Source organism: Hibiscus syriacus, unplaced genomic scaffold, assembly GCF_006381635.1.
Source record: "Hibiscus syriacus cultivar Baekdansim isolate YM2019G1 unplaced genomic scaffold, ASM638163v2 tig00111458_pilon, whole genome shotgun sequence".
Taxonomy (NCBI): domain Eukaryota; kingdom Viridiplantae; phylum Streptophyta; class Magnoliopsida; order Malvales; family Malvaceae; genus Hibiscus; species Hibiscus syriacus.
The window spans coordinates 1,265,085-1,337,173 of record NW_024063097.1 but is presented as its reverse complement, the minus strand read 5'-3'; the positions used below and the strand labels follow the sequence as shown (position 1 = coordinate 1,337,173).

The 72,089-nt window shown below is 34.6% G+C and overlaps 1 protein-coding gene across 2 annotated transcripts; it reads left to right on the top strand.

Moving 5' to 3' along the window:
* Positions 1-33,896: 33,896 nt before the first annotated feature.
* On the top strand, positions 33,897-43,340 carry LOC120163529 (scarecrow-like protein 6). Of its 2 annotated transcripts, none has more exons than XM_039173445.1 (2): positions 33,897-33,902; positions 40,959-43,340. In XM_039173445.1, the coding sequence occupies exon 2, from the start codon at positions 41,007-41,009 to the stop codon at positions 43,008-43,010; it is 2,004 nt and encodes a 667-aa protein (XP_039029376.1). In that variant the 5' UTR covers positions 33,897-33,902; positions 40,959-41,006; the 3' UTR covers positions 43,011-43,340. The 2 variants fall into 2 exon arrangements, with proteins under 2 accessions (XP_039029376.1, XP_039029377.1); XM_039173446.1 differs by lacking the exon at positions 33,897-33,902 and adding an exon at positions 36,736-36,742.
* The last annotated feature ends 28,749 nt before the right edge of the window (positions 43,341-72,089 follow it).

Genomic DNA, 72,089 nt, shown 5'->3' with positions numbered 1-72,089 from the left:
CATGTCAAGTATGTTATATTAGTTTTGCATTAATTTAAGAATGATTCAATACATTCATGAATTGACAGCATGCTTAATCATTCATTTGTTAGCTCGTTTGCATTCATTTCAACTCCTAAGTCTTATACATTAGCTTACATATTTTATATCATTATGTACTTAGCTCATGAGATGCATTCACAGCTTACAAGATCATAGTCATGCACGATAGCAAGGTAATTGATCATACAAGCTCAATGCCTTTGATTTGCCTTGTTTTCTTTGCACATGCAGGTACATCGAAGCATGGAACACATTGGGGCAGATTTTTTGGAGTATTTGGAATCCATATGTAGCTCACAATTATCTCACAAACATCATGGCAGATCATGGAACACAATGGGAAGCTCAAGTCGGCTGGAGGAGCTCAAGGCTAGCTAAACTCAGCTAAGTAGACTATTTGAAGCTAAGTTGATAAACTTGACCAAGTGACCAGCTGAAGGTAGGTGAAAGTGATGCTATGGAGATTGGGAGTTCACAGTTTAGAAGATCCTTCACAACCAGCCCATGCATTGCTAGCTAGCTATATAATTGCAAGCTTGAAGGTACCTCAATTCATGCCCAAGGTTGTTGCGCATGTTTGGTCTTTCATCACATGCCTAAGGCTACACCATAAGCCTCCTAGAAAACCATGTGCACGCCTTGTGACCATCAATCATGTGCCAAGCGTGTGAACTCTTCCTATGCACGCCAAACACCAAACAAGCCAATCATTTAGCCAAGGCTCCTAATGCTTCATTTAGGTGCCAACTTGAAGGGGTTCAAGCACCATTCGGCTAAGAGACAAGCCCCCTCCATTCAGCCAAATCATTATACCCTTCCTTTATGCATGTAATTAATTAATTATGTCATTTTAGTGGGACACAATGGCTAGCAGAACCGCCATGTATCCATTCAACCATGTCCCTTCTATTTCTATAAATATGCTAGTCATATTCATTTGTAAAAATACCTTTCTTAAAATTTAAAGTGATATTATTCTCTTATCTCAAGTCCTTGTGACTTTTATCGACTTATCAAGTAAGTTCTTACTTGTGGCGTCAACCTTTATTCCTTTGATACTTGTGGTTCCTATCTCCTTATAGATAGTTTGTCCAAGTCCTTTGTTACCATCCCTTAGAGAGATTTGTAAGGCTATGTCTTTGCTTATTGTAGCACTGGTTCTTCCTTGGTCTTTCTAAAATACTATCCTCATCAACCATCCATTCTTTCATAAGACATACCATAGCCATATCAACATACTTCCACTACCAACTTCATAATATAAATAACCCTCCATTTCACCTTGACATTAACTACCAAGCCATCTATTTGAGTCATTCACTTATATAGGTTGTTTTGCTTCCTTCCTAGATGCACGATCAAATTAAGGTATGAGTATCTTACATCAAGTGGTATCAGAGCTTTGGTTGAAGAAACAATGTGCAACAACAATAACAATAAAATACAAAAAGAAGTGCAAGTGAAGAAAGTCAAAAATCAACAAAGAAATTACAAGCACTCAAAGAAGAAAAGAAAATAAGAAAATAAAGAAAATTGTAAAGAAAAGTCAAAACGCAACAAGTCTCATCACCAAGCAATTCAAGTAAGCATCTAAAATTGATTGTGGTGACAGAAGGGTTGTGAAGTGACTTTGTGTAAGTAACCTCTTTATTTTATTCTTTCTTATTTCTAAGCCACCCTTTACATTATATTTTTTTTCATACCCACTAACCATTTACAGCTTACACAGAACAAGTAAGTATTACTTGGTATAGTTTTGAGTAAAGTTACTTAGAACTCAGGACAAAGAGATTGAGAGAAAAAAGGCTTGAGCGTGGGAGACTAGTAGAGGATTAGTAAAAGCCTTAATGTCCTAGAGTGCAAACACGAGCAGATTAAGTGACATTCAAGTTTTCTTGGAGTGAACTCGTGAGACTTTGTGATAGTATTATTTGGTAAGGTCTTTTACACATTTTCTTTTCTTTATTTCACTAATCATGTCTCAGAGTCTAGGATGATCACCTGTAAGGAAACCCCTAACTTGAAAACTCAAGAAATTATGTATGAGATAGAAAGATTATTGAAACTATAATTGGAACCATTACATGAAAGAATGGATCAAGTTGAAGCATCCTTATGTAATCGAAGGATAGTTCGCACTAGAATGGAAGAAGAAACTGAAGAGGAGGTTGAGGTAGATCAAATCACCCAAGGAGCAAGAAGAGATTTCTATAGGAATCTAGGGGAAAGGTACTAAAATAATAACTTCAGTAACAATAAAGTAACAATCCTCCATTTCAAGGAGGAACTGATCTGGAAGCCTATCTTGACTGGGTAATCAAAATTGAGCATATTTTTTAATGCCAAAACTACAAGGAGCAAAAGAAACTAAGGCTTGCTGCTATGGAATTTGTGGACTATGCTCTCGTTTGGTGGGCCCAATTAGTAAGTTTAAGAAGAAGACATGGTGAACATCCAATCAATACTTGGGAAGAAATGAAGGCCATCATGAGAAAAAGGTTCATGCCTACTCACTATCACCATGATCTCTATCATAAGCTTCAAAATCTTAAACAATGAAGCTGAAGTGTTGAAGATTATTTTAAGGAAATAGAGATAGCCATGATTTGAGCCAATGTTGATGAAGATAGGGAAGTAGCCATGGCAAGATTTTTATCTGCCTTAAATCCTGAAATTGCTAACCTTGTTGAATTGTAGTATTATGTAGAGATTGAGGATATGGTACATATGGCCATGAAAATTGAACAAAAAATTAAAAGGAATGTATTCAATCAAACTAGCCCAAGTTCGGTCACCAAATGGAAACAAGAGCCCAATGCTTTTCGAAAGATAACCCCGGTTCAAGTGAAGGATAATTTTGAGGGATCCAAAACAAAACAAGTAAGTGAATCCAGCAAGGGCAAAGAAAAACAAGTAAACACTTTTGAGAGGTCCAAAGACATCAAGTGTTTCAAGTTCTTTGGAAAAGGACATGTTGTAAACCATTGTCCCAACCGAAACACTATGATATTGCTAGACAATGGAGATATTGTCTCAGATTTTGAAGAACAAGTTCATGATAAGGAACAAGAACCAATCTATTAAGAAGAGCCAAAAGAACTAGAGATTGTTGTTAGTGGAGAAATGATTGTTTCAAAGAGGTGCCTCCAATCCCAATCAATTAAGGAGGAAATACAAAGAAACAACATTTTTCACACAAGGTTCCATGTCAAAGATAAGGTTTATACAATGATTATTGATGGAGGGAGTTGCACAAATGCATCCAACACTATTATGGTGGATAAACTTGGCTTGACAACCTTAAAGAATCCAACTCCATACAAACTCCAATGGCTTAATGAAGGAGGTGAGTTAAATATTACTAAACATGTCCTAATTACTTTTCCAATTGGTAGGTACAAGGATGAGGTACTTTGTGATATTGTCCCTATGCATGCTAGCCACATTCTACTTGGGGGCCATGGCAGTATGTTAAAAGGGCCATTCATGATTGTTATCATAACCAATACTCCTTTAAACAAGAAGGACGCAAGGTAGCTTTGGTTCCTTTGACACCTAAAGAAGTCTAACAAGATCAGATACATATGTGAAGGAGTGTCCAGGCCTTGCAAAAGGACAAACCACCACTAAAGATTGAAGGTGGACAAGACAACTGAACTTCTTCATGAAGAAGTATGATGGTTCGTTTCTGGAAAATGAAGGGATTCCAATGAATAATGTTGATAGTTAGAGTTCAAAGTCGCTACTCTTCATCAAGGGTTATGATTCATGTCTTCAAAAAGTAAGTAACCCTTCATTTGAAACATCACATATTTTCACTTTTTCAGGGAAAGCCAAATGAATGGTCACTTCCAACAAGGACATCCTTAGAAGAAGACCATTCCAAAATGGTACATGTTAGTAATTTATATTCCAAAGAAAGGCCTAATAGGAGATCTTGTGAAATGACACCTATTGGAAAAACACATTCGTCCAAATGATACAGTATTTTGACAAAGGAACACAAAGCTAAGCATTTGGAAGAACTCCAAGATAAACATGTCAAGCATACCAAAGGCTTCGAATTGAGGATAAATTGCCCTAAATAAGGGGGATGATGCAAACACATTCGCACCATATGCAAAGGGAGTATTCTTAAACATCTTAATGCTTGACTTTCTTTATATTATTATGATAATATATGAAATAATTATGCATATCATGCTAAGGTTGTTAGTTATGTGATCTAATGAGTAAAGTACCTTCACATATCCACATTTTTTATGTTAATTGATGCATAATGTTATTTCAAGCATGTTAAGTATGTTATATTAGTTTTTGCATTAATTTAAGCATGATTCAATACATTCATGAATTGGCAGAATGCTTAATCATTCATTTGTTAGCTCATTTGCATTCATTTCAGCTCTTAAGTCTTATACATTAGCTTACATATGTTATATCATTATGTATTTAGCTTATGACATGCATTTATAGCTAACAAAATCATATTCATGTACGACAACAAGGTAATTGGATCATACAAGCTCAATGCCTTTGATTTACCTTGTTTTATTTGAACATGTATGTACATGGAAGCATGGTACACATTGGGGAAGCTTGTTGGAGTATTTGGAATCCATATGTAGCTCACAATTAGCTCATAAACATCATGGCAGCTCATGGAACACAATGGGAAGCTCAAGTTAGCTGGAGGAGCTCAAGCTAGCTAAACTCAACTAGGTGGACTATTTGAAGCTAAGTTGATAAACTTGACCAAGTGAACAGTTGAAGGTAACTGAAAGTGATGCTAAGAAGATTGGGAGTTCACGGTTAAGAAGAACCTTCACTAGCAACCCATGCATTGCTAGCTAGTTATACAATTGTAAGCTTAAAGGTAGCTCAATTCACGCCCAAGGTTGGTACACATGTTTGGTCTTTCATCACATGCCTAAGGCTACACCATAAACCTCCTAGAAAACCTTTTGCACGCCTTGTGAATAGCAACCATGTGCCAAGCGTGTAGACTCTTGCTAGGTGCACCAAACACCAAACAAGCCAACCATTCAGCCAAGGCTCCTAATACTTCATTTAGGTGCCAATTTGACGGTGTTCTAGCACCATTCAGCCAAGAGACATGCCCCTCTATTCATTCGAATCATTATACCCTTTCATTTATACATGTAATTAATTATTTCATTTCAGAGGGACACAAGGGCTGGCCAAACCACAATGTATCCATTTGGCCATGCCCCTTCTATTTTTATATATAGCTAGTCCTATTCATTTGTAAAAACACCTTTCTTATAATTTAAAGTGAGATTATTCTCTTTTCTCAAGTCCTTGGGACTTTTATCGACTTATCAAGTAAGTTCTTACTTGTGTTGTCTACCTTTATTCCTTTGATACTTGTGGTTCCTATCTTCTTATAGATAGTAGGTCCAAGTCCTTTGTTACCATCCCTTAGAGAGATTTGTAAGGCTGGGTCTTTTCTCATTGTAGCACTGGTTCTTCCTTGGTCTTTCAAAAATACTATCCTCACCAACCATCCTTTCTTTCATAACCCATACCATATCCATATCAACCTACTTCCGCTAACAACTTCATAATATAATTAGCCCTTCATTTTACCTTGACATCAACTACCAAGCCATCTATTTGAGCCATTCACTTATGCAGGTTATTTTGCTTCCTTTCCAGATCCACAATCAATTTAAGGTAGGAGTACCTTACATCAAGAACACTATCTCCCCCAAACTTGAAGAAGCATTGTCATCAATTCTTAAGAGAACTAAGTAATTAATTAAACTAAATGCAATGTTATGCTATGAAAAAAATGAATGCAAAACAATGTACCTTAATTTCTATGGTGGTGGTTGTGTTGCGGTGGAGGTGCTAGCAGTTCCACGCTTGGTTCACTTATGTAGCGGGGTGTGTCTAGAATCTGAAGATGTTGAATAATAATAGGTAATGGAGGTATTCACATGGCCTCCCAAAGTCTTGATATGAATTCTGGTTTGACACATGGAAGGAGGTGTTGGTGCTTCAACTAGACTGGAGCTGCGTGGGGTAGCTCAGTAGGAGAATCATGCAAATAGGACTGGGATACATGATCTAGCACTGACTCTTTAGGGATAGTATAGGCATCATCAGGATCAGGGGTTACCTCGGCACCATCAAATACCAGTAGAATTTCATCCAGGAAACCCGAGAAATTTTGTTCCATGTGGGGGAGCATCTCTTGAAAGATGGAGTCCACCAGAGCACCTCTATGCTTAACATAGCTAAATAAATTCTTTATATCACTCGTGAGAGCACTCAAGTGAGTCATTGTTTGCTGGATAGATTCTTCGAAGGTAAGCAATCTTACCTCGGCATTGCAGGGTTTGTCTTCCTCGGACTCCTCGGTATTGGTCACCATAGATTTAGGGTTAACTAATCCCAACAGCATGGGTAACCATGCTCTTGTGATACCCAACACTCCAGATAAAATTTCGTGAAAAATGTTTTCAATCACTTTCTTCTTTTAGTACAATACCATTATAAGGTTTGGGAAAACCAACACGTTCGATTTCTTATCGTTGTGTTGTGAGAGGTCGGCATGAGCTTATGCTTCATGAAGTGGTTCCATAACTTTGCTCAAGGTTGAAGCCGCTCATAGTTAATGGAATAACGACTAGTGTGATGGTCATTCCTGTTAGTGTTTGAAAGCACAAATCCTCCAATATCCCATCATATGTCATACTATCAGCTTTTTTCTCAAAATCCACATGTTGATCTACAATGCCCTATAAATGAAAATAAAAATTAATCGAAGAAGGTATAAAACATATGTATTTACATCTAACAAAAATTGCATGTTGGTTCGATTTTGAGATGTTTGCATAGAACTACTTAACCAAAGAGGCATTAATGGAGTCGGGATACCACGTAAATTTTCTACCATTTGTATGGCTCGATAATGTCCATGACGTCTGGACCAAAATCATTGTCTTGTTCCTTAGTGAAAACAAACCCCAACTTGAAAAAGAGCTTTCGGTTCTTGAAATTTTGGAATTACTCCTTCGCAACATCGTCCATGAACTATTGAGGAAGAGTAGCTTCATCTCCTGAGGGTCGCGTTCGAACCATGGTTACACCGGTGTAAGAGAAAAAAGAATAAAAAGTTTAGAGCTTTACTTTGTGAAAATGGCATCGGTTATGGAGAAAAATGAGAGAAGAATAAGATGAAAATGAAAAGTTAAAAGAAATAATAAAAGAGAGAGAGTGAGTGGACGGTTGAAAAGAAATGAGTGTATGAGGTGAAATGGGTAGGTGAAAAAGTAAACAGTAAGCATTAAATAAGGGGTAAAAAGACAATTCAAAAAATATAAATAAAGTAAAAGAAAGGAATAAAGTGTAAAAATAATATTTCCCTCCTTAATTTTGTCTTTTCTTCCCTTGGTAACTCCTCAATCATAAAGGCCTAGGTATTGTAGGGTCCCTACAGTACAAAACTAATTGTAAATATCCACGAATAAAAATAAAAAATAAAATAAAAAAATAAGTTATTTATTTATGCACAAACAGAAAAATCCAATGTCGTGGCATTGAAATTTTGTTCATGGGTAGGAAGACTCAGACGTCGTGCAGGTAAAGCACCGACTTATCATGCAAAGGTTGAGCTCCATTGTAAACCTTCAGGCGTTGACCATTGACTTTGAAGATCGTCCCATAATTTATAATTTTTACATCAGCTGCTCCATGAGGGTCGACATGATCCTCCTCAAATGGTCCTGACTATCTAGATTTGAGCATTCCAGATAAGAGCTTAAGCCTTGAATTGTAAAGTGATACTTTTTGGCCAACATTAAAATGTTGTGGTATCCTCTTTTGGCCGTGCCATTTTTTGGGTTTTTTTGTAAAGCTTGGCATTCTTTATGCTCGTTCTTGAACTCTTCCATCTCATTAAGCTTCAAAATCTTTGTTCCCCCATCTAAGTGAGCATCAAAATTTAGCCTTTAATGGCCCAATATGCTTTGAGTTCCAGCTCAATAGGCAGGTGGCAGGCCTTCCCATACACCAACTTGAAGGGTTACATACCCAGAGGAGTCTTAAATGATGTTCTATATGTCCATAGTGCCTCATCTAACTTTGGTGACCAATCCTTACGCCTCGGATTCACCACTTTTTCCAAAATTTGCTTAATCTCGTGATTAGATATTTCACCTTGGTCATTCATCTTTGCATGATATGTCGTGGCAATCTTATGGCAAACTCCATATCTCTTCAATGCCTTAGCAATCAACTTATTGTCAAAATGGGTTCCCTCGTCGTTAATGATGGCTCGAGGCACTCCACACCGAGTGAAGATATTCTTGTGCAAAAATATAAGCACAGTTTTGAAATCATTATTTGTTGTTGCATTCACCTCTACCCACTTGCACATGTAATCCACAGGAAGCAATATGTACAAATCACCACAAGAAGATGGGAATGGTCCCATGAAGTCAATGCCCCAAATTTCAAATAACTCAATTTCTAGAATACCTTGCAGTGGGATTTTATATTGCTTGGATATGTTCCCAGTACATTTCCATCAATCACGGGACTTGCAAAATGCTTAAACATCTTTGAACAATGTTAGCCAATAAAAGCCTAACTGCAAAACCTTCGCACGATCTTTGCTCCTTCAAAATGGCCCCACATAGGGTCACGTAACAATGGTATAGGATGTCTTGTTACTCTTTTTCACGTACACATCCTCTAATGTTTTGGTCTTGGATTTTCCCCAAAATAGCTCCTATGGCATAATCAGTTACATCACACATCAACTCAAATGGTGATGTCCAGTCGGGAGGAACTACAATGGGCTCTGAGATTAAACGTTGCTTCAGCTCAGAAAATGCGCCTAAGTAAAACTTTTCAAACATAAAGGGTTTGTTTTGTTAAGCAAGGTGCATAAGGGATTGAGATTTTGGAGAAATCTTTGATGAATCATCTATAAAAACCGACATGTCCAATAAAACTCCTTATGCCCTTTGACAGAGGTAGGTGGTGGCAATTTTTCTTTCACTTCAATTTTAGCTTTATCCACCTCAATTCCCTTGTAAGATATCTTGTTCCTTAATACAATGCCCTCAATCACCATCAAGTGACATTTCTCCCAGTTCAAAACCATATCAACCCCCTCACATATATTAAGAACTTTTGCTAAATTGACAAGGAATCGCTCAAATTCGTCTCCAAAAATAGAGAAATCATCCATGAATATCTAAAGGAAGTTCTCAACCATATCAGAAAAGATGGCTTGATTGCAACGTTGAAAAGTTCTCGGGGCATTACAGAGTCCAAAATCATCCTCCTAAAGGCAAAAAAACCATAAGGATAAGTGAATGTGGTCTTCTCCTGGTCCTCTGGTGCGATGACAATTTGATTGTACCCAAAATACCCATCTAAGAAGCAGTAAAATGCTTTACCTGCCAATCGATCCAGTATTTGATCGATGAAGGATAGAGGAAAATGGTCCTTCTTTGTAGCTTTGTTGAGCTTATGATAATCCATGCATATCCTCCAACTAGTAACAGTACACGTGGGTAATACTCATTATCTTTATTGGTGACCACAGTCGTGCCACTTTTCTTGGGCACACACTGAACAGGGCTCACCCATGAGCTACTAAAAATGGGGTAAATCACTCCAGCATCTAGCCTTTTAAGTATTACTTTTATCACCACTTTCTCCATTACTGGGTTGAGTCTTTTTTATGGTTCTATTGAGTTGCCATGGAATTCTTCTAGAAGGATCTTATGCATGCAAATCGTGGGACTAATTCTTTTCAAATCAACCATAGTCCATCCAATTTCTTTTTTATATTGCGACAAAAAACTTATCAAAATTTTCTCTTTGTTAGTAATAAGGCTAAAAGAAATAATCACAGGCAAATTATTATCACTACCCAAGAATACACAATTAGGATGCCCTGGTAAAGGTTTTCGCTTTAGGGAAGGTGATGTGATCCCTATCAGCCCTAACTTTGGACTTGATGTGATTAAATCATTGAATTTAACCAAGGCTAATTCAAAGGGATTTCTACCTTACTTCATCCTATACCTGCTCATTTATGCATTATATTTCATCATATGTTTGTATTTATCTCTTAGGATATGTTTATCATATGATATCATCCATTGCATGAATTTACATGAGTTTTATTAGTTTCATGACATTCATTACATTTAATAAGTATGTTGTTCATTAAAGTATGCATTGCATTTAAGCATGTATTTCATCTAGGGAAGTAGTTCATTTATGCATCTAGTTATTTAATAAACTACTTCATTTATGCATTTAGTTCATTGAATAAAGTTAGTTCATTGAATAATGTTATTTCATTAATCAAACTAACTCTTAACTATCCCATGCATATTTACATGTTATGATTGAATAAAGTTTATCTTTGTGTTTAGGTGCAAGAGGGAAGTGAACAGTCTCAACAGATGCAAGAATATCAGTCAGAATGTATTCTAATTCTAGATGTGATACAGATATGTTTGGTCCAGAAACCAATTGGAAATTATTCCTCTATCTCTTAGCTTTCCAACTCCTTTTGAATCACTTCAATCCGATATCGGGAGCTTGAGAAATGATCGAATTACCAAAAACATTGCAGACTGGAATTTCCATTACGGGAATTTCATGCATGGATGATTTGGATGAGTTTGAGCCAAGGAAGAGTCCTTTCATCTTCTACCAAGAGACAATCAATTGATGGCCATATTAATTCTCCAATTCAAGGCATTCATGGTTGATGTTATCACCCATTGAAGGACATTCATGTTCAAGCAAGGGGACATGCAATAACCATCATTCAAAACTTAGCATTCAAGGCCTTTATCATCTTTTGAAGGTTGATCATATTCTTCAAGGTAACAAGAAATGAAGTCTGATTTTATTTCATTTAATCACCAAATTAAGTGATAAAATAAGAAAGGAATTTGAAGAGACAAGCTGATTTGGACATGTAGGATTCTACATTCATCCAATGACTTCATTTAACCTATTTTCTTCCATTTACAAGCAAAGCAAGGCAGCCCAAGATTCGCCCCTCCTTCTTGGACGAAATTAAGGCCATATTCATCTTCAAATTATCTAGATTCATCGCCAAAATGATCTAGAATATTCATCCAACTTTGAACATAAGAAGACAAAGCATTCAAGTGCATTTTATTGCTAAATTGATGAGAATGTTATCATCTTTTGAGTCTTTTCATATGCTTCTTAGAAAACTATAAATAGGCGCCTTTGGGATCATTTGTAGACACACAATTTGATTTTTTAAAATACTTTGAAATATTGCTTTCATTTTAGTTCTTGGATTAGAACTCTATCAGTTTCTTGTCGGTCTTGAAGTCTTTATCCATTTCATCTTGTTATAGCGTTGGTTCCTAGCTCTACTATAGCTAGTGGGTCACGTTCCACCCTCTATCACTTTGATTCCATCTTTATTATATTGTTGGTTCCTAACTCATATATAGTTACAGGGCCACAATCTATCCTTTGAATTACTATCATTCTCCACGCCAACCACAAACGTCCTTCACCATTTTCGTTACACCCATTCAACCACTATCACCACCACACTTCATTCATTTACAATCCACTTCAGCTTCATTCTATCATTTCCATTACTTTCATACATGTATTTATATATACATATTTCCCTTCTTATAACGTTGTTTGTGCATTTTCAGTCTTCATTCAAAGCACTGCAAAGTTCTTACTAGAATCACGATCAGGCAACATCGTATATGACTCGGAATACATAATCGGGATCATATCATTTGGTATCAGAGCGAGCAAATTCTGTAAGATTTTAGTTTTCTCTCTCTCGGGTTAGTGAAAAAAGCAAAAAAATATAAAAAATCGTGAAAAAAGAAAAGAAAAAAATTAAAGAGGACGGGGCAATTCTTTTCATCTTTCAAAAAAAATTTAAGAAGGTTTCGTATTCGTTTCATTGTTTCTTTCATTATCTTTACGATTTCATTGCCTATTCTCATATTCGTTCTTTATTGTAGCCAATTTTTTCTTTACTCACATCATTCTTCCAACCAAGCCCCAAATTGTTTCATTCAAAGTCTACAAGACACCTTATAAACCTCGAGGGAGTTCCACAAGAACTTTAAAGGAAAGCAAGAGCGGTAAAAGGAAAAGTGTACATTAAGGGTAAAAGCCATCCCGAGTGAAACACGAGTAGGAGTGATTTTTCTTTAGAGTGTATTGGTGAGATTTTTTTTTGTTGATGAGGTTTATTTTCATCTTTATTAATCTTTTCTTTACACTATGTCTCGAAAGTATACAAGACCAAATGATTATACAAGAGACAACGTACGAGATTTTTCATCAAATTCTCAATTTCAAGATTTCAATCAAGAAATGAGGAGTTTGCTCAAAAAGTATCTCAACCCAATCTCAAAGAAGTTGGATCGTATAATCGAAAAAGGTTCTCGTTCACAAACACCTCCACTGAAGATCAAAAGACAAGTAAAGAGGAGAGACGACATTCGACCCATTTCTAATTCTACATCCAATTAGAGCGAAAGAGCTTGCAAGGAGGATCCCAATTTTCGAATAAGAAGCAACGTCAATAATTCAACGCAGATTGAGATAAGCAGTTTTGCATCTTTAAGTCTAGCTCGTCTTCAATAGTGATTTGACAATTTCGTCAAAGAAACACAATTGCAAGAACGACTAGAAAAAGGAAATATTTGCAACAAAGAAAGATAAATAAGAGTTAAAAATACATTGAGAACGGAGAAAAATAGAAAAATAGTGACATTGAAAAAGAAATTCAAAAAGAACATGAGAGTGAAAAGGATGAGTTTGAAAAAAAAATTATTTGTACAAAAGAGAGAGAGAGAGTCAAATTTCATTTTGTACTAACAACCTTAACCATTCTTCTTATATTCTTGAATTTTCATTGTTACAAGATGAAGAGAAGAGCACTTCAAGAGACATGCCAAACACATTGTCAATTCTAATGATGATCGAACATCGTCCATGCTTTAATCATGTTTCAAAGGAGGATCCAATGAAGTTTTCTATCACCAAGGAACCGGTGCCCAATAATATCATCAAGCATCCTCCATGGTTTGATTTTTCCAATTCTTTTGTTAGTGAATTATTTACTTCTAACTTTCATTTACTTTTCAGAGGGATGATTCAAAAACAAGGAATTAATGTATTGAGTTGATATGATAAGTTTATTTGCAATCTTGAGATGAAATTGCCATTCTCCATTTTTCAAATAAAAGATTTGAAGAAAAAGCTATCCACCTACTCAAGAACCATTATATGGAAGGGCACAAAGATTAAAGGAGATGGTGTAACCTACCTACTTGAAGGAGTTCAAAGGTCAAAACTTTCCACCCACCCTCATGATGATTCAAAGGAACACAAAGAATGAGTGCAAAGAACATATACCTATTCGGATGAAAAACAAGGAAATAAAGTGCACAATCAAGAAAAACTTAATTCCAAAGAATGGTGTTTGTGCAAAACAAGAATGAAGAAGTTCCCAGCTAAAAGGAAGTCGAGATTGTTTTCTTTTGTAGAAAGCATCGATTCGGGGACAAATTGCTTTAAAGAGGGAGGGAATGATGTGATACCTATCAGCCTTAACTTTAGACTTGATCTGATTAAATCATTGAAGTTCACCAAGACTAATTCAAAGGGATTTCTACCTTACTTCATCCTATACCTGCTCATTTATGCATTATATTTCATCATATATTTGTATTTACCTCTTAGGATATGTTTATCATATGATATCATCCATTACATGAATTTGCATGAGTTTTATTAGTTGCATGACATTTATTGTATTTAATAAGTATGTTGTTCATTAAAGTATGCATTGCATTTAAGCATGTATTTCATTTAGGGAAGTAGTTCATTTATGCATCTAGTTATTTAATAAACTACTTCATTCATGCATTTAGTTCAATGAATAAAGTTAGTTCATTGAATGATGTTATTTCATTAATCAAACTAACTCTTAACTTTCCCATGCATATTTACATGTTATAATTGAATAAAGTTTATCTTTGTGTTTAGGTGCAAGAGGGAATCTGAACAGTCTCAACAGATGCAAGAATATCAGTCAGAATGTATTTTAATTCTGGATGCGATACAGATATTTTTGGATCCAGAAACTAATTGGAAATTATTCCTCTATCTCTTAGCTTTTCAACACCTTTTGAATCACTTCAATCCGATATCGGGAGCTTGAGATATGATCGAATTACCAAAAACATTGCAGGCTGGAATTTTCATTACGGGAATTTCATGCATGGATGATTTGGATGAGTTTGAGCCAAGGAAGAGTCCTTTCATCTTCTACCAAGAGACAAGCAATTGATGGCCATCTTAATTCACCAATTCAAGGCATTCATGGTTGATGTTATCACCCATTGAAGGACATTCATGTTCAAGCAAGGGGACATGCAATAACCATCATTCAAAACTTGGCATTCAAGGCCTTTATCATCTTTTGAAGGCTGATCATATTCTTCAAGGGAACAAGCAATGAAGGCTGATTTTATTTCATTTAATCACCAAATTAAGTGATAAAATAAGCAAGGAATTTGAAGAGACAAGTTGATTTGGACATGTAGGATTCTACATTCATCCAATGACTTCATTTAACCTCTTTTCTTCCATTTACAAGCAAAGCAAGGCAGCCCAAGAGTCACCCCTCCTTCTTGGACGAAATTAAGGCCATATTCAGCTTCAAATTATCTAGATTCATCCCCAAAATGATCTAGAATATTCATCCAACTTTGAACATAAGAAGACAAAGCATTCAAGTGCATTTTATTGCTAAATTAATGAGAATGTTATCATCTTTTGAGTCTTTTCATATGCTTCTTAGAAATACTATAAATAGGCACCTTTGGGATCATTTGTAGACACACAATTATTTATGAAAATACTTTGAAATATTGCTTTCATTTTAGTTCTTGGATTAGAACTCTATCGGTTTCTTGTCGGCCTTGAAGCCTTCATCCATTCTTCTTGTTATAGCGTTGGTTCCTAGCTCTACTATAGCTAGTGGGTCACGTTCCCCCCTCTATCACTTCGATTCCATCTTTATTATATTGTTGGTTCCTAACTCATATATAGTTAGAGGGTCACAATCCATCCTTTGAATTACTATCATTCTCCACGACAACCACAAACATCCTTCACCATTTTCTTTACATCCATTCAACCACTATCACCACCACACTTCATTCATTTACAATCAACTTCAACTTCATTCTATGATTTCCATTACTTTCATACACATATTTATATATACATATTTCCCTTCTTATAACGTTGTTTGTGCATTTTCAATCTTCAATCAAAGATTGCAAAGTTCTTACTAGAATCACGATCAGTCAACATCGTATATGACTCGGAACACATAATCGGGATCATATCAGCAGTTGCATGCAATAATGATGGCTTAGTGCATACTTGGTCTAGCTAGTAGTAAGCTAGATTGCTCCACCCCAGCGGGCAAGTTATCATGATCCTCTATGTTTTCATCGTCATTAGGTAATTCATAGTTTGCTAGCTGAATGAAATTACTTTGGTATTGGTGTTCGATTTCTTCTTCAATCAATGAGTTCATTTCAAAAATGCCTTGGCATTCTTCATAGTCATTAGAATACTTGAGAGTACGAAAAATATTTACAGTCATACACTACTCGGCCACTCTCAAGGTAAGTTCACCTTTTTCACAATCAATCAAAATTCAGCCAGTGGCTAGGAAAGGCCTAACCATGATGATGGGCACCTTGAAATCAACTTCATAATCTAGGATAAGGAAGTCGATTGGGAATAAAATTTATCCACCTTCATTATGACATCTCGACGCTCTCTTCAGGTCTAACATGAGATCGGTTGGCAAGTTGTAAAATCACATATATGGGTCTAGAATCTCCTATACCAAGCTTCAATAATATAAATTTTTGCATTAATTTCACACTTGAACCAAGATCATATAGTGTCTTTCCAATTAAATTAGCTCCTATAGAACATGGAATAATAAAGTTGCCTGGATCATTTTGTTTTGGCATCAACATGTTCAATGTGGAGCAATATTCTTTTGTTGTGGCAACTATCTCATTCTTCTTAAGTTTCCTCTTCTTGGTACAAATTTCCCTAAGAAATTTTGCATAAGTCGACAGTTGATCAATAGCTTCCAAGAGAGGCACATTAATGTGAAGCTAGTCAAGAATGTCTAGAAACTTTTTGAATTGAACTTCATCATTATTCTTCTTCAATCTTTGCGAGAAGGGTGGTGGGGGTCTAACTTCCTCAACTGTGGGAGTTGAATTACTTTTACCTTGGCATTGGAATTTAGTTCTTTAACAGATTTACTATTAGAACCCTCCTGTTTGTCCTTCTCGATAATGATATCATCATGTAATTCGGGTTCAGCTTGTTCAAAAATGGGGTTGAATCATCACGTTACTTTCCTCCAACCATGACTTGTTGCTTAATCTTTGTTCCACTATGAAGAGTCAATACATTGCATGGTTCTTTTCTAAGAGATTTAGTGACTTCGGTGTGTCGGTAGTCATCCTTACTGATGTTCTTACAATGTCGTGACAATCTTACCAACTTGACCTTCCAAAGCTCGCAAAGACGAGTTATGGCTTTGAAGTAAGGTGCCTTGACTATGAAGCAAATCTCTTTGATTTTTAATTGAAGTAGAGTGGTCTTGCATCATTGTCTTCGTGGAAGATATTAAATCTTGAATCATGGCCTCCAAAGAACTAATGTTTGCTAAAGATGAGGCTCCCTTGTTAGCATTTGTCATGGCATAGTGTTTTGGTAGCCTTGAGATTCAGTATAATTTTGTTGACAAGTAGGTTGACTAGCATAAGGGGCTCTTTTATTTCCCCATTAGAAATTAGGGTGTTGACGACATCCTGCATTATAGGTGTTAGAATAGGGATTGCTATTTTCTCGATTCAAATTACCTACAAAGATGATGGACTCATGATTGTTTGGACATTCGCATTCATGATGATTGCCCTGGCATAACATACATACCGAATTAGCTTTTTTTTACTTCTTGTACCACAGTAGAGTGTTGTAAATTTTTTAACATGTTAGTGATAGATTAGAGTTAAGCGGAGATAGATTCCTTGGTATTTAACACTAATGCTCCATGTACCTTTCTCCCAGATCCAAGCCTTGAGAAAGGAAATTGATAGTCATTATTGGCAATTCTATCCAAAATAGAAAATTCTTACTAAATGATTTATAAAGCAATGACCCATTTGCCGAGGCATCGAGCATCATCCTCGTGGGTGCATTGACTCCATTATAAAACATAACTACTTGAGTCTAGTCTTGAAAACTATGATTAGAACATTTGCGAAGCAAATTCTTGTAACAATCCCAACATTCATACATAGATTATTCATCGCCCTGGTGAAAGGATGCTATATCATTCCTTAGCTAAGTGTTCATGTTTTGCGGGTTATAGTGCAATAGAAAACTTCTACAAAGATCGGCCCAAGATTCTATCAAATCAGATGGAACACCACTCAACCAAGCCCTCGCTCGGTCACGCAAAAAGTATGAAAATAGATTTAATTTCAACACATCCTCATGTAGTCCCTGTTGGTGGAAAGACTCACAAACCTCTAAAAAATGTGAATATGATGTCTGGCATCTTCAGTTGGCATCCCCCAAACTACTCTATAGAATTCAGCATATTAAACATCACAGGTTTGAGTTCGAAATGGGCTGACTGAATTTCAGGTGCCACAATTCCAGGATTCAGATCATCTAGCATAGGATTCAAATGATCACTAGTAACACAAGGCCTATCAGCAAGCCCAATATTATGGAATACCTCGGCATTCTAATTGCCTTCTACTTGACCAATGCCCTAATTCCCAATTTGATACATATTTTCTCTAGCACTTTGGGTACGTATCCTTTGCCTAAAAGTTTCTCAATCTCAGGTTCAATTGGTTCTAATGGCTCGTCAGAATGTCTTCTAGGCATAACCAAATAAACATGAAAAAGAATAAAGTAAAATAGCAAGTAAAATATACAAAAAATAAAAAAGCAAAATAAAATGCTATGGCAAATTAATTAACTTCACGTTGTCAATCCCCGACAACGGCCTCAAAAACTTGTTGCGTGTTGTGAGTACTATAAAATTATACTAAAATGATGTGCAAGTATACACAATCGCAACAAGTAATATAATGATGAGTGAGTATCCTCTCCATAGGGATTGGTGGAAATTATGAGTTTAACAACAGAACTACACTAATTTATCTAAGTATAGAAATTATATATACAGTGATGGTGTTTCGGCAATGGAAATGTGCGAGTGAAAGAAATGATGGTGAGGGAGCGTGATTGAGTGAATAATGTCGTGGAAAAAGAGCAGTTTATAATAATGAAAATGTCGAGGCAATGTAAAATGGTAAAAACAACAAATAAATGAGTAGCTTGATAATCCTCGCACAGGAAACTACTTAAAAATGACTGGTGGGGAAACACTTAAGGAGCCGAAAACTTATCTCCCTAGCTGATTTAGTCTTCTAATGTTTTACATGCTTGACAGAGTTTGCTAAAAATGTTCTCGTTATCTCTAGTCATAAGAACCTAACATAATAGAATGCCACGATATCTCCTCTCAGTCTTAACTATGGCAGCCTATACTATTGATGATGCACTACCCCTCTTAGTTGTTGAAATCCTAATTTAGTCTCTCTCAAGTACTAGGGTATTAGGCTATAGTAATTAACTATACCCCATTGTTTATGTTGATCTTACTTAAGTTTCTCTTAAACACTTAAGAATTAATGGTTAGATTTCTCTCAACATCTAGTCCTCATCTAAGAAATAGACACTCTCATGCCTCCTACAATCTTAGAATATGAAGCACGCATAAACAAAACAAGTAAAAACAAGAGGAAAAACATTCATCAACTATAGAAATAAAATTTTCAAGCATCCATTAAATGAACCCCACCAAATATACCTTAGTTCATGGTGGGGTTCGAATAATCCAAGGAAAATATCCAATCATTCATTCAACTAAACAACTTAAATAAGTTTTCATGCTATAACAAAGGATCAAAGGTTGGAAAAGAAGACACGATGTGTGTACGGCCGGTGCTTCCCTCAAACCACCATGACGGCTATAGCGTGAGCTCCTCTCTGATGCTACTCCACTTCCTTGAGCTTCACCAATGGAGGAACACCAATAAAAATGGAGAAAGAAGAACGGTGGAGAGAATGGAGAATATGATGATTTTCAATCTTGGTTGTCACTTTTCTTCTCTCTATTGTGTGGTGTTCTTTAATAATAAAAATATCTAAGGGTATTTTTCGAAATTTTGCACCCAAAATACACATCATACCCCCATAATCATTCCTTGTGTGTGAATTCTATCTCCATAGGTGGCACTGGACCCCTCCAGGCGGTTACAAGCAATACCAAGGCATTGTAGAATGCTTTAGCAACATGTAATGCCATGACATTCTTCTCAGCTCACCCTATGCTCCTTGTTTCCTACACATTACTACCCAGCCACACCTTCCCCATCACATAGCAACTAAACAAAATAAAATAACACGACCACCACAAATATAACTACATGAAACTATATGAATCTAATTATACCTATATTAACCCTTAGACAAATAATAACATAACTGAAAAAGTCCTTAAAATTTGGCTTTTTAAGGAATTATTAGAAGGTGCTCTCGATGATCCCCCAAAACTCGCAACTGAGGTGGTAGAATATGGGCTCCAGCACTGATTGGACCTGCTCCCACCCCCACTTGAACTCTGCGTCAGTTTGCTGGGTCCCTCTAAGATCTTTGAGACTCCCTAGCCCTCCTAGATGGGGAGGATGGTTCTGCTATCTCGGACACTTCTCTATCCTGACCATAAGTAGCACCATCTTCTGCCATTTTTCTTTCTATAACTCTTTCTACTGCTTTCGCCTGGAGAACTAATTTGGAGAAAACCTGTGGTGGATCAGAATATAAGTGAGTCATAATATCTAGATGGAGGCCCTCTCTAAACCTCTGACAGCGACGATACTCAGACAAAACTAACTCTAGGGCATACTACTCAATCAAAAGAACTCTACCTCATACTCAAAAATGGATTTGTCTCCCTGGTTTAACTGAGTGAATTGGTCCCTCAAAGTGTCCATATAAGCCTCTCCTATTTACTTTTGGTGAAACTCTTCCAAGAATTGATCTCAGGTAGGTCGCTTAGGCTCTAATGACATCTCAATAATTTCCCACTAGTGTATAGCGTTGTCCTTCAATAGGGAGGTGACGCACTCTAACATACCCTCAAGGGTAAGGTGAAGCTGACGAAGGCTCCTAAAGGTTTCTCTCAGCCACTCATCAGCCACTATCAGGTCATCATCTCCAGTACCCAAGAAGTCAGTCTGGGGGTTCTGAGGTGCTACAACGGAAGGAGCTGATAGAACTATATGGACATGTCGGGTAGCAGGTGTCTTAGGGATGGCTCTAACAATACGGCTTAGGATAGAAGTCAGATTTCTAAAGAAGGTCACTTCATCAATCCCTGCTTCTCTAGGCTCTCCAAACTCTGAGTCTGGGATGAACTCATCATCAAAATCACCAGCTAAGAAAGATATAGTCTCATGCCTACCCACTCTATTATGGCCTGGGCTCTAACCCATATCTAAAATATGATATTAAAATGAAAATAAGGAGATACTACTACTAAATCAGAAATAATCGTACTCTTAACTTTTTAGAGGCATGTATACTCATAGACTCTTTACTGAAACTAACCCGCGGGTCCTAGGAACATCTAGACCTTGCTCTAATATCACTAAATGTAACACCCTAGACCAGTACGACACACAATCGACCAATTAATGTTACATGGAACCATCGGAGTGTCTACCCAAAATTTTCTTCATTTCTTTTAATTCAAAACAACCAATTAAATCATTTTAATTAAGAAAACATTCATAAAATATAATTGAAACTTTACATCGGGGACCCAAAACAAGTTTTCATATAAAAATATATATACCAACTTTTACATTAAAGTTATGAATCATTACAACTAGGATTATAAATATACATACACTTCAAAAACTTGAGAAGTACTCTGATCTGCACTTGATCTGGACCTCAATCACTTAGAATCTCCACCTAATTTGCATAAACAAATAAATTCCAAACACTGAGCTAACTAGTTTAGTGCCACACTAACAGCTAGATAATACTAAAAGCGTGTCACCAAAATGCTCAAGCGATCAAGTCTACTGCATTAGTAAGTATACTTGTATACTAACTCTCTACTCTATGGTAAACATCATAGTGCAGCTGAGGATTTTGCATCTTGTAGCTCACACACCCCTCTAGTCTACCGAGCATGATGCCTGGAATCTCTGTATTGGTCAACACCCTCGACTAACCCACCTCTTGTGAGTGTTGGGCCTTGGCCCTAGTTAGTCAGCTTAAAATTCCTTGTGCACTCCCTGAGGATATCTGGATTGATTCAATACATTCGACACCCTTAACTTTACAAAAGGAACTTAAGTGTCCTTGTCGTTTCCCGAGCATCAAGCAAGGCTAGTTTTTTGTCTTTTTAATTTATCTCATTTCTACGTGTAATTAAGCATTATTATTGTTCTCACTTGTAGTCTTATTTGAGAAAATTACAAATCTTTTGGGAAACCTCAACTCCTTATAACATTCCTCAGATTATTCATCCAAAATTGCCCGTGGGTATCGATATTGACCCTTCAGTACCGATACCAAACCCCTTGGTATCGATATCCACCTGCTGGTATCCACATGTTGGTATCCATACCCCTCAACTGATATAGGCTACTTGGTTAAGGTAGTATCGATACTATGGCATTGTGTATCGATACTTTCGTGAGTATCAGAATCAAATTTAGGTTCAATGTTTTAAAAAATATATCAGTACTCCTGACCTGGTATCGATACCCAATAATTGAGTATCAATGCCTCCCCTTTAAAATTGCCTTATTTTTGTCTCAAAAATGAACAATATCGATACTGAACTTATAGTATCGATACCTTTTTTACAAAATACCATAATTTGGCATGAATTTAACACTCAAACTTCCAAATCTCTTTACTTTGATGTTTCTATATGATTATTAATGTTTTATGAGATCATGGGGTTATAAATAAGGCTTCTAAGCATGCTAAAACATTAAACATGAAATCTACCATGAAATGATTCATTAAGTTTCATAACTCAACTTTGTAGCTAGGACACATTTCTAGTAACCCACAATTGGTGTAAGGAAGTTGTGAGGGGGTTACCTGAATTCCTTGGCTGCTAAAATCTCTCTTAATCAACAGGAGGCACCTTTTATTTCCCCTTTCTCCTGCCTCTTTAACTAAACCAAAGCATGATAAGGAGATTAGTAACTTGTTTAAGGCTTGAAATAGAGTTAAGAACATTTTAACAACCTAAATTTACTAAAAACAAGCTTGAATCCCTTAAACCTCCTAAAAACCCATTTTTAAATCATAACTAAAACTTGAGATTAGGGGCTTAAATTGAATCTTGATAAATAGAGATTAAGGTTCTTACCTTGGTTGATTCAAACTAGGTTTGGAATTTAAAAAGTTTCTACCTTTTTGCTTGCTCTTGGAGAGAAAAAAAGAATAGAGAAAAGAGAATTAATGGAAGAGTTTTTTGGAGTTTTTGGTTTACGTGAAAACACCTATTATAAGGGGGTTTTATCCTTTAAAACAAGTAATGGTTAAATTACTCTTTTGGTCTTTCTCCTTTTATCCCAATAAAAAAGAATCACTTGCCTTTAACTCTTGCGCCAAACTTCAGCCCAATACCCTCAAAAATTGGTCCAAACTGATTTAGAAGATCTAATGGGTTTGACTTATGGGTCTCGGGTTGATCCAAACTATTGACCTGGGATTTGGGGTATTACAACCTTCATGGATGGGTTACAATTATGGACAAGCATAGAATTCCAACGTAGGGGAGTGAAAGATCTCAAGGAGGCATTAGATGATGCTGAAGCCATTGCCCAATTTAAAATATGGAGAACCAAGCCTTACAAGCCAAAGCCAAAACTCAAATGTAATGGTAGGGGAGATAAGGATAGAAAGCCAAAGTAGGATCCACAAGCCCCCAAATAAGCCGAGTGATAAACCCAAGAGGTTTTACAAGTTGTGAGAGAAATATAATGAGTCTCTCAAGTGTTTCACCTGCGAGGGAAGCACTATGCTAGGAATTGTCCATAGAATGAGAAAGTGGTTCCATCGAGGAGTCCAATAGTCTAGAAGAGTTCCTGAGGCTTGGTTTCATCATGTGTTCATTTGAAACCAAGAAGGGACACAAGAAGAAGGGGTTGGTGTTTGTAGATGTCAGCGTGGCCGGTTAAAAATTGAGTGCATTAGTTGATAAGGGTATCGCAGAGTTGTTTATGTCTGAGAAAACTGCCAAGAGACTTGACCTTCATGTTGAGAAGGTAAGAGGTTTCATCAAAACCATCAATTTTGAAGAAACTCTGATTATTGAGGAGGTAAAATGAGTCGAGCTCAGCCTTGGCGAATGGACTGGTAAGGAAGTGATTAGCGTAATTCCTGGATGATTTTGACATTTTGATTGGGCTTAGTTTCTTTGACCGAATCAATACGTTCCCTGTTCCGTTATTTAATTGCTTAGTAATTCTAGACCCAAAACATCAATGCGTTGTTCTAGTGAATTGAGGTTCAAGAGTTTAGGCCAATATATTGTCAGCTATTTAGTTCAAAAGATGGTGCGCAAAAAGGAACCAACCTTTTTGGTAAGCCTTGTGGTTGATGAGGTTGCCAAGATCTATCATGTCCCTGAGAAGGTGGGACAATTGTTAGTTGAGTTTTGTGGTGTGATGCCTTCGGAGTTACCGAAGAGTTTACCTCCGAAAAGGGAAGTGGATCACAAGATTTAACTTATCCTAAATGTGGATCCACCCGTGTAATACCCTAAATTTTGGTTAGTGGCCAAACGTAAGTTTTGCAAGTTTAGTAACCAAAGCATAATATTAGGAAAAGTTCAGGGACTTAACTAGCAATTTTCCACAAAATAATTTTTATACCATAAATGGATTGCTTACTCTTGAGAGTAGGGTTTTATTAGGAAAAGTCCAGTAAGAAATCGATAAATCAGATCGAATAGAAATTTCAGAAAAATTGAAGGATGATAAATTAGGATTAAAAATGATATTTCCATATGTTAAAATGATGGAAAAATAATATGGATCATTGAATTTGAAGATTTATTTCCATGTTTAATTTGGACCATTGGATCAAAGTGGCAAGATTGTAATTTTTGGAAAGTTGCTTTGTAAAATCGAAAAAGGGTAAAATATTTAGTTCGTATTTGACTTTGGAAATATGATAAGGTTATGTGCCTTGGTATTATTGTAAATATCAAGTTTCATTAATGGAAAAATGTGCATTTCTCATTAAATGAATATTTTTATTCATATAAGCTTAAATAAAAGGTAAATTAACATGAAATTTACTTAAATTTTTCATGTAAGCTTGCTAATTTCCAGCAACATCGTCGTGAGTCCCCAACCCAAGGTAAGAAAAAAATTTCTTCATTTTCGAGCAATTTCCTTTGGATTTTGGATCATGCTGTGAAATAGAAAATTGTTCTATTCAAAAGCGCTATAATTTGGTACCATTATTGCTTGCTAATTTGGTTTGTGTTCAATGATCCCAAATTCTATGGTTTATTTTCACATTAGGATTTATGGAATTGATGAAGAATTTTGATATTTTTGAGGTTGTAGAATCAATTCCAAGCATTATTTATGATTAAAACCAATTATACATGCATATACAAGCTATGGATAATTCGGCCTAACCCTAATCTTGGAGGAAGTTTATGTTATGATGAAATTTGATTAGGTATCTAATTATAGATATTGTATAAGGTTGAATCGAGGTTGATTTCATGCTTGAATCGAATCAAATCGAGTAAAAACATGAAAACCCTAGTATTGGGTACATAAACCATTCGGCCTTGACAAATATTATAGGGAAAATTTTGAAAAAACTCATGTGGCTTAGAAATGATATTAGAAATATTCTACAAGCCTTAGAAAAAATTTTGGGCCAATCTATAATTTTGTTAAAAGTTGGGGGACTAAATCAATAATTATGAAAAAGTTTTGATTTGTTGTAGAATTTTTCAATAGTTATTGTACTATGCTGGAAATTTCTATTTGGGGACTAAAATTGAAGTTGGATTGTGAAATTTAGTCATTTTGGAAAGTTTACAAAGTTTGAGTGCTAAATGGTAAACATTGAGAAAGATAGTGGATTAAATGGTAAATATGGAATTGTTGAGGTACTTGGGATGAAAGTTTAATTCTGGAAATTATTGGGCTTATTTGAGCCTTGAATTGAAGAATTAATGACAATAGCCCAATATGAATAAAAATGAAAAGTTAAGATGAATTTTAAAAGAATTTGAAAATAATAGTAATTTTGGAGTATTATTATTAAGTATGAAATGTTAGTAAGAATACTAACATTTATTTTATATTTGTATATGCTTTGTATGGATGCTCATGTATATCGTGATCGAACTCGTGATACAAGCAAAGCCAAAGGAAAGGAAAAAGTTCACGAATAATTAGATTTTGATTGTAAGGCATAATAGTGAGGCATACCAGGTGAATGCATTTATTATGTACTTATATGATATGAGGATGACTTACGATGAGTCAACCTTGAATGTTATTTTTATAAAAGCATGTTTTACTATATTTTGAAATATTTTCATAAGGTTTATGAAAATGGTTTATGGCGATTTTAGGGTATGAAGTGCCCTAAAATAGATGGATGAACTTTTATATTGTTTTAACAGCTATCGATGTTTCAGAATAAATGTATAATCTGTGAATTTTATTTAAAGGCCTATTGTATGTGCATTGAGAGCCATAGGTGCATTTTGACATACTTGGAGTATGATGGTTATCGATCGATTTTGTTTAATGCATATATTTCATTTTTGTATCAGTACCTTTGTGTATATTCGGCACTATATGTGCATTCATGGTATTAATAATGAGTTTGCGAATTAACATTTTGATATATTAGTATAGTGTCATTGTTACTACAATACCTATACTTGTTTAGAACTTATGAGCAACTCATGTATATTGCATTCTCATTTGACTTACATTGGACTATGAATGAATACTTTTGAATATATCAATTGATAGGTATGTTAGGCAACTAAATATTGTTTCCCATGTTATTTGACGCAAACTTGGCTTATCAAGTCAGTTTTTATGCGTTTATGTATTTTATACGATAAATCATATTTTGATCTTATAATGGCTTACTCATGTTTTTAAAATGGCTTATTTGTTTTATTATGCCTCACTAAGTGAATACTTAGCGCGTGTTGATTTTCACACGTAGGTTTAGTGTACGAATCGAAGTGGGGAGTACAGCTGATATCATCTGTCAATGGTTGCCTCATCAGTAACAGTATGACATCTCGAGATGTTTATTTTGATATTACTAGTTGGCATATTCTTAGATATGTTGTAATGCTTTGATAAGATATTTGGTATTTGGTTGTAGTATTATATTACGTTTGAACTTAAACTACTATTTGATGGATTTTTAAATGTTATTTTATATATTAGTAGTTGAAGAACATTTTATAAACTAAATTATTAAACCATTTATTTAAAGAAACAAAATTTTATTGGTTTTCAAGTACAAAAATATTTTAAAAGTCATGTGTAATTTGTGACTCGTGTATGGGGACATATACGGAAAATGGGTGTTGCAACCCTCCAGAGCCCCTTACCAAATGGTTCCATCTGAGTTGGAGGAGTTGAGCAGATAGTTGAAGAAACTCCTTGATGCGGTTACATATGTCCGTCTAAAGTACCTTTTGGCACCCTAGTCTTGTTCCAGAAGAATCATGATGGGTAGCTCAGATGTGTATTGATTATCGAGCTATGAAGAAACTCACAGTGAAGAACAAGTATTGGCTTGGTTCTGCATGGTGGTTCACCAAGCTGGATCTCAGATTTGGGTATTATCAGGTTAGAATTTCTGAGGAGATGAATCGAAGACAGCCTGTGTAACTTGCTACATTTCGTATGAATTTTTGGTAATGCATTTTGACCTCATGAATGCTTTTGTTACCTTTTGTACTCTCATGCACAAGGTATTGCATCCTTTCTTGGATATATTTGTTGTTTTTTATCTTTATAACATTTTCATTTATAGTAATTCTCTTGAGGAGCATGTGGAACACCTGAGGAAGGTGTTCAAGGTATTGCGAGAAAATTAGGTATATGTGAAAGAAGAGAAATTCTCGTTCCCCTAGAAGCAAGTCCCATTTCTTGCCCACATCGTATGAGATGGCAAGATTCAGATGGATAGGGACAAGAATCGGGCAATTGAAGACTAGAAGCCTCCGACTAAAGTGACTGAGTTGAGGTCATTCTTGGGGCTTTCCAATTATTAACAGTTTTTTGTGAAAGGCTTCAAAGGTGTGTCCATCTGATGAAGAAGCTTCTCTTTTTCTTAAGCACGTAGTGAAGTATTGGGGTGTGCCAAATATGATCATTAGTGATCAAGACATACAGTTCACTCAAAAATTTTGGACTGGGCTATTCAAGTTGTTGAGATCAAACTTGAACTTTTCGATGACTTGCCATCTGCAGACTGATACAAAAATAGAACAAGTGAATGCACTTGATGAAATCTACTTGAGGCACTATGTGAGTGCTAGGCAGCATAACTGGCTGAAGTTACTGGCTATGACCCAGTTTTCCTATAACCTATAGCAAAGGGAGGCCACGAATCAAAGCCCGTTCGAGATTATGAATTGACAGCAACTGCTGACACCCAACACGATTGTTTCCAGGTACGATTGCCCTGTTTCGGCAGCACATGACTTTATCAAGGAATGGAAATAGCACTATGAGTTGGCCCAAGCTTGTTTACACAAGGCAGGTAAGCAGACCAAGAAGTGGGTGGACTAAAGTCGCTGGGACGTGAATTTTCAGGTTGAAGATCTCGTCCTTGCGAAATTAATGACAATCTTGTGCAACCCGAATGTGCACAAAGGGCTTGTGCGAAGGTATGAAGCACCATTTTGAGTTCTAAAGAGGGTAGGCACCATGGCCTATTGGTTAGAGATGTCTCCGACTATCCGAGCACATATTGTGTTCCAATCAGCTTGCTCAAGCTTTAGCACAGTGATAAAGATATCCAGACCGATGCAAGTCACTCCTTGCACCACTCTAAGTGAAGATTTCCCACGAGAATAAGTCAAAGAGATTCAAGTCGAAAGGTGTGTTCGACGACCAGGTCATCGTCCAAGGCACGAGTATTTTTTTCTATGTAAGGGTTTCCCGATAGCGAAGGGAGTTGGGAGCTAGCTGAGGGACTATGGCAGTTTAAGGAGCATATTGAGCAGTATCATTCTAACCGCGCGTCGAGGGCGTCTCTAGATTCAGTGGGGAGAATGTCATGGATTGCCAAACCGTGATCGAACCAAGTGCTGGATGACCCAATCAAGGCACATCCAAACTCTCATAGGCCACCCTAAAGGCATCACCAAGCCTCCATGGATCTTGCAGAAACATCTTGGGCCACTTTTGCTTAAGCTATCCTAATTTTAATAAGTCTTTTTTATTATTATTTAATTATTTTTATTTAATTCTCTTTTATTTTGAATTCAAATAAAAGATAATGTAAAGATTTAGCTATATTTCCTTTTAATCTTAGTCGTTAATGTAATTCAATTTCACTCGTTGGATGTAGGGAGATTTTACTATAAATAGAGGTTTACTCCCTTCTCATTTTTCACTCAGAGTTGAATAAAGCTAAGTTATTCTCTCACTTTCTCTTGTTCATGTTGTCAGACATTTCCTTTTGAAGTTCTTTTGATTCGCTCTCTATCTAAGTGTTTTTACTTAGATTGTTCAGGCTGACTTAGTCGTTTTCACTCAGAAAAGCCTCTAAGGTCGCACGGTTTCTAGTTAGTGATTCTAGAGACCTGACAATAGCAACAACATTATTCACCATTTCGATAGCTTGTTGATCATCCGATTGCACTTGAATAACATACTCAATTCTTATTTTTCTATTTTTCAACTAATAAATGATGGCATACATCGTATTCTTATTTGATGTTATTAATATATTAAATAAAAAATATTATAAAATAATAATAGACTAAATTATAATCTTCAAAATAAATTGAAGTCAATTTTAGATTAAGTGAACTTTTTAGGGATTAAATTGAAAAAAAGCAAAATTTTAAAAACTTAGAATGGCATTTACCATTTCATTAAAATCAATATGATTGATTTATTCTTTTTATTTTAGTGGTATTAGAAACATAGGCACATATGTAACTTTTGATAATTTAGGGTAAAATTTTAAAAAATAATTTAAAAGAAAACTCGGTAAAAATATATATTTTAAAGGGTAGACTACACAAATGGTAATTAATGTTTGAGTAAATTTTTTCTTCACCACTAATATTTCAAAAGTCACAAATCGATCACTAACGTTATTATTTGTTATAAATTGGTCACTCAATGTTAACAACCGAGTAGCGAAATGTTGATGTGGCATGTTAATATGATTTTTTTGGCATTATTTGACTATATTATACCATTTTGACTTGTCTTCTTCAACCTAACCCTTTCGTCTTCGATTATTAAGCAAAAATTACCCACATGGCGTGATGTTCGGGTTCTTACAACATCATATACCATTCCTTAAATTTTGTTTTTCCCCATGTTGTCTTTCTCATTATCTACCTTGACTCTATAAACACTCTATTTTCTTCTTTTCTTCTCTGCACAATGGATGCTTTAAAGTTTCCTTCTTCACTATCTGATTATAGGTTCCCTTTTGTTTTAGTAAATTTTTCTTTCTTCATTACTTGATTCTTGAGATCCGAGTAAAACCCACTGAAAATGGCTCCGACGTGGTGGCAGAAGGAAGAGAAGAAAGGTCGGCTGATGGTGGTGAAAATGGAGAACCTGAACTACTCAGTGATGGAAATCGACGATCTTGATGTTGCATTTCAACCGGCGGAGAAAAACCGAAGCAAAAATGCAAAGCAAGTGACTTGGGTTTTTCTCCTCAAGGTTCATCGTGTCGTTGATTATGTCGCTTGGATCGCTTCGTTCTTCTGGGTATTGCTCGGAGCCATCAAGAAAAGGATGCTATTTAGGCAAGATGTTGCAATGGCTAGTGAAAAAAATAGGGAAAGGGAAGCTTCTCTTCACTGTCATCAAACTCTTCCTAATAATTTCCCTTATAATTCTAGGTTTATGTCACTTGGTTGTCGGTTCGAGCCGATTACATTGCACAGATAATTCAAGCTTTGCCTTATTTCTATGTTACTATGTTCCTTATCCATTCTATATATTGTATGATGCTTTGCTTAGGCTACTTTTGGATCAAATACAAGAAGATTAAACCCTGAATAGAGGGGGATCGATTTGAATCCCACGATGTCGAACGATCTGTCGATGTGTATCCCATGGTTCTTGTTCAAAACCCAATGTGTAACGACAGAGTGGTACCAAAGAACTTCAGAATTTACATTGGTTTAGATGCTTTAGCCATTCAGATGGACATTGATTATTAATTCAGGTTCTTGACTATTCTGAGGGGTTGGATTGAAGAAGAAGAAGAAGAAGAAGAAGAAGGGTTGGTTAAAATGGTCTAATTTGGTCAAATGATGTTAAAAATCATATTAATATTCCATGTCAGCATTCTGTTATTCCAATAAACTGATGTTAACGTTTATGAATGACCAATTTATAGCAAAATGATAATATTAGTGACTGATTTGTGACTTTTGAAACATCAATATTGAAAATGAAAAATTACTCAAACATTAGTAACTATTTGTGTTGTTTATCCTATTTTAAAAGGAAAATGAGCTTTTAAGCTTTTCTTCTCTCTCGCCTTCGACGTGAAGAAAAATAGAGGCTGGGGACTTTAAATAGGAAAATGCGTGTTCAACAAAATACACATTCTTTAAAAAATTATTTTTTTTAATTAAAAATACGGCTAGAAAACCACACCAAAATCTTTTGGTGGGAGGTGTGGATTACAATTTGTGATTTTGCTCTTCAACCAATTAAAACTATTTTTCCACATAAATAAAAAAAAATATTTTCTTTAAATAATTTCTAATAGCTAATAATATAATTAATTTTAAAACAAATTTTATTTCGTAAATTTACTAATGTTTGTGCTATATTTAGCAATGTAATGAAGTTCTTTTTTTGGTACAATCACAGTAAAGAAGTTTACTAAGTTATATAATAAGATAACTCAATATATGAATGTTTTTCCTTAAAATTTTGGTTATACATATACGCAAAATTCCATATTTTTAGACCGAACAGAAAAAACACTCAATTTCATATTGTTAGGTATAATATTTTAACTTTGCAGACACATTTTCGTCCGACCTTGTTTGTATAATATATTATTTATATTATATAGTATAAACGTATTATATGTTTATATATTTATAGTTCTATTGTATAGTATTATTTTGACTACTTTTATTATATGGTGTAACGTACATATATATTATATTATATAATACATATATTATTATATTATAATATATTAGTATTATTATTAATTTAAACCAATTCTTTTGTTTTGTGTTAGGCCCAACCCGAAGGCCAACCCTGCTAGGTCCACGTTTTAAGAATTAGGGTTTCATTTCTTTCCATTTGGCGTTGCATATTTTTCGTCTATTGGATCAACTTACCATCCGACGTTCAACATCCTAGGGCTCCTCGAGAGTCCTCATCCCAGCCGCAACAACCCATTCCCAGATTTCTCGTCACAACATGGGTTTCGTGATAATCAAACCAAGCGAAAAAGAAAGCATGTAGTATTTTAATCTCAATAAAACACTAAACCAAACGAAAAAATGGGATCCTTAAGGCTATAAATCCCTGCAAAATGAAAAAAAATAGGTTAGATTGGAAGAAACAAAACACTTGTGATCACGAAAATAAAACGTTTATAAAAGGTAATATTTTTACCTTTCTCGGTTTGATTCTCGATGCATTTGTTGGCTTCGGCTTTCTTTTTTTGTTGTTGTTTTTTTTGGTTTGAAAAACCCTATAAAAAAAAGAAAACTGATGATCAGGAGGAGGGGTATGCAAAAGATCTTCCTTAGATCTATCCCTCCTCGAGGTTTTTTCATAGGAATGTTGATGGGATTTGGAAAGAGGGAGAGAAGGGCTTTCGAATGATGTAAAGAAAGTTGGGTTTCACAACCGATTAACAGAGGTCGGTGCCAGTCCACGGTGGCCGGCTAGGCGGAGCTTGGCCGGAAATTGGGTTTCATATGAATCTCGTTTGAATGTTCTTCAAAGAATGAAGAACATGAAGAAGGTTTTAGAGAAAAAAATTGAAAATGTTTTGATTCGTTTTTTGGAGAGAGGAAAAAATGAAAGTTGTTTAAGAGATGTTGGGCTTTATAGTCGACCCGAGGACCCATACGGATCACTTAGGATCCGCGTGTTTTCTCACAGGTAGGGTCAAATTACATGGCTAGTCCTCAAGGTTTTATTGCAAATCCATTTTATGTTTGTATTTAATTTTTAACAATGGTTTTCCTTTTAAATTTACCTTACTCTTTATTTTATTTTTAATTTGGTCCTTGTTTTTATATTCCACATTTTCATTTAATTATATTTAAAAGACTACTATGCTTAATGAGATTTTGATCCGAAAATACTCATTTTTATTCTTTTTCTTATTTTTTTTATTCTTTATTTTTTTTTTATTTTAATTAATTCTTAAATTGTCTTTGTTTTTACGAGATCTTGCAATTTTCATTTTTTTTCTTTTATTTTAATTGAACTCTTCTTTACATCTTTTTCTTTATTACTTAATATTTTCCTAATCTGCGTGGTTTGTTCCATTACGTGGCATGAATTTGTTTTATTTATTTTTTATATTCCCCTCTATTAACTTTATTTCTATTTATTTTTAGGCATGTATATATGTATTTCTTTTTTCTTCGTTTCGTTTAAATTATAAAATTTAACTTTTGTTAACTTTTTCCCTTTTGATCTATTCAATATTTTATTTTATAATCTAACATCTTTTTGACCTGTTAGGGGTACTTTTTATCGATCGGAGGTAAGTAATTTGGATCAAATTTTTATTTTTAATTTAACTTTTAATTTTCAAAATTAAAACAACTGGGAAATTAAATTAGTATCGAAAGGGTAATACAAGGGTGCTAACCCTTCATTGACTGTAACCGACTCTCGAACCCGACATATTTTTGGTAAGATGCAGATCAAGTAAGAGAATAAACTTAGGTTTTCAATCAACCTAATTTTTATTTTTAAAAATAAATGATTAGTGGCGACTCTAACCCATTTATTTAAGTTGAAGCCTGATTCTGAGCCCACCCGAAGGACGGTTACGACAGCTTGGCAACTCTGCTGGGGACAAATAAGTGTGTTAGGCTAAACTTAATTTTCGGTTGTCTTCTTAAGTGAAACTTATAAAGTTAAATTTTAATTTATTTATTTGATCCTTATTATTTATCTTTGATTATTTTTAAAGTAAATAGTTGTTCTGACGTTTTTCAATGATTTCAACTTTTTTTAAAAAAAGTCATCTCAAGCTCTATACCCGAACTTCAAACCTTTTGTATAAGTGGAGGTGAAAGTGACGCCTTTGTGGGAATTTATTCTCCGTATAGGCCTAGCAAGTAACCTTCGGGATTCATATACCTTATGTCTTCGTCTGAATTTATTCTCCATAAGGTAATGTGTCCTCCCGAGTTTAACTTGGTCCACATAAGCTTGTAATAAGCTTAGGACTGAGGGTCTGGTAAGCCCAAGGGGGCGCCAGCAAGGAGAACTCGGATACCTTTGTTTTAGAACCTAAACCGAGAGATTACAAGGAATTACAGCCCACCCCAAAACTTCATTTTAAAACTTAGGATGATTGAGTTATTCACTACTTTATTTATTATTCAAAGCATTCAGTATATGTGGTTAAGACTTAATAAAAATTAACATGCAGGATAGAGATCATGTCCGGGTAGGAATAATAAGCATGTAGGGTATATATCATTTGGGGTAGGATCATTTTTTACTTTTATTTTGATTATTATTTCTATCTTACTAAATGGTTTCTCTTTCATTTTTGTTCTCTTTTTTTTAATCATTTGCTTCATTAAAAGAGGTGATTGATCCACAAAAAGTGTTCGTTACACACAAATAATTTGCATTAATGGACAAAGGGGTTGTAATGCAAGAGGTGAGAAATGAATAGGTTCGACTATGGTCAGAAAAGACTCAGACAGAAAAGGGAGACAGTCTGCAAGGAAACTATATGTCAGATCTGGTTGGTTATGCTTCCGTCAGCCTTAAGTAGAATGATGTTCAAGAAATGCAGAGTATTTGGGACATCTGGAAAAGAGACCAAAAATGGAGATTTTGCCAGCAGTATAGTGATATCGCACTTCTACTTTATGTTAAGATAGATGAGCCCCTAATTCGAGCCTTAGTACTATTCTGGAATCCGGGGTACAGTTGTTTCACATTTAACCAAGAAGACATGGTACCCATAATCGAAGAATATACCACTTTGCTACATTGTGAAGGAATTAGAATAGACCGGGTTTACACCAAGTACATCAAAAGTCAACCTTTCAAGAATGGGTTGGCGAAAGTTGTGGGGATAGATGAGAAGTGGGCAACTGATTGGATTTAGCACAAATAATGGAGAAGAATTGCTTGGACCCATATTAAGCAACTAATGAAGAATCATCATGATGAATGGAAGGCGATAGAACTTTCGCGCTAGGCCTTTATGGTTTGGTTATCTTCCCCAAGACTTTGGGATACATTGAGGCGGCTGTGGTGGAACTGTTCGAACAACTCATAAAGCGAGTAAACTCGGTATCGGAAATATTAGCTGAAATTTTTTGCTTACTCAACCACTACATAAAGACTGGTGGAGAAAGATTTATATGGTGCACACAGCTTCTTCAGGTCTGGATCCATAGTCATTTCTAGAAGACTAACGGGATCTCTTACAGTCGATTCAGCACCACTTACTCTCCTTTGGGGGAATTCCTTACACTAAAATGGCAGGAATGTATCCCAAAAGAAAAATGGATAAAATTATTCACACACCTTCAAGATAGGGACATTGTTTGGAGAGCCCCTTGGTTAACCCATAGTGACATTCTTTTTCGATGTGAGACTTAGAAACCATAAAGTTACTTGGATTATAGAGAGGAGTCGAATATTCTCCACTTTTGGCACTTCGATAGTATGGGGCACACCAGTTTATCCTAGCTACACACGGAATATTTGGATCAGAATTTCCATACCATGAGGACAACTATAAGAAAAAGGTCAAAGAAGTAGTTGATTCATGGAAAAAGATATTTCGTATGGATGTCGTGGCCACTAAAGACATGCTTACTCCAAATTATTTGGAATGGTGGAAGTTAAGGAAGAATGTCACCATTCCCGTGCCAGAGCATGAGACACTCGGGCCATGGAAAAACATCTTAAACTCGTTCCCTCCAAACTAGAAATAGCAAAAAAGAATTTGAAGCTGAAAAGAAAGAACTGAAACAAAGGCTAAGGGAACTTTAGGCTGAAATATTCCAGTGGAAATTAGATGTCGATACTCAAAAGAATCAGGTAGACAAGTTAGCAAGTGAACATAAGAAAATCTGCTTTGAGCTCAAAGATTTGAGAAAATGATATCAAGAGCAAGTCTAGAGCAATTCCAATCTGAAAAGATCTTCTGAATACTGGAAAGTTGAAGCCTAAAAAGAAAATTCAAAAGACAAGATGAAAGAGAGACACTGAAAGAGTAGTTAAAGACTTCTCAAAAACGCTTGTTAGAAAGCCAACACTAGAACAAACGTTTGAGGATCAAGGTAACTGATTTAGAGAAGTCTCTTCAGAAACAACAAGAACATGATGGCAAAACCATAGCTGAGTTAGAAGTCATTATGGACGAGTTCAAGAAACAAGCAAGTGAGCTTCATATAGCTCCCTTTGATGGAGGACTTCAATGGCATTTTTGTTGGGAGCAGGTTCAGCAAAGGGTGAAATCCAGAGATGCAGTCATTCGAGATTTCTTGGAACAAGTACAAAAAGAAGCTCGTCACTTGCATGGTTTAGCGAGAGAAGCTGGAGTTGTCCGGCAAGGTATTCAACCAGTGACAGATGAAGAAAGAAGATTTGTCAACCTGTTAGAAGGCGTTCGAGGTTTAGAGGACTTAGTCAAAATGTACCTTTAAGATGTTTTTGTCTCTTAAAAAATAACACTTTTGTATCAATAAAGATTATTTATAATAGCACACATATTTTTGGATCAATGCCTCTAATTCTCATGCATCATGCATTTTTTTCATACTTTGCATTTTATTTTTATTTTCCATTTCTTTACATTTACATTAACTAACAGAAAATGTCTCATCAGAAGGGAGAACAAACACCGGGTATACCTCCACAAGCATTTGGCACGTATCATCCTCACAACACCCGTACAAAGAAAAGGAAAATGGAAGTTAAAATTGCTCAACTCGAAGAGAACATGCTGAGGTTACAAAGGGAGTTGGAAGAGAAAATAAGTCAAAATAATCAAAGTAATCTGGAATCGATCACTAAAAGCCAAGAGTCTTTGGTCGATCAAATTATTGCCAAGTTATCTGGATTGAATCAATCAAGTACGTCTGGGGCAGGGTCATCTGAAGGGGTAGCTATACCACCTACCCCGCATGTGGTTATCTCACCTGGAATCTTATCAGGACTTCAAGGGGACTCATCCGCTGCAAAAGCAAAGGCCTCATTTGTTGTAAAAGTACAGACTTCTGTGTCCAACCCTAAGAATAATCTGGATGATTATCATATACCAAATTTTGATGAAGAGCACAAGGCAAAGAAAATGAAAGATAAAATCAAGCAGTTGGAGGACCAAATGAAGATAGTTAAAGAAGACCATGATTACTATGGAGTTGATGCCTTGGAACTAAATTTATGCCTAGATTTGGTTCTTCCTTTGAAATTCAAGGTCCCTGAGTTTGAGAAGTTCGATGGGAATAATTGCCCGTCAGCCCACATTACCATATTCTGTCGAAAGATGACAGGATACGTAGGAAATGACCAACTCCTGATTCACTTCTTCCAAGAGAGTCTATCTGGTTCAGCCATCCAGAAATACAATCAGTTGAACAGGTCTCATATCAAGACTTGGAAAGATTTAGCCAAGTCATTCTTGGAATAATACAAATATGTAAACGGTATGAGACCAGATCGAGTTATGCTGCAATAATCATAACGAAAGTTTCAGACAATATGCACATAAATTAAGGGATTTAGATGTGAAAATTCATCCACCTTTGAATGAGAAGGAAACTAGGAAACTCTTTGTACAAACACTGAAGGCTCCTTACTTCAGGCACCTGGTTTCAATCACATCTGAAACTTTTTCTGAGTTGGTTATAGCTGGGGAGATGATAGAAATGGTCGTAAAGAAAGGTAAGATCGAATGAGGATAGTCGAGTAAAAAACCTCCTATGAAGAAGAGGGATAGAGAGGTCAACAACATCAACACCTATAACAACAAAGGTGTTAGAATCTCCAACCCAAAATCGATTGTAGTTATACCGTCAAGTACTTCTAAATCATATTCGAGGGAACCTAGGAAAAAAATGAGAAAAAGAACATTTTGATCATATTCCCATGACTTACAAAGAACTTTATCAGCAACTCTTCGACACTCATGTAGTGTCACCATACCCGGTGGAACCTATGAAGCCCCCATACCACAGGTAGTATGATAAGAATGCTCATTGTGAATATCATAGTGGTGTTCTAGGACACACTATCGAGAATTGCCTCGTATTCAAGAGGATCATACAGAGAATGTGAAATAAGAATTGAATCCACTTCTATAACCTAGGGGCACCAAATATTGCACAGAACCTTTGCCTAACCACCAAAAAGACGGAGTTAATGCAATTGTTGAGGAAAGGAACAAGAGAGTTAAAATAAGTGTTGCTGAAATAACGTCTCCTTTAGCTTGGGTATGGAGATAGATAGTGAAAGAAAGGTTTCTTATACCATATTTCGATACATCGAAACATGAAGATGGTAACAATTGTTGTTACCACAATGAAGAATGTGCAAGATTGCTCGGAGTTTAAAGTTATGATCCAACTTATGATGGATAGAAATGAGCTAGAATTCTATGAAGAAGTTCAAGACACTCCAGAAGCCGATGTTTGTATGACTGAAGAGTCAGTTGATAGAGATACGGTAGGAGTCGTCTGTTATTAATCACCCCTGAGGTGCAACCAATAGAAATGGAACCAGAACAGGTGGTGATCACTGCACCCAGACCTTTTCCCTACAAGGACAACAAGCAAGTGCCTTGGAAGTACGAATGTTAAGTAAGCACTTTAAAAAAATTATAATATAGTGGGGCATGTCGTGGGGAAATACTACTCCTAAAAGGCTAAGTCACTCTAGAGACCACTCGAACCATTCAAAGAGGACGTGCTGGTGATAAATGAGCAAATAAATGAAGAAGAAGCTATAGAGTTCCTGAAATTTCTCAAACACAGTGAGTACAGTATCGTGAACAATTATATAGCCTGTCAGCACGTATTTCAATGTTGCTACTGCTGCTAAGCTCAGAAGCACACAGGGAGGCACTTCTAAGGGTCTTAAATTAGGCATTTGTGCCATAAGGCATGACAGTCATGAAGATAGATCAACTGGTGAACAACATCCAAGCTGACAATATCATCTCATTTTCTGATGATGAGATTTCGTCTGAGGGGAAAAGTCGAGCTAAGGCATTACACATCACCAACCATTGCAAGAGGCACGCCTTACCTAGTGTGTTAATTGACAATGGTTTTACACTTAATGTGATTCCTTTGGTTACTTTGAAAAGGATGACAATGGATACTTCCCACATGAGAGCATGCCAGAGTGTGGTCCGAGCATTTGACGGGACCAAGAGGGAGGTAATCGGCAAGATTGAGGTATCTTTAACCATTTGACATGTTACTTACAACATCGAATTATTGGTGATGGACATTATACCTTCCTACAAGCACGTTCTAGAAAGGCCTTGGATCCATCAAGCTAGAGTAGTACCATCTACGCTGCACTAGAAAGTTAAGTTTGTCATTGACGGGGCTCTTGTAATTGTTAATGCTAAAAAAGATATAGTGGCGAATGTGACCACTGATGCCCCTTACATAGAAGTGAATGATGAAGCGGTAGAGTGTTCGTTTCACTCTCTAAAGTTTGTGAATGCCATATTTGTGGCTGAAGGATGAAAGATTTCCAAACCCAAGCTCTTTGAATGCACTAAAATGGATATCAAGCTGACTTTGGGAAGAGGTGCCAAGGTAAGAAGAGGGTTTATGAGTTTTTTGCAATAAAAGATCAACCTCATTCTTCTTATAACAAAGTTAGACCAGTTTGGGCTTGGTTTTCAGCCCAATCAACAATAGAAGATGAAGGAAATTTAGAAGCGCCGAGAAAAAGGTTGTCCAGACTGAACGGGAATGAATTTCAATGGGAGCCCATGGTTTTCCCACCTCTTTACGACACATTTAAATCTGGTGGCTATGTGTTTGAGACCACCTTACCAGATTGGGAAGTTGCTTTGAAAGATTTGAGCATCAATGACATAATCACAGAGGATATTGAAGATGTGAATAGATCTGGAATCTGCCCATTGCCACCTTGGTTTATGCTTAACAACTGGACGGCTGAAGAACTACATGTGGTTTTTAAATGTCTTTTAGAGTAATACTCAAACTTTCCCTATTCGCCTATACCCAGGGTAATAGGTGATATTTTGTAAGGGTGAATAAATGGTTTTTATTATCATTCAATAAAAGATGCAGTTTCTTCCCCGACAAACATTTCTCTACTTCATTCATTTCCTTTTAAATTTAATTTTATGTACTTCATTTCATTTCTAAAATTTAAATAATTATTGACGTTATATTATTTTTTAAGTTTTAATAATGATGTAATATTACTTTATTATGACATATAAATTATATTGCTATTTTTTAATGATGTATGATCAAAATGAAATCAAAACATAACGTTAAATATTTTGTGATTAAAATAGAACAAAAATAATAATTGAGTACTAAACATGTAGTTTACCCTATATTCTAAAACTAGGGGAAATACAAAACAATTATACCTCTATGGGGATGATAATAACCCTTGGCAGAGAGAGAGGGAGGGAGGGAGGGAGAGAGAGAGAGAGAGAGAGAGAGAGAGAGAGAGAGAGAGAGAGAGAGAGAGAGAGAGAGAGGTGGTCTTTAAAAAAACTTGGCCAAAAAAAATAGAGTTGAAAATATATTCAAAGAGAAGAGAGAAAAAATAGGATGTAGACTCTAGAGAGATATAACAACGAGAAATTACAGTAATATCGGCAATAAAACCATAAATTCCAATAGGGGGAGGGAGGGAGAGAAAGATAAAAGTAAAAAAAAATAGAGATATAAAAGAATTGTGAAAAACAGAGCTTGCTAGATAGATGGAAATGCAAAAATAGAGTTTTTGAAAGGTGGAGCTGAGGAGATGGAATGAAAGATGGAGATTAGGATAAAGAGAGAGAACAACAAAAGGAGTTATTTTGTTAAAATGGGTCTTTTTCAATTGAAGTTGGGAGATTGATTTCATGGCAAACAAAGATAGTGTGGGTTTCAAAAATCTTGAAGAACAGTATATAAAGTTTTTTTTTCTTTAGGTCCTCTTTTTCGTTGTAGGAAAAAAAGTTGTTGTCTTAATCTCTGATACTACTAGAAAAAAACTTGCTTTCTTTTGTCTTTTCGTTTGTATACGATAATACAAATGCACTTTCAGTTCCAGGCTAAAGCGGCGGTGGAACTTACGGGGTTTGCTTCGATTTGTCAACAAGAACCGACATCTGTTCTTCATATGAGAAGAAGCCAAAGCCCACCCACGTCAGCATCTACTCTCTCCTCTTCGTTCAACGGCGGAGACACCGCTCCTGGCGGCGGCGGTGATTGTAATCTCACCGAGACCACCACCACTACGACCATGGAGTTTCAACCGATCTCGAGTGAACTTGACCTTGTTACAGGTCCTGGAGGTGCTCCAAGATGCAATCATGGATTGGAAGAGTGGGAGACTATGTTGCCTGAGTCTGCCGTGTTGCCGAGTCAGGACAACTCGTTACTGCATTGGATCACTGGTGAAGTAGATGACCATAATAGTTTTGGTCTCAAACAGCTGCTCCAGAGTGGGGGTGCTTCTCCCAATCAGGGTCTTGACTTTGAATGCAAATCAGGGCTTGGGGTTGTTGATCAAGGTCCCGGGTTTGACTCGGTTGGTAACCTTGTTAACTCGGATCCTGGTAATTTGGGTTGTTTTTCAGGTTCTGGAATTCTGCCAAATGCCAACAATAATGGGAATGGTATTCAAAATTCAATGTTTGCTTCACCAGCTGAGAGTACTGGTCTCAATGTTTCTTTGCCTACGCTTTATCAACAGCAGCAGCAAAGTCAATACCTTGAAACCCAAGAAGCGAAACCCCAAATTTTACATCCCCAAAACCCTAACATTTTCTTGCCATTTTCTCAGGAAAATCATACCATTCAGCCTTTAACAAAACGGCTCAACCATGGTAACCTGGAGCTTCGTTCTCAGATCCCAAAGTTGCCATTTTCTGATTGTGAGTTTATGAGAAAGCAGCATCTTATGGAGTTTCCTCAGCAGAAGCCATTGATGATGGCTCAACAACAACAACAAGAAGCCACATTGTTAGACCAGCTTTACAAGGTTGCTGAGTTGGTAGAGACTGGGAATTTCTCACACGCGCAAGGGATATTGGCGCGGCTCAATCACCAGCTGTCTCCTATAGGCAAGCCATTTCAAAGGGCTGCTTTCTACTTCAAGGAGGCATTGCAGTTACTTCTCATGAATAATAACCCAGTCTCACCCCAGCTTCCTAGGGGCTCCACCCCTTTTGATGTTGTCTTCAAAATGGGAGCATACAAGGTCTTATCTGAAGTTTCCCCCCTTATCCAATTCATAAACTTTACGTGCAACCAGGCCCTCCTTGAAGCTCTTGATGATGCTGATAGGATTCACATTGTGGACTTTGATATTGGCTTTGGTGCTCAGTGGGCTTCCTTCATGCAGGAGCTTCCTATGAGGAGTAAAGGACCTCCTTCATTGAGAATTACAGCCTTTGCCTCCCCGTTAACACACCATCCTATGGAGCTCAGCCTTATGCGGGAAAATCTCATGCAATTTGCAAATGAAATCGGTGTAAGCTTTGAGCTCGAGGTACTGAATATCGATTCTTTGCCTATGTTCGGATTTAATGAAAATGAGGCATTTGCTGTGAACTTCCCCGTTTGGTCTGTTTCGAGTCAACCCTCTATTTTGCCAAATGTTTTACGCTTTGTGAAGCAGCTTAGGCCGAAAACCGTGGTGTCCATAGACCAAGGGTGCGATAGATATGATTTGGCATTCCCACAGCATATAATCAATGCATTTCATTCATATATAAGCCTTTTGGAATCCATTGATGAAGCTAGTGTATCTTCAGATGCTGTGAACAAGATTGAAAGGTTCCTTCTTGTGCCTAGAATCGAAAACACCATATTGGGACGAATGCATTCACTCGAGAAAATGCCACCATGGAAGACCCTCTTTTCCTCAGCTGGTTTCACCCCTATATCATTCAGCAGCTTCACCGAAACTCAAGCTGAATATGTGGTAAAAAGGGCTCAAGCAAGGGGTTTTCATATAGAAAAACGCCATACTTCACTTGCTCTTTGCTGGCAGCGAAGGGATCTTATCTCAGCTTTGGCATGGAGGTGCTAAGGAGCCGAACCGAACTGGCAGAGGAGGTTGGTTTTTAGCAACTCACAAATCTATAACAACTCTATCCAGAAGTATGGAATTACCTGAATAATTTTACTGAACTATGGTGCTTTTGCACATGTAACCTGCATTGCTTGTCAGTCTCCTCTGCTGTTAAGGACACATTGATATTGCTGTTATGGTATTTTGGTGTCTTTTTGTGTGTGTTTTGTTTATGAGGTGAGAAGCTGTGTTTTATTCTGGTTAAGGTGGTGAATGGTGATGATTTGGTGTATATTTGACAAAAGAATTGAGTGCTAAAATTTCAAATGCAACTTACCAGAATTTAGTCATTATGCTTTAAGGCATCAAGTTGTATGTTAAAACTACTGCCCTAAGAAGCTCTTAAAGATCAGTTGATGTCTTTGTATGCATGAATGTGTACTTCCTTGGGCTCCAATGGAACTGCCAATGTACAATGCATCTTGTGTTAGATAACCTTTATCAATTAGTTTATTTAAGTCAACACCATCTTTTTCTTCTTTAATGGTAGTTTGTGCATATATTTTAAGGAATGTTGAAAAACAATGTTCTCTTTTATAACTGATATTACTGAGATGGTAATATTTACTAGCGTAGGAGTGATTTTGATACATGTTTAAATCTTACCTTTATCTTTGGTAGGTGGTAATAATGAATCTAATGATTCATTGCATTTTATCTACTATATGCCTTAGCTTTTTAATTGATTATTTTAAGTTGTCTGTTATCATTCGTGTTAAGGTCTCTATTTGGTATGAATTTTTAAAAGTACTTTTAGCAACAAAAAAAAAATCGTTTTGGCTGCAAAATCAATACTAAATGGGTGAAAAATAAAAAAAATACGGTGGAAATAGTGGTTTGAAGCAAATTATAATTTTGCCCTTACTAATAATGCATGAGTTCATTTCAATTATGTATTTACATCTTATTTTAATAATTTAATACTAACACCCTTAAAAAGTAATTTATTACTTAATAAATTATTTTAGTTACTTAAAAGTAAATAAAATTCATGGTTTATATATTAATATTAATAGTGAGTTATTATAAAATATATTTTTATTATAATTATATATATTTTTATATTTTTATTATATTTTAAGTTGATATATTTCATATATAATAATAATTTCTTTTGAATTTATTTATAATATATATTTTTAATATTTGAATGATTAAAAGGATAAGTATATCATTTAAAATATATTATTTTAAATTTTAAATGAGTGATTGTGGTAGAATTACAATAATTAAACAATCAATCTCGTTAGGAAATGAAAGTAATGAGAGATACCATAGCTTCTAGTTTAATAAATTTACTTTAATTTGCAAGTGCTAATGTATTTGTAACACCCAAAACTGTATAATCTCGAAATACGAGTTAAGATGTTACATTAATATTATCGACATTCAATTATCATAAACGCTTAAAATTGTTTCATTTTAAAACATTTCGATATCAATTTTAAAATCATTTCATTAATTGTGTATAATCATAAAATAACAATATTTGAATGTTCAAAACGAATAAAATTTTAAGTAGCAATTAGGCAATTTAGCGCTATTTCATAAGTTATATAAAATTTCCTAAACACTTGCTTAATTAGCAAAATCAATTCTCACATAATTATATATAAACTATTTATTCATAAATACAGACATAACTAGATTAACTAATAAAATGACCCTAATTTATTATTACAAACCATTGAAAAACAAATCCGATAAAGCAATCTACATATATAATATACATGTCACTAATAAGTCAAAGATAAGATATTTTACTTATACTGATATTAGGAATGATTTTCTAAAAAGAAGCTCAAAAGGCTCCCCACTTCACATTCCTTTCTCTATCTGTACCTACACATGAAAATCATCACGCGCTAAAAAAAACTTAGTGAGGCAGTAATATAGCTAAAGTGATATAAAACATAAATTTCATAAAGCATTATAACATAAAATTGCAATTTAAATAAAACTTTCAAATCGTTTTCTTCTTGAAAACCTGAAAATCATCACCTCATGATTTTATAAAAAAAATCATGTAAATCAATATCAAATATCATAAACAATTCATATTTTTTTATTCGAACATTCTTCAAAACTTTTATTTCATTTTCATATTATGCTCTTTCATATACTTTTCATAACTTTCATATTTACTTTTATAGCTCAATGTATATGTAAGAGAATACAAGGTACGTGAGTTGGACATAAGGTACGCACTAGGCACTTCACGGTGCCAATCGTAATAATTATCATAAGATACACTCCAGGTGCAAATCATAACATATGCACCAAGGGTGCGAATCATAATGTACACAAATGTACCATAACTTAACTTGACTGAACTTATCTTAATGGCATGCCAAATGTACCTATGACTCTCAATGTAATTTACAATGGGCTTTTAAATCATATTGTAATCATTTAATAATCAACATTTAAAAATCAAAATAATTTTTAATTCATCATCGTAAAACATTAACTTGGGCAGTTTATACCCTAAATCATTCATAAAACTTTATATAAACATAATGGAAATAATATGTATTTAAAATAGAAACATACTTTAAATAGTACGAGGTTGACTTTTCACAAGTCGTCCTCAATTAGAATAACTAAATAAATAAATTGCACTCACTTTGACACTTTATTTATAAGTCAAAATTTAAGCCTCACTACCATTTAGATTTAATTTTTTTTCTTTCAATTGCTTTAACTACATAATTTATCGAAATTATTCCATACTCTGGCAGTTTGCACTACCTTCAGATAAATATTATTATGTATTAACCTACATACTTAAAATTATTCCCCTAGTATCAATGGAAACTATACTCCGATACAAATTTAACCATATAAAGAACCCCTTCTTGTTCAACTTGTATAATTTATAATAAATTTTCGAAGCTGACTTATATAGGCTGTTTTGAGCATAATATGCCGCCCAATTTTTTGACCTATCCTCAATTAAAAATTCATAACTTTTTGTATACTCCTCGAAATCAGTATCTGTTTGTTTTAAATGAAACTATAATGATATATATATCCAATGGTATATAGATCATCCTCTAGTCACTTCTTTATAACTTATGGTGATTTTCTAAACTTACTGTTCGAATCATAATTTCTAGGCATTTTTCCTTAATTAGCATCCTTAGATTATTCCATAATTCTATTAGCATACTAAATGGACATATATGCATGAATCACAAATAACATATTATTTAGGAGTCACTTCTTACCATAGTAACTCCATCACTAGCTCATCGCAAGTCAATGTCCGTTTGATAACATATATATAAATTAAATATGCACTCATCTTTGTCTCGCTATTGAATCTTCTCTACGATAATCTTCTCAATGCCGCACATTTCCTTCCCTTTCAAATTACTTGAATAACTAGATTTATCGTGGTATGACGACGCCATAAAATAACATAAAATATTCAAACTATATGTTAGTATCGAACTAATATAATCTAAGCTTAAATATAAAATTCCATATAAATAAAATTGATATAAAACTAAATCATATTTTCCATCAAAATTTCAATTTTCTCAAAAATGCTCATTCGATTCCATAAATATTTATTTCCTTCATCAACTCTTCAACTTTTTCCAATTGCACAATAAGGACACTAATTATAAATTCTTTCTAGAATTCACCTTAACTTTTCCTTTAAATTCATAATGATCATTCACCATTATGATCATTGCACATTAATTACTAAAATTACTAGTACCTTAATATATACTCAATTCAATACTTTAACCTTCAAAAACTTACAATTTCATCCTCTATTTCCTTAGACTTTTCGAATTCAACCACCCACTAATAATCTTGCAATTCAATCCCAAATCCAATATTTAAACTTAAAAATCAGCATGCTGATATAAATTTCCAGCATTGAAATTTCATACTAAAATAATACCATCACATTTGAAAATTCACAATTAAGTCCCAACTTTTGAGACTATTCTAATTCCATCACAAAATTTATCCAAATTTGCACTTTGATCCCAAATTGCTTATTTAACTTGAAATCCCAGCATTTCAAGTATTAAAATTCAACATTGAACACTTCAATATCACATTTATGCAATAATATCCTACAATTCTCAAATCTTATAAATTAGCCTTTTTACTATCTCAAGGTTCCAAATTGATCTCCAAATCATATAGAACACTTCTAATATCAGTTCTAGAACATAGGAAAATTTTCAACATTTTCCCTCAAATTATTCCCCTATGGCCGAATATAATTAGTATACTAAGACTTGATTTTCATTCAATTTCAAGCATGAATTCAATCTCCTATGATCAAATTCATGCAATTTCAATCATTATAACATAAAATTAAATCCAATTTCCATAAACCCTAACTTGACCAAATTGATTATAAGCATTTCTACTTGATTTTAATCATCACAAAGGCTTGGAAATTATTCTACAACACTAATAACATAAAAACCATCATTTAATTCTTTAAAATCAAACATGTTATTAATGAATGCTAATCATGAACATCATCATCCAAACATGTTTTCCATGAACTATTTATACCAAATGATAGAGAATTTCAAGTAGATTAATTCTCTATCTAATAGCTTAATCCAAAAATCAATCGAATAAGCTTAAAAATGAAATCAAAAAGTTTTCCTACCTAGCTATGGTGGTTCACGTTTTGGGGTTGGAACATGATGCAAATTTCTGATTTTTCTTCAATTAAAATCATATTACACTTGGCTTTATCTAATATAAATGAATTTAAAATTCAATTCATATGAAATTATCATTTGCCCTTAATAAAACATGATAATTTCAACTTGCCATTGGAATATCTTCCTTTTTACTATCTCAAAGTTCCAAATTGATCTCCAAATCATATAGAACACTTCTAATATCAGTTCTAGAACATAGGAAAATTTTCAACATTTTCCCTCAATTTTTCCCCTATGGCCTAATATAATTAGTATACTAAGACTTGATTTTCATTCAATTTCAAGCAAGAATTCAATCTCCTATGATCAAATTCATGTAATTTCAATCATCATAACATCAAATAAATCCAATTTCCATAAACCCTAACTAGACCAAATTGATTATAAGCATTTCTACTTGATTTTAATCATCACAAAGGCTTGGAAATTACTCTACAACACTAATAACATAAAAACCATCATTTAATTCTTTAAAATCAAACATGTTCTTAATGAACGCTAATCATGAACATCATCATCCAAACATGTTTTCCATGAACTATTTATACCAAATGATAGAGAATTTCAAGTAGATTAATTCTCTATCTAATATCTTAATCCAAAAATTAATCGAATAAGCTTAAAAATGAAATCAAAAAGTTTTTCTACCTAGCTATGGTGGTTCACGTTTTGGGGTTGGAAGATGCTGCAAATTTTTTATTTTTCTTCAATTAAAATCATATTACACTTGGCTTTATCTAATATAAATGAATTTAAAATTCAATTAATATGAAATTATCATTTGCCCTTAATAAAACATGATAATTTCAACTTGCCATTTGAATATCTTCTTTTTTACTATCTCAAGGTTCCAAATTGATCTCCAAATCATATAGAACACTTCTAATATCAGTTCTAGAACATAGGAAAATTTCAACATTTTCCCTCAATTTATTCCCCTATGGCCGAATATAATTAGTATACTAAGACTTGATTTTCATTCAATTTCAAGCAAGAATTCAATCTCCTATGATCAAATTCATGTAATTTCAATCATCATAACATCAAACTAAATCCAATTTCCATAAACCCTAACTAGACCAAATTGATTATAAGCATTTCTACTTGATTTTAATCATCACAAAGGCTTGGAAATTATTCTACAACACTAATAACATAAAAACCATCATTTAATTCTTTAAAATCAAACATGTTATTAATGAATGCTAATCATGAACATCATCATCCAAACATGTTTTCCATGAACTATTTATACCAAATGATAGAGAATTTCAAGTAGATTAATTCTCTATCTAATAGCTTAATCCAAAAATCAATCGAATAAGCTTAAAAATGAAATCAAAAAGTTTTCCTACCTAGCTATGGTGGTTCACGTTTTGGGGTTGGAACATGATGCAAATTTCTGATTTTTCTTCAATTAAAATCATATTACACTTGGCTTTATCTAATATAAATGAATTTAAAATTCAATTAATATGAAATTATTATTTGCCCTTAATAAAACATGATAATTTTAACTTGCCATTGGAATATCTTCCATTTTAATATTTCAAAGTTAAAGATGAACAAAAAAATCCACTTTCCACCTTTGCCCTTGCAAGTTTTTGAAAACTACAATTTAGTCACTAAAATTCACAATTTTGGATTAACATGGAAAATCAACCTTAATTCCACTGATCCATGTTAAATTTCACTATGCTAAATTATGGAAATAATATTTACAACCTTTTTCTAGCATCTTTCAAATTTTCGTGAAATTTCGGTTTGATCCGATTATCTAATTTCTATACCAAAATTTATTGATTTTATAGCTTTTAACACAAATCCTATACCAAAATCTGATTACCACAAAAATTCTTGTTCTAGGCTAAATTGTTCATTTACAAGCTAAAATATATAACTTTTCAAAATTATATTTTTTGTCCCTAAAATTTTAGAAAGTTTATACTTAGCCACCAAACTTTCAAAACTTACTTATTAGTCACTAACCAAAATTTGGGGTACTACAGTATTTTTTTCGTAATATTCTTTTGGATAATTCTTCCATGTTCGACGAGCGGCGATGAACACCACTGATGAACACTGTTAAATTAATATAAAACATTAAAATTCTAAAAGACTCAACGTATAATTATAAATTAGTTGAAAATTTAAAGGTAAATTATTTAAAATAAAAGGTAAACTATAACAGTGACCACCTAACTATTGCCCCTTTTTATTCTGACCATCATTTTTGAATTTTTTTTCAATAAGATCACTCAAGTACTTTGTAATGTGTTGAAAACATTTTTGTATTTCGATATAACAAATTAGTTTAAATAAATTTTAAGATTTTACAAATGATTTTCTAAATATATTCGATTCAATTAATCGAATATCAAATTATTACACCAAGACTTTTAAGATCAATTTCAAACCTTACTAAATGTGTCAAATTGTGTTTTATACTTAATATATTTTTGAAACAATTTTCACAAAGTATTTTGAACCAAAAATCAAGCCTAAAATCAAATTTTCAGAGTAATGCACCGATGCACCAATCCATGCATCGATGCACCATGAATTAAATTGAACATCGAATGCATTTCATGCATCGATGCACATTCCATGCACCAATGCACTGAGGATTTTATGAAAACATCGAATGCATTTGATGCATCGATGCACCAGCCATGCATCGATGCACTGTGGCTATTTTGAAACATCAAATGCTCTTGATGCATCGATGCACTAAGGGTCCAATGGTCAAAATATTTGAATTTTACAATGATGCACCGATGCACCATGGGTATGCATCGATGCACTGACGCTCCCAACTGTTTTAATTAATTGTTTTCACACTTAAACGGCTATATTGACTCTACTAATCATCTCCAACGTTCAGAAGTGATTCAAGGTGTATTTAAGCAAGCTTAGAAGCCATTGATCAATAACAAGAAACATCAAGCAACTAGAATCAAGAGAGAATCAAAGAGAAATCATCAAACCTCAAGTTTGAGCATTTCAAGCCTATTTTTCATTAAATATTCATTTTGCTTTCAAGAACACTTATTGTGCTCAACTGTATTCATTATTGAGTGTTCTTTTCTTTGTTCTAGAATTGTGCAAACAATCTACCTTATGAGGATTTCCTTGTAAGTTTGCAAATTTGTATTGTTCTCTTTGGGAGAGAGTGTTCTCAAGAATTTGGGGTATAATTCTTGAAGGATTGTAAGGTTACTCTTTGTCCTCAAAAGAAAGACAAATTAGTGAATTTATGGAAATCCTTAGTGTGGATAGCTAAGGTAGTGGACGTAAACTTTGGTTAAGAAAGTCGAACCACTCTAAATCGCTGTGCAATTTCTTTCAATTTTCTGCTAAAGCTTCCACCAAAATGTTTATTGCCAATTCACCCCCCTCTTGGCCGATTCCGTCAATCAATTAACTCAACAATTGGTATCAAAGCCTAACTTATTTGAAGGTTTAATCACCTCTTGAGTCGATTCGGGAAGAGTTACATTGATAATCAAAGTCATCAATGGCCTCTACTTCAAACATCGACTCCGGTCTTGATTCGATGCCCGTCAACAAGCCTCTTTTCTTCAATGGGGCTAATTATGCCTATTGGAAAAATATGATGATATACTTCATTCAAGAAAGTGACATGGGAGTATGGAATGTCGTAGAAAAAGGATACTTCAAGCCTCTCACTCATCCAAGATTATGAAGTGAAGGAGAGACAAAAATGTTCCAGCTCAACTCCAAAGCCATCCATATCATATTTTGTGCTCTTGGACCAGATGAATACAGAAGAGTTTCATCTTGTACAACCGCCAAAGAAATATGGGACAAACTTCAAGTCACTCATGAAGGTACCGATGAGGTAAAGAAATCTAAAATTAGTATTCTAACGCATAGCTATGAAAATTTCAGGATGAAACCAAATGAAGATATTAAAGCTATGACGGATAGATTCTCAAAGATTATCAATGGTCTCAAATCATATGGAGAGATCATTTCAAATGAAAAGCTTGTGAGGAAGTTAGTCTACTCCCTCCCAAAATCGTGGCAATCATCGAGTCTAAGGATCTAACATCCTTAACTCTTGAAGAGCTAATCGGTTCACTCCTCACTCATGAAATGATGCTTGAAGATGAGGTGGACCTTGATAAGATTGAAGAGACACCAAAGGAGAAGGAAAAGAAGAAAAACATTGGAGTTGCTCTCAAATCCATAAAAAATGAGAGTGATTCTGATGAAGATGACGATGACGAGGAAATGGCATTGTTTGCCAAACGGTTCAGAAAAATGATGAGACCTTACCGAGGAAGAAAATTCAAACGAAATAAAGGCCTCAAAAAATGAACCAAAAGAGAATGACCCAATCATTTGCTATGAATGCAAAAAGTCGGGGCATTTCAAATATGATTGCCCCAATTGAAGAAAAAGGGTCAATCAAAGAATAAGCAAAAGGCTCATGTGGCTACATGGAGCAATGAAGAAGGTTCTGATGAAGAGGAACAAGAATTAGCAAACTTGTGCTTGATGGCATTCGGGGAAGATTCTAAGGTAACCTCTAACTCATCTGATTTTGATGATTTATCCTATGATGAGTTATTAGAGGAATATAATGGGTTGGCTAAGGATTATGAGAAATTGTTTTTAAAATATAAAAATGATGTTTCAATATTGAAAAATGAAAATAAACTCATATCTAAAACCAACAACGATCTTGAAAGTAAAATCAAAGATTTGCAAATCAAACTAGAAGAGTTTGAAAAGAAAAATTTGGATTTGGAAAATTTACTTTCGAAGGTCAATGATGATCATCAAAAGAAAATTGATGATCTTATAACTTCTTTTGATATAGTTGGAACAAAACGTTTTGAAAATGGAGAAATTTCAAAATCCAACTTTGTTAGAAAAAGTTTTAAAAACTACAATCATAAAGGTCCCCAAGAACCTCAAATGAAAAAATCATTAGAAGTATATGGGTTCCTAAAGATCTCATTACTACTAAAGATAAGGATATTCTACACAAATGGATACCTAAAGGGACTAGGATTTTGGAAACTAAAGAATATGGACCCAAAAGAATTTGGGTACCAAAAATTAGAAATTAATCTATGATTTTAGGAAAGGGAGCATTGCTACAAGGCACGAGAAACAAATCCAAATTCATGGTACCTTGATAGTGGATGCTCAAGACACATGACCGGAGACAAAAATCGGTTCATTGAGCTTAACGCCAAAAATGAAGGAGAAGTGACTTTTGGTGATGATTCAAAAGGTCACATTGAAGGTATTGGTACTATTAGTAATACCTCTTCCATACAAATTAAGAATGTTTTATATGTGAATGGATTAAAGCATAATCTATTGAGTATTAGTCAATTTTGTGATAAGGGATTCAATGTCATGTTTGATATTAATGGTTGTAAAGTCATTGACATTGCATCTAATTGGATTATGCTTGTTGGTCATAGAGTAGGAAACATATACATGGTGCATTTAGATTCTATTGATATGACTAATTTGTACCTAGTTGCTAAGGATGAACATGATAGTTGGTTATGGCATAGGAGACTAGGACATGCTAGTATGAGTGTTTTGCAACGGCTAATTCAATGTGATTTAGTTCGAGGTTGATAATGATAAAATATGTGATGCTTGTGCTAAAGGAAAACAAAAGCGAGTTTCTTTTAAATCCATTAATGACGTATCAACTAGTAGAGTATTACAATTGATCCATATAGATCTTTTTGGGCCAACTAGGACTACTAGCTTGGGTGGAAAACAATATGCATTTGTCTTGGTAGATGACTATTTTAGATATACTTGGGTTCTATTCTTAAGTACTAAAGATGAAGCATTAGAAAAATTCATCACATTTTCAAAAGTAATCCAAAACGATAAAGGTTACTCTATAACTAGTGTTAGGATTGATCATGGGACTGAATTTGAAAATCTTGGATTTACTGAGTTTTGTAATTCTAATGGTATTAGTCACAATTTTTCAGCACCTAGAACCCCTCAACAAAATGGAGTTGTTGAGAGGAAAAATCGAACTTTAGAAGAAATGGCTAGAACCATGCTTTGTGAAAATGATTTACCAAAATATTTTTGGCCGGAAGCCACAAATACCGCTTGTTATGTTGTAAATTGAGTAATGATTAGGCCAATTTTAAAGAAAACTCCATATGAAATTTTCAAAAATAAAAAGACTAACATTAGCTTTTCATCCTTTTTGATGTAAATGTTTTGTTTGAATACGGTAAAGAAAACCTTGGCAAATTTAATGCTAAAAGTGATGAAGGAATTTTCTGGGGTTATTCCTTAAATTCTAAGCTTATCGAGTATTCAATAAAAGACTTAATTGTAGAAGTCTATACATGTTGTTTTTGATGATAATCCCCTTCCGAGGAGGATTCTTGTGTTACAATGATGTAGGGATTTAATATAAATGACGTTAGAATGACGTTGGAGATCATCATCAAAGGAAGAAGAAACGAAGATGATGAACTCATGATCCTCTCGAGAATCCAACCATTGAAGAAAGGGAGTATCTTATCCAAGAGAGTACAACTATGTCAAGGAGGTGAGATTATAGGTGATCCATCTAAAGGGGTAACAACTCGATCTTCTCTTAAAATATTTGTAATTATGTTGCATTCATTTCATGCATAGAGCCTAGAATATTAAAGAAGCATTAAATGATGAACAGTGGATTATGGCTATGCAAGAAGAATTAAATCATTTGAGAAGTAAATTATGAATTAGTTGAAAGGCTAGGTATAATCTACTGTAGGTACTAGATGGGTGTTTAGGAATAAGCTTCATGAGAGTGGTAATATAGTGAGAAACAATGCTAGACTTGTTGCTCAAGGGTATACTCAAGAAGAGGGCATAGACTATGATGAAACATACGCTCCCGTAGCTAGGATGAAGCAATTAGAATGTTATTAGAATTTGCATTTTCAAGAATTTAAATTATATCAATGGATGTTAAAGTACATTTTTAAATGGTTTTATAAAGGAAGAAGTGTATGTGGATCAACCTCCAGGTTTTGAAGATTCAAAATTTATGGATCATGTTCTTAAATTGACAAAAGCACTTTATGGTTTAAAACAAGCTCCAAGAGCTTGATATGAAAGATTGTCAAACTTTTTAATTGAAAAAGGTTTCTCAAAAGGGAAGGTTGACACTACATTGTTTTTAAAGCATAAAGGTAAAGATTTATTAGTAGTTCAAATTTATGTTGATGATATAATATTTGGTTCTACTAATGATGTTCTTTGCCAAGAATTTTCTAAGCTAGTGCAAAGTGAATTCGAAATGAGCATGATGGGGGAGCTCTCATTTTTCTTGGGACTCCAAATCAAGCAAAGAAAAATGGCATCTTCATCAATCAAGCTAAATATGTCAAAGACATGCTCAAAAAGTTTGGACTGGAAAATGGCAAACCTCATGACACTCCAATTAGCTCTTCAACAAAGCTTGACTTAGATGAAAAAGGTAAATGTGTAGATGTAAAATTATATAGGTCAATGATTGGATCTCTACTTTATCTAACTGCAAGTAGACCGAACATTATGTTTAGTGTTTGTTATGTGCTAGATTTCAATCATGCCCTAAGGATCACATTTACTAGTTATTAAGAGAATCTTTAGATACCTTAAGGACACTCCTAGTTTAGGACTTTGGTATCCTAGAGACTCTAGCTTTAACTTGCATGCTTTTTATGATGAAGATTATGGAGGATGCAAATTAGATAGGAAAAGCACCTCCGGTACTTGCCAATTCCTTGGAAATATGCTAATTTCTTGGTTTTCAAAGAAACAAAATTGTGTTGCATTATCTACCACTGAAGCCGAATACATTTCAGCTGGTAGTTGTTGTGCACAAGTTTTATGGATGAAACAACTTTTTGATTATGGAATTGAAGTTGGTACCATTCCTATCAAGTGTGACAATACTAGTGCTATTTGTCTCACTAAAAATCTCATCCAACACTCTAGAACTAAGCACATTGAAATAAGACATCACTTCATTAGAGACCATGTCACTAAGGAAGATGTAGTTCTAGATTTGTTGATACTTTGCACCAATTAGCGGATATCTTTACAAAACCTTTAGACAAGGAAAGATTTTGGACACTTAGGATAGAATTAGGTTTGACCAACCTATCTTCACTTAGTGTTTAAAATAATTTAAGCACTTTTAAAGACCAAATGAAAAATGCTTAGAATAGTAATTTTTGATTGCATTCATTGCTATTAGTTATGGGGGTTTTGATTCTTGATGAAAAATTAATTTTATGTTCAAATATCGTTTAAGGATTAATTTAATTGTTTGAACATGATTAATTTTCAATATATGAGTTGCCAATACCACTAGAGAAAATTAATTTAGCATTTTGTGTGTTTAAAATTGGATTTTAGCATTTTGGTGCGTAGGGAATCAATACCCCCATGAGGGAACCGATTCCCCCTTTGAAGGGGAACCGATTCCCCCCACAGGGGGATCGATACCCCCTGGGGTACTGGTTTTAACACTGGCAGAACCCTTAAAACCTCAAACTCTCTTCTTCTCTCATTCACGCTGTTCCCCTATCTTTTCTTTCCCAATCTCCAATTTACCTCAAAACAACATTTTTTAATCAGAATTCTCTTCAAATATCATATTCTAAACCTGCTAGTATCATTAAAATCGTGCAAACAACATCAAAATCCACTCAATCTCATCTTTCAAGGTAAATATTTCTAAACTCTCTATTTCATTGATTTTGAACATAAGACTAGTTTTAATTAGTTCTAGATAGAAATAGTGATCGGGCTTTGATTGTTTAGTGATTAGAAACTAGATATTACAACTAATTTCATCAAAAACACAAGAAATTTCCAAAAATTTTGAAATTTTAGAAATAAAAAATTGTGTTTTTCAAATTATTGTGTTTTAATTGAATTATGTTGTTGTTATGAAACTATACATATATTGTTTTTCAGAATCTTATTTTTCAATAGTTTTCAAAAACTTTGCCCATTAGGATTGATTTAGAGAACCTTGAAATATTGAGGACTCAATTGAGTTTTGGGATTGATTGAATTATATACATGTGTTTTCTAAATTGCAGGTTATCCATTCTATTCCGATTTCCTAAAGCATGTCCAATCCTAAACGTGCTAGGTCATCATCTAGTCGCTCACACCGTCAACCAAATCCACCTCCAAATCCTCCTCCTATTCCTGAAATTCCAATTCCTAATCCTAATCCAGTTGATCCCAATTTAACTATCCAAAATTCATGCTTCAATCATCCTGGTCCCAGAAATCATCGTTTTTGGTATTATCAATATTTCGACTCTTACAAAATTAGAGAAGAACGTATCCCTTCTCGTCAAGCTATGTTAGATATTAATTTTAAATATCTTCATGTTTTACAAGAGTGGAAATTCGATAAACTTTATGACCTTGAACCTATTGTTTACCATCAACTTGTTCGAATCTTTTATTCTAATGCCGTTTGTGTCAAAAATCGAGCTCAAACTGAGACCATAGAAGTTTGATCCTACCTCCTAGACAATTCTTACATATTAACTCGGCTTACATAGCCAAGGCATTAGGATTAGATAACGATGGTATTTCAAATGAAAAACAAATTTTAGGTTCTCGTTATAAAAGAAGGGATAGTGCGAGTATCTTAGACCTTCATGAACGTTTTCTTCACCTAATGATTTCTTGGTGTTTTCGACCATCCGGAGGTCATTATTCTACTCTTAGAGCCTTAGATCTTTGGTGGTTACATTGTTTCGAAAACAGTATTAAAATAAACCTACCTCAGATCATTTTTGCTGAAATTATTGAAACCATAAATCTTGTTCCTAACAAAAAACTCTGTTCATCTCTAGTTTACGGTTGCATTTTGAGTAATATTTTTACTAAAGTCGGGAATAGAGTTGGTCTAGATACCTCATTTCCTCTAAAGAAACAAATTAATCTTCTTTCCTTAACAAGAGCGGGATGGATAAAGGATAAGGAAACCGGTGAATGGGTTCGATCTTCTGAAAATACTCCGGGAGCTAGTTCTTCACGAGCTCCACTAGAAGGTGACGATGATCCTGAGCTTCAACAATTAATGCAAGACATCGATGAAGCCGAAGATGAGCATGAGCAACCCGAGGAGCAAGCACAACAAACGCATCAAATGCCTCCATATTTTTAATCCTTTATGGAGATTCGATTTCCGATATGCTACCATGGATTCGTGCTTTACTTCTATAGAGTCCCATTTATCCACAATGGGAGCTCAACAATTAGAAATCCTCCGAGAGATGCGCACAAACAATGCTTTGATGAATGAACGTATTGATGCACTCTCACATGAGATGGCCGCTATGCGAGCTCGTTTTCCTCCTCCCGATCCGGATGTTTAATTCTGTGTTTAGCTTTAGAACTTTGAACTAAAAGATTATTATTTCAACATTTTGAATATTTTGGAATGTTTGATTTTGCGGATTGTTAGACTTTGGATTTGTTTGGATGTTTGAACTTATATATTGTGTGGTTAAATTTATTCATTATTGCATCATTTACATCATGTTAGATATATGACCAATTTTTCCATGACACGTTAATTAAGAATATTGATTATGAAACTAATGGCTAACGTTTCTCTTGATTGTGATCTTAGCAGTTTAAACTATATATATAATCAAATTGGCTACGTGATTTGAAAACCTTGTTTAAATTCTTTTAAAATGTCTTTTTGATTTAACAAAAATGGGGAGAAGTGTGTTAAATGTTTTAAATGGGAGAAGTGTTAAAGTAAGGGGGAGTAATTTCAAAACGGAGTAATTTCAAAACTTGATTTCAAAATCTTAAAATTACTAAAATGTTTTGTTATATCAAAAAGGGGGAGATTGTTGAAAACATTTTGATATTTCGATATAACAAATTAAGTTAAATGAATTTTAAGATTTTCCAAAAAGATTTTCTAAGTATATTCGATATAATTATTCAAATATCAAAATATTACTCCAAATCATTCAAATGTCATTTTTAATCCTTACTCAAGTGTAAAATTAAGTTTTAATCTTAAAATAATTTCAAAACGATTTTACAAAATATTTCGAACCATCTCAAAGCCAAAAATTCCAGATTGCTCAGAGGGAACCGATCCCCCCCTAAGGAGGTACCAATTCCTTCTGAATGGTTTGGCTCCGAGAATTCCAGTATGCTAGGAGGGAACCGATTCCCCCTGTTTAACAGTCAAAATATTTGAATTTTACACTTAGGGAACCGATTCCCCTTAAGGGGTACCGATTCCCCCCACGCTCCAAACTGTTTTATTAATTGAGTTCACACTAAAACGGCTATACTATCTTCATTAATGATCCCCCAATGTTCAGAAGTGATTCAAGGTGTATTTAAGCAAGCTTAGAAGCCATTGATCAAAAACAAGAAACATCAAGCAACTAGAATCAAGAGAGAATCAAAGAGAAAGCATCAAACCTCAAGTTTGAGCATTTCAAGCCTAGTTTTCATTCAATATTCATTTTGCTTTCAAGAACACTTATTGTGCTCAATTGTATTCATTCTTGAGTGTTCTTTTCTTTGTTCTAGAATTGTACAAACAATCTACCTTGTGAGGATTTCCTTGTAAGTTTGCAAATTTGTATTGTTCTCTTTGGGAGAGAGTGTTCTCAAGAATTTGGGGTATAATTCTTGAGGGTTTGTAAGGTTACTCTTTGTCCTCAAAAGAAAGACAAATTAGTGAATTTGTGGAAAATCCTTAGTGTGGATAGCTAAGGTAGTGGACGTAGACTTTGGTTGAGAAAGTCGAACCACTCTAAATCGCTGTGTAATTTCTTTCAATTTTCTGCAAAAGCTTACACCAAAATTTTTATTGCCAATTCACCCACCTCTTGGCCGATTCCGTCAATCGATTAACTCAACAGGAAGTATCTTATCCAAGAGAGTACAACTATGTCAAGGATGGTGAGATTATAGGTGATCCATCCAAAGGGGTAACAACTCGATCTTCTCTTAGAAATATTTGTAATTATGTTGCATTAATTTCATGCATAGAGCCTAAGATTATTAAATAAGCATTAAAAGATGAACATTGGACTATGGCTATGCAAGAAGAATTAAATCAATTTGAGAGAAGTAAAGTAAACATTAGTTGAAAGGCATAGTAATAAATCTACTGTAGGTACTAGATGGGTATTTAGGAATAAGCTTGATGAAAGTGGTAATATAGTGAGAAAAAAGGCTAGACTTGTTGCTCAAGGGTATACTCAAGAAGAGGGCATAGACTATGATGAAACATACGCTCCCGTAGCTAGGATAGAAGCAATTAGAATGTTATTAGCATTTGCATGTTTTCATGAATTTAAACTATATCAAATGGATGTTAAAAGTGCATTTTTAAATGGTTTTATAAAAGAAGAAGTGTATGTGGAACAACCTCCAGGTTTTGAAGATTCAAAATTTCTGGATCATGTTCTTAAATTGACAAAAGCACTTTATGGTTTAAAACAAGCTCCAAGAGCTTGGTATGAAAGATTGTCAAACTTTTTAATTGAAAAGGTTTTCAAAAGGGAAGGTTGACACTACCTTATTTTTAAAGCATAAAGGTAAAGATTTATTAGTAGTTCAAATTTATGTTGATGATATAATATTTGGTTCTACTAATGATGCTCTTTGCCAAGAATTTTCTAAGCTAATGCAAAGTGAGTTTGAGATGAGCATGATGGAGGAGCTCTCATTTTTCTTGGGACTCCAAGTCAAGCAAAGAAAAGATGGCATCTTCATCAATCAAGCTAAGTATGTCAAAGATATGCTCAAGAAGTTTGGACTGGAAAATGGCAAACCTCATGACACTCCAATGAGCTCTTCAACAAAGCTTTACTTAGATGAAGGAGGTAAATGTGTAGATGTTAAATTATATAGGTCAATGATTGGATCTCTACTTTATCTAACTGCAAGTAGACCGGAATTATGTTTAGTGTTTGCTTATATGCTAGATTTCAATCATACCTTAAGGAATCACATTTACTAGCTGTTAAGAGAATCTTTAGATACCTTAAGGACACTCCTAGTTTAGGACTTTGGTATCCTAGAGACTCTAGCTTTATCTTGCATGCTTTTTCTGATGCGGATTATGGAGGATGCAAATTAAATAGGAAAAGCACCTCCGGTACTTGCCAATTCCTTGGAAATATGTTGATTTCTTGGTTCTCAAAGAAACAAAATTGTGTTGCATTATCTACCACTGAAGCTGAATACATTTCATCTGGTAGTTGTTGTGCACAAGTTTTATGGATGAAACAACAACTTTTTGATTATGGAATTGAAGAAGGTACCATTCCTATCAAGTGTGACAATACTAGTGCTATTTGTCTCACTAAAAATCCCATCCATCACTCTAGAACTAAGCACATTGAAATAAGACATCACTTCATTAGAGACCATGTCACTAAGGAAGATGTAGTTCTAGAATTTTTGATACTTTGCACCAATTAGCGGATATCTTTACAAAACCTTTAGACAAGGAAAGATTTTTGACACTTAGGAGAGAATTAGGTTTGACCAACCTATCTTCACTTAGTGTTTAGAATAATTGTAGCTATTTTAAGACTAAATGAAAAATGCTTAATTTTTGATTGCATTCATTGCTATTAGTTAGGGGGAGTTTATGATTCTTGATGAAAATTTATTTTATGTTCAAAAGTTGTTTAAGGATTAATTTGATTAATTGAACATGATTAATTTTCAATAAATGGGTTACAAATACCACTAGAGCCAATTAATTTAGCATTTTGAGTATTTTAAAACGGATTTTTGTCATTTCTGTGCTTAGTGCATCGATGCATCCCTTTGAATGTGCATCGATGCACATGGTCATGCATCGATGCATCCGTCGGGTTTTGGGTTAAAATGCCTCATTTGCTCAAAACCTAAAAACTATTCTCTCCAAGCCGTTCGTCCTTCTCACTCTAAAATCTCCATTCTTGCTCAAAATCAACAAATTTTCGTCGGAATCTTCAAGCTTTTCAACTAGCAAACCTGCTTCAATCATTAAATTGTGCAAAACAACTCCTCATCCCTCTCAATCTGAATTTTCAAGGTATTTTTCTAAAAACATCTATTTTATAAATTTTTTATTTTAGAACTAGTTTTGATTAGTTCTAGGATGAACATTATATCGGACATTGATTGTTTGTTGGTTCTAAACTAGATTTTACTACCAATTTCGTCAAAAACAAACAATTTTTCAAGATTTTTCTTTGAATTTCGAAATTTAATTTTTTTTTTGAAAATCAGTAATATTTTTGATTTAATTGTGTTGTTTTCATGAAAACTATATTATGATATTATTAAAAAGTTTTCAAAACATGCCCATTAGGATATGGTTTAGAGAACCTTGAATTATTGAGGACTCATTTGAGTTTTTGGATTGATTATGCATACATGTGTTTCAAATTGCAGGTGACATTCCTTATTCCGATTTCCTTTAATCATGTCAAATCCTAAACGACCTAGGTCATCTTCAAGTCGATCAAACCAAAACTGTCCTCCCGTTCCTCAACCTCCTAATCCCGTTTCTCCTCTGTTGAGTTAATCGATTGACGGATTTGGCCAAGAGGGGGGTGAATTGGCAATTAAAAATTTGGTGGAAGCTTTTCAGAAAATTGAAAGTAATTGCACAGCGATTTAGAGTGGTTGGACTTTCTCAATCAAAGTCTACGTCCACTTCCTTAGTTATCCACACTAAGGATTTTCCAACAAATTCACTAATTTGTTCTTTCTTTTGAGGCCAAAGAGATAACCTTACAACACCCTCAAGAATATACCCCAATTCTTGAGAACACTCTTTCCCAAAGAGAAGATTACAAATTTGCAAACTTACAAGGAAAACCTCACAAGGTAAGATGTTTGCACAATTCTAGAACAAGAAAAGAACACTCAAAGATAATTACAAATTAGCACAAAAAGGGTGTTCTTGAAAGCAAAATGAATATTGAAAGGAAAATTGGCTTGATTTGCACAAACTTGGTGTTTGATGCTTTCTCTCTTGTTTCTCTATGTTTTCTTGTTGATCAAGGGCTTCAGAACTTGTTTAAATACACCTTGAATCACTTCTGAACGTTGGGGATGATTAGTAAAGATCATATAGCTGTTTTAGTGTGAAAACAATTAATAAAACAGCTTGGAGCGTGGGGGGAATCGGTTCCCCCTCATAGGGAATCGATTCCCTAAGTGTAAAATTCAAATATTTCGACCGTTGAACAGGGGGGAATCGGTACCCCCTATGGGGGAATCGGTTCCTTCCGAGCATTCTGGAAATCTCAGAGCCAAACCATTCAGGGGGAATCGGTACCCCCTTGGTGGGGAATCGGTTCCCTTTGAGCAAACTGGAATTTTTGGCTTTGAAATGGTTCAAAATACTTTGAAAGATTATTTTGAAATTGTTTTAAGATTAAAACTTAATTTTACACTTAAGTAAGGATTAAAAATGATTTTTGAAATATTTGGAGTAATGTTTTGATATTCGAATAATTATATCGAATATACTTAGAAAATCATTTGGAAAATCTTAAAATTCATTTAAATTAATTTGTTATATCGAAATATCAAAATGTTTTCAACAATCTCCCCCTTTTTGATATAACAAAAACATTTTAGTAATTTTAAGATTTTGAAATCAAGTATTTCAAGTTTTGAAATTACCCCCTTACTTTAACACTTCTCCCATTTATCATTGAAAAAACTTTAACACTTCTCCCTCTTTTGATATAATATAAGCTGCTAAGATCACAAGCAAGAGAAACGTTAGCCATTAGTTTCATAATCGATATTCATATTTAATGTGATATGGCAAAATTGGTCATATTGCTAATAATGATGTAAATGATGCAATAATGAATAAATCACACCAAACATATAAGTTCACACCATCCATAAATCCAAACAAATTCACAATCCACAAATTCAAACATTCCAAAATATTCAAAATGTTAAAACAATAAGTTTGGAGTTCAAAGTAAAACATTTAATCACATATCCGGATCAGGAGGAGGAAAACGAGCTCGCATAGCGGCCATTTCGTTAGTGAGGTCATTAATACGTGGTTTGTTGTTTCATTATTTGCACGTATTTCCCGAAGAATTTCTAATTGTTGAGCTCCCATTGTGGATAAATGAGACTCTATTGAAGTAAAGCGTGAATCCATGGTCGCATATCGGAAATCAAATGTCTCCATAAAAGATTGAAAATATGGAGGCATTTGAGTCGATTGTTGTGCGTGCTCCTCGGGTTGCTCAGGCTCATCTTCGGTTTCATCGATATCCCTCATTAATTGTTCAAACTCTGGATCTTCGTCAGCTTCGAGTGGAGCTTGTGAAGAACTAGCTCCCAGAGTAGTTGTAGAAGATCGAACCCATTCATCGGTTTCTTTATTTTTGACCCATCCCGCTCTTGTTAAAGAAAGAAGATTGATTTGTTTCATAAGAGGAAAGGAGGCATCTAGACCAACTCGAAGCTTGGCTTTAGAAAAAGATTAATAAGGATACAACCGTAAACTAGTGAAGAACAAAGTTTCTTATTTGGCACTAGGTTAACGGTTTCAACAATCTCAGCAAAGATAATCTCGGAAAGGTTTATTTTTATATTGTGTTCAAAACAATGCAACCACCAAAGATCTAAAGCTCTGAGAGTAGAATAACGACCCCCGGATGGTCAAAACCACCAAGTGATCATGAGATAAAGAAAACGCTCATGAAGATCTAGAACACTTGCACTATCATTTCGTTTATATCGTGAGCCTAAAACTTGTTTTTCATTTGATAAACCTTCATTATCCAAGCCTAAGGCATTGGCTATGTAAGCCGGATCAAGATGGAAATATTGACCTAGGAGGTAGGAACGTACTCCTATGGTTTTGGTTTTGTCACGATTTTTGATACAAACGGCATTACAATAGAAGATACGAACAAGTTGATGATAGACAACAGGTTCAAGTTCGAAAAGTTTATCAAATTTCCATTCGTGCAAGATAGGGAGATATTTAAAGTTAATAGAAACCATAGCTTGAAGAGATGGGATACGTTCTTCCCTAATCTTATACGAGTCAAAATATTGGAAAAACCAATAACGATAATCTTTAGGACCCGGTTGATTGAAACAAGAATTTTGGATAGTCAAGTTAGGATCAAGATTTGGAATAGGATTTTGAGGAATAGGAGGAGGATTTGGAGGTGGATTTGGTTGACGACTAGAACGACTAGATGAATACCTAGCACGTTTAGGATTAGACATGGTGAAGAAAATAGATTGGATAACCTGCAATTTTAAAACCAAATGTATGCAATTCAATTAATCCCAAAACTCAATTGAGTCCTCAATATTTAAAGGTTCTCTAAATCAATCCTAATGGGCAAAGGTTTTTGAAAAACTTTTGAAAAATATGGTTTTGAGAAACAATATATGTATAGTTTTCATAACAACAACATAATTTAATCAAAACACAATAATTTGAAAAACAACAATTTTTTTTAATTTCGAAAATTTTTTTTTTGGAAAATTCTTGTGTTTTGATGAAATTAGTTGTAACATCTAGTTTCTAATCACTAAACAATCATGCCCGATCACTATTTCAACCTAGAACTAATTAAAACTAATCATATGTTCAAAATCAATTAAATAGAGAGTTTAGAAAAATTTACCTTGAAAGATGAAGATTGAGGGGATTTAGATGTTGTTTGCACGATTTTAATGATGATTGCAAGTTTAGGAGATGATATTTGAAGTGAATTCCGATTAAAATCAATGATTTGAGGCAAGAATGGAGATTTGAGTGTTTGAGGGTGAGAAATGGCTTGAAGATAGAAGAAGGGTTTTGGGAATTTTGGGGTGTTCTGCCCGATTTTAACAGAACCCCAGGGGGGTATCGATTCCCCTGGGGGGAATCGGTTCCCCTTCAAAGGGGGAATCGGTTCCCTCACGGGGGGGATCGATTCCCTCTGCACCAAAATGCTAAAATCTGACTTTTAAGCACACAAAATGCTAAATTAATCTTCTCTAGTGGTATAGGCAACTCATATATTGAAAAATAATTATGTTCAAACAATTAAATTAATCTTTAATCAATATTTGAACATAAAATTAATTTTTCATCAAGAATCATAAACTCCCCCTAACTAATAGCAATGAATGCAATCAAAAATTACTATTATGAGCATTTTTCAGTATTTATTAAAAGTCCTGAATTATTTTAAACACTAAGTGAAGATAGGTCAGTTAAACCTAATTCTCTCCTAAGTGTCCAAAACCTTTCCTTATCTACGGGTTTTGTAAAAATATCCGCTAATTGATGCAAAGTATCAACAAATTCTAGAACTACATCTTCCTTAGTGACATGGTCTCTAATGAAGTGATGTCTAATTTCAATGTGTTTAGTTCTAGAGTGTTGGATGAGATTTTTAGTGAGACAAATAGCACTAGTATTGTCACACTTGATAGGAATAATACCTACTTCAATTCCATAATCAAAAGTTGTTGTTTCATCCATAAAACTTGTGCACAACAACTACTGGCTGAAATATATTTCGCTTCAGTGGTAGATAATGCAACACAATTTTGTTTCTTTGAAAACCAAGATATCAACATATTTCCAAGGAATTGGCAAGTACCGGAGGTGCTTTTCCTATCTAATTTACATCCTCCATAATCCGTATCAGAAAAAGCATGCAAGCTAAAGCTAGAGTCTCTAGGATACCAAAGTCCTAAACTAGGAGTGTCCTTAAGGTATCTAAAGATTCTCTTAACAGCTAGTAAATGTGATTCCTTAGGGCATGATTGAAATCTAGCACATAAGCAAACACTAAACATAATGTCTGGTCTACTTGCAGTTAGATAAAGTAGAGATCCAATCATTGACCTATATAATTTAACATCTACAGATTTACCTTCTTCATCTAAGTCAAGCTTTGTTGAAGAGCTCATTGGAGTGTCATGAGGTTTCCCATTTTCCAGTCCAAACTTCTTGAGCATATCTTTGACGTACTTAGCTTGATTAATGAAGATGCATCTTTTATTTGCTTGATTTGGAGTCCCAAGAAAAATGAGAGCTCCCCCATCATCCATCTCAAACTCACTTTGCATTAGCTTAGAAATTCTTGGCAAGAACATCATTAGTAGAACCAAATATTATATCATCAACATAAATTTGAACTACTAATAAATCTTTACCTTTATGCTTTAAAAACAATTTAGTGTCAACCTTTCCTTTTGAAAAACCTTTTTCAATTAAAAAATTTGGCAATCTTCCATACCAAGCTCTAGAAGCTTGTTTTAAACCATAAAGAGCTTTTGTCAATTTAAGAACATGATCTGGAAATTTTGAATCTTCAAAACCTGGAGGTTGTTCCACATGCACTTCTTCTTTTATAAAACCATTTAAAATGTACTTTTAACATCCATTTGATATAATTTAAATTCATGAAAACATGCAAATGCTAATAACATTCTAATTGCTTCCATCCTAGCTACGGGAGCGTATGTTCATCATAGTCTATGCCCTCTTCTTGAGTATACCCTTGAGCAACAAGTCTAGCCTTGTTTCTCACTATATTACCACTCTCATCAAGCTTATTCCTAATACCCATCTAGTACCTACATAGATTTATTACTAGGACTTTTAACTAATGTCCATACTTTACTTCTCTCAAATTGATTTAACTCTTCTTGCATAGCCATAATCCAATGTTCATCATTTAATGCTTCTTTAATATTCTTAGGCTCTATGCATGAGATAAATGCAACATAATTACAAATATTTCTAAGAGAAGATCGAGTTGTTACCCCTTTTGATGGATCACCTATAATTTCACCATCCTTGACATAGTTGTACTCTCTTGGATAAGATACTTCCCTTTCTTCAATGGTTGGATTCTCAAGAGGATCATGAGTTTCCTCATTTTTCGTTTCTTCCTTTGATGATGGTTCTCCAACTTCATGTCTAACATCATTTGTATTTATAACACCTACATCATCATTCACACAGAATCCTTCCTTGGAAGGGGATTATCATCGAAAACAACATGTATAGACTCTTCTACAACTAAAGTTCTTTTATTAAATACTTGATAAGCTTTAGAATTTAAGGAGTAACCCATAAAAATTCCTTCATCACTTTTAGCATCAAATTTGCCAAGGTTTTCTTTACCGTTGTTTATAACAAAACATTTACATCCAAAAGGATGGAAATAGCTAATGTTAGGCTTTTTATTTTTGAAAATTTCATATGGAGTTTTCTTTAAAATTGGCCTAATCATTACTCGATTAACAACATAACAAGCAGTATTTGTGGCTTCCGTCCAAAAATATTTTGGCAAATTATTTTCACAAAGCATGGTTCTAGCCATTTCTTCTAAAGTTCGATTTTTCCTCTCAACAACTCCATTTTGTTGAGGGGTTCTAGGTGCTGAAAAATTATGACTAATACCATTAGAATTACAAAAATTTAATAAATCCAAGATTTTCAAATTCAGTGCCATGATCACTCCTAACACTAGTTATAGAGTAACCCTTTTCATTTTGGATTATTTTTGAAAATGTGATGAACTGTTCTAATGCTTCATCTTTAGTACTTAAAAATAGAACCCAAGTATATCTAGAATAGTCATCTACCAAATGCATATTGTTTTCCACCCAAGCTAGTAGTCTAGTTGGCCGAAAAAGATCTACATGGATCAATTGTAATACTCTACTAGTTGATACGTCATTAATGGATTTAAAAGAAACACGCTTTTGTTTTCCTTTAGCACAAGCATCACAGATTTTATCATTATCAAATTTAAGCTTAGGCAACCCTCGAACTAAATCACCTTGAATTAGCCGTTGCAAAACACTCATACTAGCATGTCCTAGTCTCCTATGCCATAACCAACTATCATGTTCATCTTTAGCAACTAGGCATAAATTAGTCATATCAAAAGAATCTAAATGCACCATGTAAATGTTCCCTATTCTATGACCAATAAGCATAATCCGATTAGATGCAATGTCAATGACTTTACAACCATTAATTTCAAATAAGACATTGAATCCTTTATCGCATAATTGACTAATACTCAATAGATTATGCTTTAATCCATTCACATAAAACATTCTTAATTGTATGGAAGAGGTATTACCTATTGTACCAATACCTTCAATGTGACCTTTTGAATTGTCTCCAAAAGTCACTTCTCCTCCATTTTTGGCATTAATCTCATGAACCGGCTTTTGTCTCCGGTCATGTGTCTTGAGCATCCACTATCAAGGTACCATGAATTTGAATTTGTTTCCCGTGCCTTGCAGCAATGCTCTTTCCCTACAAACATAGATTAATTTTGATTTTTGGTACCCAAATTCTTTTGGGTCCATATTCATTAGTTTCCAAAATCCTAGTCCCCTTAGGTATCCATTTGTGTAGGATATTTTTATCTTTAGTAGTAATGAGTTCTTTAGGAACCCACATACTTCTAACGATTTTTTCCATTAGAGGTTCTTTGGGGACCTCTATGATTGTAGTTTCTAAAACTTTTTCTAACAAAGTTGGATTTTGAATTTCCACCTTTTTTCAAAATGTTTTGTTCCAACTTTATCAAAAGAAGTTTTAAGATCATCAATTTTCTTTTGATGATCATCATTGATCTTTGAAAGTAATTTTGCAAATCCAAATTTTTCTTTTCAAACTCTTCTAGTTTGATTTGCAAATCTTTGATTTTACTTTCAAGATCGTTGTTGGTTTTGGATATGAGTTTGTTTTCATTTTTCAATTTTGAAACATCATTTTTATATTTAAAATAATTTCTCATAATCCGAAGCCAACCCATTATATTCCTCTAATAACTCATCATAGGATAAATCATCAAAATCGGATGAGTTAGAGGTTACCTTAGAATCTTCCCCAAATGCCATCAAGCACAAGTTAGCTACTTCTTGTTCCTCTTCATCAGAACTTTCTTCATCGCTCCATGTAGCCACATGAGCCTTGTGCTTATTCTTTGATTGACCCTTTTTCTTCAATTGTGGGCAATCATATTTAACATGCCCTGGCTTTTTGCATTCGTAGCAAATGATTGGGTCCTTCTCTTTCGGTTCATTTTTGAGGCCTTCATTTCGTTTGAATTTTCTTCCTCGATAAGGTCTCATCATTTTTCTGAACCGTTTGGCAAACAATGCCATTTCCTCGTCATCGTCATCGTTATTCGAATCACTCTCATCTTTTGTGGATTTGAGAGCAACTCCAATGTTTTTCTTTTTCTCCTTCTCCTTTGGTGTCTCGTCAATTTTGTTGAGGTCCACCTCATCTTCGAGCATCATTTCATGAGTGAGGAGTGACCCAATTAGCTCTTCAAGAGTTAAGGACGTTAAGTCCTTAGACTCGATGATTGCCGTCTTCTTTGATTGCCACGATTTTGGGAGGGAGTAGACTAACTTCCTTACAAGCTTTTCATTTGAAATGATCTCTCCATATGATTTGAGACCATTTACAATCGTTGAAAATCTATCCGTCATAGCTTTGATATCTTCATTTGGTTTCATCCTGAAATTTTCATAGCTATGCGTTAGAATACTAATTTTAGATTTCTTTACCTCATCGGTACCTTCATGAGTGAATTGAAGTTTGTCCCATATTTCTTTGGCGGTTGTACACGATGAAACTCTTCCGTATTCATATGGTCCAAGAGCACAAAAAATGATATGGATGGCTTTGGAGTTGAGCTGGAACATTCTTGTCTCTCCTTCACTCCATAACCTTGGATGAGTGAGAGGTTTGATGTATCCTTCTTCTACAGCATTCCATGCTCCCATGTCACTTGCTTGAATGAAGTACATCATTCTATTCTTCCAATAGGCATAGTTAGCTCCATTGAAGAAAGGAGGCTTGTTGACGGGCATCAAGTCGAGACCGGAGTCGAAGTTTGAAGCGGAGGCCATTGATGACTTTGATTATCGATATAACTCTTACGAATCGACTCAAGAGGCGATTAAACCTTCAAATGAGTTAGGCTCTGATGCCAATTGTTGAGTTAATCGATTGACGGATTTGGCCAAGAGGGGGGTGAATTGGCAATTAAAAATTTGGTGGAAGCTTTTCAGAAAATTGAAAGTAATTGCACAGCGATTTAGAGTGGTTCGACTTTCTCAATCAAAGTCTACGTCCACTACCTTAGCTATTCATACTAAGGAGTTTCCAACAAATTCACTAATTTGTTCTTTCTTTTGAGGCCAAAGAGATAACCTTACAACACCCTCAAGAATATACCCCAATTCTTGAGAACACTCTTTCCCAAAGAGAAGATTACAAATTTGCAAACTTACAAGGAAAACCTCACAAGGTAAGATGTTTGCACAATTCTAGAACAAGAAAAGAACACTCAAAGATAATTACAAATGAGCACAAAAAGGGTGTTCTTGAAAGCAAAATGAATATTGAAAGGAAAATTGGCTTGATTTGCACAAACTTGGTGTTTAATGTTTTCTCTCTTGTTTCTCTATGTTTTCTTGTTGATCAAGGGCTTCAAAACTTGTTTAAATACACCTTGAATCACTTCTGAACGTTGGGGATGATTAGTAAAGATCATATAGTCGTTTTAGTGTGAAAGCAATTAATAAAACAACTTGGAGCGTGGGGGGAATCGGTTCCCCCTCATAGGGAATCGGTTCCCTAAGTGTAAAATTCAAATATTTCGACCGTTGAACAGGGGGGAATCGGTACCCCCTATGGGGGAATCGGTTCCCTCCGAGCATTCTGGAAATCTCGGAGCCAAACCATTCAGGGGGGAATCGGTACCCCCTTGGTGGGGAATCGGTTCCCTCTGAGCAAACTGGAATTTTTGTCTTTGAAATGGTTTGAAATACTTTGAAAGATTATTTTGAAATTGTTTTAAGATTAAAACTTAATTTTACACTTAAGTAAGGATTAAAAATAATTTTTGAAATATTTGGAGTAATGTTTTGATATTCGAATAATTATATCGAATATACTTAGAAAATCATTTGGAAAATCTTAAAATTCATTTAACTTAATTTGTTATATCGAAATATCAAAATGTTTTCAACATCCTCTACATTCATCTCTATTAGGGTCTTGTTTTAACATGTCTGAGCGTCGTAGAGACGAATTGTACTCTAGGTACAGAAACTATTTCCAAACTTATAGAATCCTTGAAGAGCATATTCCTTCGCTTCAAGCTATGGTTGATATTGATTTCAAATACCTTCCGATTCTTAAAACTTGGAAGTTTGATAAATTGTTTAATCTTAAACCTATCGTCTATCAACAATTGGTCCG

What these genes read in the sequence shown, in the direction of transcription:
- LOC120163529 (XM_039173445.1), top strand. Translation starts at nt 41,007, where the DNA reads ATGCACTTTCAGTTCCAGGCTAAAGCGGCGGTGGAACTTACGGGGTTT.